Consider the following 71,617-nt stretch of genomic DNA (forward strand, 5'->3'; position numbering starts at 1 on the left):
GTGAAGACAATACTGAGCTAGATGGACCAATGCTCTGACTCAGTATATCGCAGCTTCCTTTGTTCCTAACCCAGCCATACAGCTGAACTCTCCAGAAATGTGTTATTTCCCCTTATCGGGGACAAAGGCAATAGAGTTATCTCCATAGCCAATTTCCTCTTGGGAGAAAATGAGCACACAGGTCAAGAACAAGTGGCCATCTGTCTTAAGCTAATTTCATCTCTGTCTCCTCTGGGGCTCGTGTTCTTCCATCAAGCACTTCGTTGGCCTGAGACGGATTGTTCCAAGAACCAGGCTTGACCAGCCCGCATGCCCTTTGGAACGGGCTGGTGATGATGATGTGGCCTGGGAAGGGATTTGTTCTGGAAACAAAACCTGTAAGTGATGCTGTGTGCCAGATGCCCCCCCCCCCACCCACATGGCTTCCTCCACTCTATCTGTATTTCCGTGGCCACACTTCAGGTCCCTAGCTGGCTAATCTGTCCTGACTGGAAGAAGGTGAGGACGATGCAATTAGGCATTCCCTAGTGACTGCACAACATCTATGTGCTTGGAAGCCTTATGTTCCAGCTGTCTCTATTTACAATGGAAGGTCCTCGTGTTCTGGTACCTGCCCCTGGCAAACCACTGCCCCTTTTAGTTTCTGCTTTTGTTTCTTCGGGGGATGCCTGGATACAGAGGAAGCTGCCATATACTGAGTCAGACCCTTGGTCCATCTAGCTCAGAATCGTCCACACTGACTGGCAGCAGCGCTCCAAGGTTTCAGGCAGGAGTCTTCCCCAGCCCTACCTGGAGATGCTGCCAGGGTGTTATCCGGACATGGCTTCATGCCACGCGTTATTGGAAGGGCGAATCTGCTTCGCAGCAGGTTCGGAGCTGTTGAATTCACGGCATTAAATGGACCCTTTGCATTTCCTTGGCATTTCCTCGGCTCCTCTCCGCATCTTTCTCTGTGTGCGTTCCCGCAGCTTGCTCCGGGCTTCTTCTCCCACCAGTCACATCCCAGAGGAGGAGGCATGAGACATCCTCCTAGTCAAAACAACAGAATGCTTAACCCGAACCTGCTGAATCTGACCCCACATCTTGGCTAATTTTTATAACGAACTTGCCTTTGTGACTGCCTTCATCACCTCATGTCACCCCCTCCCCACCCCAGACCATTTAAGAGGCAGGGAAGTTTAAAGGAGAAATCGTTGCTTTCTCTCTATTATGAAGAAAAATGCTGCCTCAGTCTGCTCAGACACAAAGGGCTCAGGTGACATCAGAACCTGTAGTCTCCATTGTAAAGCTTCCAGCAACATCCGCATATGTGAAGCCTAAGTGCCTATGGTGACCTGGCTTCAATAAGATGAAGCTGAAACTGAAAGCATAGGGAGACCCATATTTTGCTGTTTGTGCTTGCGTTTAACTCAGGAATTTCTCCCTCCCCTTCTGGACTCCCTCCACAGAATTTCACCAATCTGCCACAACCCCCACCCCCAGTCCTTGCAATTGCAAATTACTCAAAGAGCAGACCATATTGAGGTGTCAAACTCTCCTTCCTGATATTTGGTGTTCCGGAGATCCACCCAGCAAACATTCCCCCCCCCCACAAAGTGCAAATGGGGGGGGATGAATTATCATCAATGGCCCCTCCAGACATCACAGATAAGCATCGGGGTTCCCCCCCCCAAGCTGCTGAAAATAGAGGATTTTTTAAATACTGGATATAATTCCAGAATGTGGGTGGGCAGGGGACAGAGTCATGTCTGAACTGGTCTCTGATAGCCTGCAGCGACTTCGGGGTAAATCCAGCTGATATTTGGACTCACACTCTCCATTTTGGAGGAGATTCGGACTAACAGCCCTGTGTATAAAAGCCTCTGGCAATGTACCTGGGGCTTTCTGCATGCAAAGCAGATGTTCTCCCACTGAGCTATCCCCAAAGAGTTGGAACACAGGAAGCTCTTCTCCAGGGGTTTCCGGCAGGAATCTATCCCACCTTTACCTGGAAATGCCGGGGATTTAATCTGCATGCAGAGCAGAGCCTCTGTTACTGAGCTACAGTCCTTCCCCAGTAGTCTAGCTACATAGAAGCTGCCTACTGGGTCAGTCCATATGTAGCAAGCGTGACTTGTCCCCCTGGCTAAGCAGGGTCTGCCCTGTTTGCATTTGAATGGGAGACTTGATGTGTGAGTACTGGAAGATATTCCCCCTTAGGGGATGGGACTGCTCTGGGAAGAGCACCTGTCTGCTTGCATGCAGAAGGTTCCAAGTCCCCTCCCTGGCAGCATCTCCAAGATAGGGCTGAGAGAGACTCCTGCCTGCAACCTTGGAGGAGCCGCTGCCAGTCTGTGCAGACAATACCGAGCTAGATGGACCAATGGCCTGACTCAGTATATGGCAGCTTCCTATGTTCCTAGCTCATTATTGTCAACACTGGCTGGCAGCAGCTCTCCATGGGTTCAGACCGGGGCCAGGGGGGCTTTCCCAACCCTACCTGGAGATGCTGCCAGGGATTAAACCTGGGACCTTCTGCATGCAAAGCTGTGGATGTCCCTGATGAATCCAGAAAGCTGCCTCCTACTGAGCCAGACCATTGGTCCAGCTAGCTCAGTATTGCCTACACTGACTGGTAGCAAGGTTTCAGAAGGAAATGCTCTCTAGCTGAACTGTGTTTCCGTTCACTGGAATACAGCCCCATCCCTTTTTGTTCACCTTTCGTATCATTGTTAGGCAGAGCTATCCTCTCAATGCTCCTTCAAGACCAACACTTATGGTCCCATGGAATGAAGAATGACCCCTTGCCGCCTCCTATTGTGAGGCACTTAGGATTCTAGCAGCCTGTATGGCCATCCCAAACTATCCCGTACTTGAGACAGTGTGTAGAGGTGCCCCCTGGTGGCAGCAGGGTGTGCCACACACTGTTCTTCCTCTGCTTCCCTCAGGCTCATCTCCCACCCCCCCTAGTGGTGCACAGAGCACACTGCTCTTTCCCCAACGCATGTTCACCCTTTGCACATGCGCAGGTCCCTCCCTGTGTCTTACCCAGTGGTGCACGGGTGTGGTTGCCACTCCTCCTCATTCCGGATGTCCAAAAGGCAGAGGGGAGGGAGTGGAAAGGAGGAGAGGAGAGTGGTGGGATAGAGTGTCTCTGCCACCCCCCCTCCACTAAACATCCCAAAGTTCGAGACAAATGTTATCATGGGAGAACATTCGATTCAGGGGCATAGCTACAATTTTTAGTCATAAAAGAGAATCGCCAGATTCCCCTTTACAAGCATAGTCCCTCAAACTAGGTCAAACCAGTTTTCATCAGACCAGGCCCAGTCCTGTTCAATCTTCTATCGGCCGCCTTTTTTTTTTTTTGAGCCTGGTCCAGTTCAAGTTCGAATCAGTCGAACCGTGCCAGTTCAAATTGCACCTGGTTCAATTTGAACCGGTTCAGCACACCCCTAGCCTCAATTTATTCCTGAATCAATTATCTCTGCTCAGAAACCTTCATAGCTGCAGTGAACTGCTTGTCCAGTTTGGTTCTGAATCTATGGTGGAACAGAAGATAAAGACGGATCCGCTGGAATCTCTTTTTGGAGGCTAACCTGTAAGTTGGTCTCTGAAGAAATGGATTGATGGACACATGGGGTTTGGGGCCTAGAGCAGATTGACTCCCTGGATGCAGAAGCTCCATTCTGCTCCTTAGAGCAGCTATCTCTGGCTTTTGCTGTGTAAACAGATAAAGACAGAGACAAATAATGTAAGCAAATTGGCGAGATGAAAAGCTCCCACTTCCAGAGTAAACAGCAGATTTTGCAATGAACAGCCCTCCCTGCAGTCCAAGTAGGCTCCCTGCCACTGTTCCAGGGTCAGCATTTGCCAAGGAAAATGGTCCTCCCTCACCCACCATGTCCCTTCATTCACCCTCTGCTTTCTCAAAAGGGGTACTGAACTCATACAGTCAACGCCAAAGAATGGACATCTCTCCGATCTTTTGTTTTCTCTGCAAGTTTGCTTTTCTGATCTCATTCACTGGCCTGGGACAACATTGATGGTGAAGCAAACTAAGCACCGCTCTCTAGCACCACCAAGGCAGGTGGTCAGAAGGGGGAACTGCATGCATAGCAAACCAGCCTGAGTCACCTTGACTCAGCAGTCTGCCAGGTAATCCAGTGAGCTCATGATGGGGCACTCACACTCGATGTGCCTCTGAAACCTAACCGCTTTCTCCTCCAACCAGCCTGTCTTTCTGTGGATGACACAGACTATTGTCTACCTGGACCAACAGCGGCTTCTCCAAGGTTGCAGGCAGGAGAACTCCAAGTTTCTCAGCCCTGTCTTGGAGATGCCAGGGAAGGAGCTTGGAACTTAAGGAGTTTGTGACGACCCTTGAGATATTTGATGACTGCTATCTTATCTCGCCTGAGTCTTTACATCTCCGGGCTGAGCTAATGGCTCAGAGCTGTCTGATTTCCTGACTTACGTATTGTTAATTGTCCTCTAAGACAGTGCATCATAACTCACCGGAATTGGGCAGGAGCCCAGTTGTGACAAATTGGAAGAAAACAAGGAGAGAATATACAGTAAATAATCTTCCTGGACTGACTGACAGATTTGAACGTTGAAACAATTCCCCTCTCCATGAAACAGGGAGGTTTAGGAGGATTGCTGGTCTTGTGGCAGCAAGCATGCATTGTCCCCTTTGCTAAGCAGGGTCAGCCCTGGTTGCATTTGAATGGGGGACTACATGTGTGAGCACTGGAAGATGATGGAGCCGCTCTGGGAAGACCACCTGCATGCTTGCCTGCAGAAGGTTCCAAGTTTCCTCCCTGGCATCTCCAGGTAGGGCTGGGAGAGACTCCTGCCTGCAACTATGGGTGCAGGCATTAGGTAATGCAGCCCAAGGCATTGCGTCTACAATATCTGGGAATCCCTGTTCGAAGGAACAGTGCTGCCAGGTGGAGGCACTGCAATTTATTTTCTGAGGAGCCCCGATCCTGCTTAGCCATCAAGTCCCCATTCAGCCCTGGCAGTCAGCACAAACAACAGAGCGTTGAGAAGGCCAAGACTGCCATCGCTGTGGTGCCAAGTGTGTTGAGGTGACTGGTGCAGTGCCAATGCCCATACCACTTTATCCAAACACAGCGCTTCTTAGCGACACGCTTTGTAAACAACAATCCCTCTCTGACCTTTTCTGGGGAGGTTGCCAAGCTGGGAGAGATTGTTGTAGATCCAAGCTGACTGTGGAATGAGCTTATTATCACCAGGAGGAGGGCGGGGGGAGAAAGATCCGAGCCAACGAGAATTCCTACTGTTCCTTTGCACCCCAGGTTCTTGTCCACAGCTGCAAAGCCTCCCCTAAACCCTCTCTGGAAGGAAAAGGGTATAGAACGCACTTGCTTTGTACGCAGACGCTGCTTTGTATACAGGAGGTCCCAGGTTCAAACCCTGGCATCGCCAGGTAATTTCTATCTCGCCTTTCCTCCAAGGAGGAAGAGTATAGTACAGTACATGAGCCAGCGTGGTGTAGTGGCTAGAGTGCTGGACTAGGACCGGGGAGACCCGAGTTCAAATCCCCATTCAGCCATGATACTAGCTGGGTGACTCTGGGCCTGTCACTTCTCTCTCAGCCTAACCTACTTCACAGGGTTGTTGTGAAAGAGAAACTCTAGTATGTACTACACTGCTCTGGGCTCCTTGGAGGAAGAGTGGGATATAAATGTAATAATAATAATAATACATCAGTGAAGTACAGTACTGCGGGTTACAGGGTGTATAGGACAGATATAGATATAAGTTTATTCGGTCATTGACCAGCAAACATTTACAATAAACCAGTATGAACTTTACAAATAATATAACAAAACCTGGTCATAACAGAAAGAACACACATTAGTTAAAAGATAATTTAAATAAAATTCATCAGACTGGCCAGGCAAATTATCTAACATAGGAGATATAAGTCTTAAACGGAGTTCAGTATAAAAATCACAATAGAGAATAACATGCGAGGTGGATTCTATAACCCCTCTGTCACATGGGCAAAGTCGTAAAAATAGCGGAACTCCCTTAAACCTGCCATCCAGTACTGCTGTAGGAAGAACATTTAAATGCGCTAAAGTGAGGGCTCTTCTAAATTTAGGGACAAGCACCACATCAAAGTACTTAGTTGGTTTAAGATTAATAGCTTGACTCCCTAAGTATAAAGGATATTTCGAGTTTCCCCGACAAACTGATGCAAAAAGTGGAATTTTTTTACTCCGGACATACATTGGGCAAAGCTCCAAACCCGAATTGTTTATGGAGTGTTCCCTGATAGCTTGCAGGGACTTCAGTGAAAATTTGGGTGATATATGAAGATGCACTTACTTTTCCTGTGGTGAAAGAAAGTAAAATCACCATCTGGGAACAGCCCTGGAGATGTCAAGAATGGAACCTGGGGCTTTCTGCATGCTAATCAGATGCTCTTCTACTGAGCTACAGCCCCATATCCATGTGTCATATAACTTTCCTGACTGTGAGTTCTGTGTTGAATCTCAGCTGATTATTTCCAGGAATATGATGGCATCCAGGCTTGACAGGGCCAGGTTATGAAACAACAAAGTCAGGGGGCAAGTCTTCAAGGTTTGCCTTTTCCTTACTGGGATGACTCTGAGCCTGAGAATCTCTTGGGCCCATATTTCACATCTCTCTTGTTCTGTTTTTCCGAGTAACCCAGCCGACTATGGCATCATCCATTTTTCATGGGCCCGTTTTTATGAGGATCTTTGGAAAAGAAGTGTACCTCCGTATGCCTCAAGTAGTTCCCGGTTCAGGGTTAGGTCACAAATGAAATTATGGCAAGGAATGAAGAGTTCAAGGGAGGTACCATGACGTTGATTCCACCTCCATCCCCACCAATAATGGGTTTGTTCAGCCCTCGCTTGTCATGACATGTGAAATCAATCCAGCCAAGTTGAATTCCCTTTTGAAAAATGCGACCAATATCTCATAGTAGGGAGGGAAAACCTGTCAGCCTAAAGGAGGCTGTGGTCCAGTTGTGTTAAAACAACAAGCAAAGAGCTCTTAGTGGATCTCGCCACCATGAATAGTAGAGCCATGTTGAATGCACCTTTTTTGGATAAAGTGATCGAGGAAACTGTCATGGGTCAGCTCCAGGAATCCTTAGATCTAGGATTCCCAACTGGTGGGCTTCCAGATGTTGCTAAACTGCAAACCCCTTCACCCCCAACTATAATTTATTTCGGCTGGGGATTATGGGAGTTGTAGTTCAGCAGTGTCTGGAGTACCACTGGTTGGGAACCCCTGCTTTAGAGGATACACATTTTCTGGTCCATAAGTAATCAGTGTTCAGAGTCCTTGACCAATTGGTCCCTGTGGGCGTTTTCCAGATTAACCCTTACCCCAGTGTCACTACAGATCATCTAAGTGCACTTCAGTACTTTCTGTGTTGTGACACTGCCGTCCCTGCGCTGACAGCAAGCTGCCGTTAACATTTCTGATGCCTTATTTCGTATTTTATCTTTGCCATTTATTTATTTATGTATTATTTATTTGATTTGATTTCTAGACCACCCTTCCAGAAATTGCTCAGGGTGGTTTACACAGAGAAATAACAAATAAATCAGATGGATCCCTGTCCCCAAAGGGCTCACAATTAAAAAAAAGAAACATAATATTGACACCAGCAACAGTCACTGGAGGTACTTAGTGCTACAACGTTGGAGGCATTTAGTGCTACGACGTTGCAAGTCGGTTGCAGAAAGATAGCTGTATTTTCCCGTTGTCGGCGTTTGAGATTCTGGGGATCGTTTTCCATACGACCTAGCCAAACCGAATCATTTTACCCCTGTTTAGTGTGTAATCTGGAAAGTGTCCTGGTGAGGAGCATGTTTCTGGGGTCTCAAACTGCGACCCTCCTGCAGATGCTGGTCTGCAACTCCCCTCTGCCTTAGTGACTTGCTGTTGTGCCTGGCGGGGGTGGGAGTTGCTGTCCAACAACAGCTGCAGTCTGAGACTCCTGCTTTGTTTGTTCAGCTTTTGAAAACCTTGTTTTTGTTATTACACACGTAGCTCTTTCCATTACTGTGCGGCATGATCACCATGCATGGTTTAACCCCATCGTACAAGATGATGCATTTGCATGTGTGGCTCGATATTTATTCATGCTGGCTGGCACGATGAGGAAAATTACTCAAAGTAGTCCCAATAAATGACAAGGCTAAGTTAAGCAACGCCTAACGTGTTATTTTAACCGCTGTACATAAGCAAAGACAAATGTTTCCCCTCTTATCTAGAAGCTTTTAAATTTTCAAAAGAACTCATGTGTGCAGCCCCTCCCAAACCTAGATCCCATGGAGGTCACCTGGGTTGCCTGTCATAGGAACATAGGAAGCTGCCATATACTGAGTCAGACCATAGGTCCACCTAGCTCAATATTGTCTACACAGACTGGCAGCGGCTTCTCTAAGGTTGCAGGCAGGAGTCTCTCTCAACCCTATCTGGGAGATGCTGCCAGGGAGGGAACTTGGAACCTTCTGCATGCCAGCATGCAGGTGCTCTTCCCAAAGTGGCCCCATCCCCTAAGGGGGATATCTTCAGACCTTCTCTGCAGGGATCTCTAGAAATAGTCCTTTTCACTTACAGCACTTAGGAAATTCTTCTGAGTGTCTAGGCTTAACTTGAAAGCATCATAGAGTGTGGTTCCTTCCCAGACTGTCTCTCACATGCCTCCTCTCCCCACAGGCGAAATGTCCTCCAGGCATGAAGAACGAGGCCTCTACCTTACGATCTACCTGCTCACCATCCTAACAGGCTTCCCTACCAACCTGCTGGCCATGTCTGCCCTCATCCAGAAGCTGAGGACCAAGGCGACCCCCAACTGCGTCCTCCTCCTCAACCTCACTCTTTCCGATCTTTGCTTCTTGGCCTTCTTGCCCTTCAAGGTGGTGGAGGAAATTGCTGGCCACTGGCCGCTTCCTTCCCTCCTGTGCCCCCTCAGCGGCCTCCTCTACTTCAGCACCATTTACTCGAGCACGCTCTTCCTCACAGCGGTGAGTGTGGAGCGCTACCTGGGAGTCGCCTATCCCATCCGTTACAAGCTGAGGTGTCATTCAGCCTACGCGGCTGTGGCCAGCCTCGGCCTCTGGGCCTGTTCTTTCGCCCACTGCAGCATTGTGTTCATCACCGAGTTCCAGCGCCAAGACAACCATTCTTGGCCAAAAGACACTTCCAGTGACGTCTGTTATGACAACTTCACGACTGAGCAGCTTGCCGTCCTGCTCCCCTTCCGCCTGGAGCTTGGCATTGTCCTCTTCCTGATCCCGTACTTGATCACCTGCTTCTGCTACTGCGGCTTTATGAGGATCGTGATCTCCTCCCCACACATCCACCGGAACAAAAAGCAACGTGCTGTGGGGCTGGTGTCGGCCACTTTAGCTGTCTTCATCATTTGCTTCTCCCCCTACAACATCTCCCACGTCGTTGGCTTTATCCAGGGGGTAAACCCAGAGTGGAGGGACAAGGCCTTGCTTCTCAGCACCTTCAATGCTAGCTTGGACCCCATCATCTTCTACTTCTCTTCTTCCACTGTGCAACGTTCATGGTGGGGGTTCCTGACCCAGATGGAAAGGCTCTGCACTTTGCCTTCTTTGGTCCGGAAGCTGTTCTGCAAAGAGACGGAGACTCTGAGGAGAACAGCTCCCCGGGACCAGATTTACTGTTCCACATCTGTGGAACTTCCCATATCCGTGGAAACGTATCGAAACTTTCTGCATATGCCACATGGACAGTGCGATGTTTGACAGATATAGTTTCAGGCATTCAAAATGGAAACCGTTCTGTCATGCCTGATGTTGGACCTGTAGTTTCTTCATCTCCAGGTTAGCTGTTGGGAAGTGTGGATGAACATCCACAGAATGCCTTCTTCACATCAGGTGAAATCACTATATTCCCCACCTTGGTTCTAGAAACCTGGGACTAGTGATGTGTAAAGTTCTTCTGGCCCCAGTTCAGAACAGGGCTCGAGAAAACAATGTATTTTGGTGAGTTTGGTGTTGAATGTAAAATTTGTTTTGTTTATGAGGCTATGCCAGTCTAGGCTTGACTGTCAGGAACCTTCACCCCATAATCTGAACACCCTGTTTGCCTGTTACCCTGGAAGTGCAAAAAGAGGAAGTGTGGCTGGCTCACGGTTCCTGTTGGTGACACTTTCTTGTAATTTGTCACACAACTCTATGGAGCTGAGAGAACTCAAAAGGCTCTAGCATCCACGGTTGGCCCTACCTGGACTGTGAGTGCCCCCTGGAGGACACCTGAGGAAGCATCTTCAACCTAAATACAGTTCTAAAGATGCAAGGTGAAATGACCCAAAGAGGCGTATAATAAATAGTGGTTCCTATTATAGCAATAGCAATATTATGGGAGATAAGAGGAGAGGCAGGAAATATTGGAGTGTGTGTGTGAGAGAGAGAAAGAAAGAGAGAAATCAGAAAAGGTAAAAAGGAGAAGGCAAGAAGGAAAGTGAAGAAATTTAACGAGAGAGACCATGAAGACAGATACAAAGCAATATAAGCAGAGAAAAAAGAGAGGACATTCTGAAGGCAGGGAATGATTCAGATTTGTTCATTATTAATGCCCTTCCCGGTGTTTGCACAAAAAAGTCATAAAAGCCAAATCCGATTGGATGAACTCGGCAACCTTGCTCATAGCCTGTATGGCAATGTATGCCGGAATAGTGCGGTGTAGTGGTTAGCGCGTCAGACTAGAATTATAGAGATCTGGAAGTTGTACAGTCCAACTATCTCATGTACTACAGACAATTCCTGTTCCAGGAATTGTCTCTGGGCAATCCAGGATTGTCTCTGGGCAATCATTTTCTCTGTTTTGCCCTTATTTCTCTCTCTCTCTCTCTCTCTCTCTCTCTCTCTCTCTCTCTCTCTCTCTCTCAGGAGTGGGGATGCCCTGTTAAATTTTCCCTACATTTAGTTAGGGTTCTCATTCTCCGGGCTTGAGAATGAGGCCGTCCACCAAGCATATCCCCGTTTTCCTCTGTGAGATGTCAGAGGGGAAGGTAACGAGGCATTGCTTGCAATTTTTAGCATCTGGCCTGCATGGCCAGTGCTGTATTTGCCATCGCAGACCAGAGGGTGGTCCTGTGGACCGCTTAATCCACAGCCCCAGATAGATGAGCCCCAATGGCTGGGTCAAGCTGGGGTGATTCAGCTGCTGATTTCTCAGCTTTCTCTGCTGCTGCCCTCCAGCACAAAAGTGGCTCATTAGCCTCTTGACACTCATCTGCCTGGATGGGAGGGAGGTGATGAGCTATAGAAGTTGACAAAGAGCTGTGAAAAGAAGAAGAAGAAAAAGAAGCCATCCAGATGTCAGGCTTTATTACCCTGCAAATGATAACCTGTTCTTGGTGATGCAAAGTGGTTCGCAGAGAGATAGGAGAGCATATCAGAGAGTTGATAACAATGGCCGTTTCCTTTGTTATAAAAAGAGAGAGAAACGAATCCAAGGCAACTTGCTCAGATCCAGATGGAGGAAAAAATGGCAGAGGGGATAGAAGCGTGGAGCCCAGCCTCCGGTTTTCCTTCTCTTGGTCTAGAAACGAACCAGAGTGCTTAAAAGGTGGACAGGGATGGAAGGCACAATTTCTGGGTGTATCGATTCGCTTCGCCTCCCCTTCTGGGAGCCTTTCAGTGGCTCTGCATCTCCAGTGATGGAACATTTGGCCATGCTAAGCTCCAGGGGAAGTTAAGAAAATGTAATCAGCTAAGGTTTGCAAAGCATTTGATGCTGTTAGAGGAGACCATAATGCAATAATTGTTGCTCAAGTTCTCTCCTTCAGGGGGAAAAAAAGGCAACTCTTACAGCACCCCCAGTGATGGAATGGGAGTCATACACACCTGCCTCTTTGTTAAGAGTGGAATTCATCAAACGTATTGTGTCACCATTATATCAACTAATACTATGAATATTTCTTTACTGCTTTTCAACAGAACTTCCCAAAGTGGTTACAGAGATAAAAAATAAAATAAAATAAAGTGGCTCTCTGTCCCCAAAGGGCTCACAGTCTAAAAAAGAAACATAAGATCGACACCAGCAACAGCCACTGAAGGGAAGGGAAGATTCGCTCTAATCAATTCAAATTCACCCAAAGTCGAATCGAATTTGGTTGAATTTCACCAAATTTGTTTCGACGGGGTTAATTTGAATCAATTTGACTGAATCTGGACTCTATTCAGTGGTTTCAAATTCAAATTGATTCGAATTCGATTCGAATTCAAATTGATTCAAACACATTTTGTTCACATCCCTAGTTATGGGGGACACTGGTTCGCAGCTGCTCTGCCACATTCCCAGCAGCTGTCAGAGGGGGTGATGTTAAGCAGTACTCTTGACTCTAGACGGGATGGAAACATTCCCTTTCTAGATCGGATGCACAGGACAGTCCCTGCTAATAGAGAAGGAACCCAGACTCAGGATAGGGGGAGAATGTGAAGACTCCCAGGAATGTGCCTCCTTCCTCTTCTGATGTTTTCAATAGACTAGAGATGGGGAAAGCATTTCTGAAGGATACAGCAGGAAAAATTGCTTAAAGGGAAGGGAAATAAAGAGGTATGTAAATAAACTGTCAGAGAAAATTCTCCAACGCTTCTCATTTGGCGGACCCCTGAAATTCTCTTCCAATTTTAGTTTTTCCTTGAGAGGAACTGAAGATGAACCCCAGAATGCGCTTCGAATTTCAGTTTTTCCTTGGAAGAAACCGGAGACCTTCAAATCCCACTCTGAGAAATGTCGGTACCTTGTATCCAAAATGTATCAATTCTGTATGGTCTTATGTACATATATTCTGTATGTATGGTCTTATGTACATATATCTTAATGCAGGCATTTTGCCGGGTCTCTTTGTCAAAAGCCAGGGGTTCCGAACTTGTGGTACTCCAAGTGTTGCTGAACTGCAACTCCCATAACCCCCAGCTACAATTCATTGTGTCTGGGGATGATGGGAGTTGTAGTGGTTAGAGTGCTGGACTAGGACCAGGAAGACCTGAGTTCAAATCCCCATTCAGCCATGATACTTGTTGGGTGACTCTGGGCCATTACTTCTCTCTCAGCCTAACCTACTTCACAGGGTTGTTGTGAGGAGAAACTTAAGTATGTAGTACACCGCTCTGGTCTCTGGTGTCGTGGTTTCATTAAATGTGCTGTCCACCCCTCCATCAGCTCTGCAATAGTGACAATACCGGATGGAACCTGATGCAGCTTTGGCTTGCATGGAACATTGCTGCAGACTTTTTTCCTTATCTGATTTGAGCCTTGATCCACATTGCACACAGCCAGAAGAGATGAACCCATCGTGTAAATAGCTCTGTCATCTACGTGACAGACAAGCAACCATGGAAACAGCACTCTTCCTAATAAACTTTGTTTTACAAGTACCTGGATCTAGATCTAGTTAATGCATTCTGCAGTTTACCATGCATCCCATGTCCATCTGAGTCTATCCTGGGACACTGAGCAGAACCTGATCCACCAGATATACCATGCTAGGGTATACTTGTGAATGTATGCTATATCTCCACTTCTCCAGCAGGGCGCAGCAAAGAGACAACTCACCAGATGCTAGCAGAGCGTTTCCTGCTATCAAATGATTTTAAAATTCACTTGCGTCTTCTCCGGCAGGGCATATGGAGCAATTCAGCATAAAGGTCTTTGTGGTTCCCATGTTGGGTGTCTTTCTTATTTAACCTCCTCTTGCCTTTTGGTCTCACAGGGATCTTGTGCCTCTAACTCGTTTTTTGATAAGCAGAAATCATGTAGATCTGTTGAGTTTCTTCCTGTTATGTAGATGTTAAATGGGCCAGGGGCTTAGCTTGGGGAGAGGGGGCCCGTGTTCACCCCTCTCCACAGTGGCCCCCCAGAGTGAGGAAGATAATGAAGAAATTGGGGGGGGGGTGGAGCTGGGGGGTCCTCAGGAGCTTGGGGGACCAGGTTCTTTGAACCCATTCGCTCAATTATAGCTATGCCCCAGTGGGGGGACTTTCTAAGCTGGTCAAAACTGGAACACAGAACGTCATCCCCAGCAACCATTTATTGGGTCTGGTATGATGGGAGTTATAGTTTAGCAACATCTGGAGTACCAGCAGTTGGGAACCCCTGATCTGTTGGGTTTTGTTGATTTGTTGGGGACACTAAAAGGACCCCTGATCTGCCGTGTGTTGACCACACGGTGATTTTCCTGCCTGGTGTGAAGGTTGCGGACATCACGCAACATCTAGATCGGCTGTTAGGCAGTGCTGGGGAGAAGACAGCTGTTGTGGTGCACGTCAACACCAACGATGTGGGGAAATGTAGTCGGGAGGTCTTGGAAGCCAAATTTAGGCTGATAGGTAGCATATTGAAGTCCAGGACCCTCAAGGTAACATTTTCAGAAATGCTACCTGTTCCACACACAGGTACAGTGAGATAGGCAGAGCTGAAGGATTTCAATGTGTGGATGAGACGTTGGTGCTGGGAGGAGGGGTTTAGATTTGTTAGGCACTGGGATACATTTTGGGTCAAGGAAGGCCTGTACAAAAGGGATGGGCTGCACTTGAACCAAGATGGAACCAGACTGCTGGGGCTTAAAATCAAAAAGGTTGCAGAGCACCTTTTAAATTGACACCTGGGGAATAGCCAACAGGAGCTGGGCAGTATCCGGTTCAGCAAATGCCATCCCTTAAGGTGCAAGGGTGTAAAAGATTCAGATAAAACAGAAGAGGACAGAGCAGAACCACATAAAGAGCAGGCAGAAGGCTGTGCCAGCTGGTCAAAGAGTCAAAAGAAAGATAGCTTACATCAGGTGAGAGATTCAGCATATAGGTGCTTATATGCCAATGCCAGAAACCTTTGAGCCAAGATGGGCGAGCTGGAGTGCTTGGTTGCTAACACAGAAATAGATATAGTGGGCATAACAGAAACATTGTGGAACAGTGAGAACCAGTGGGACACTGTTATCCCTGGATATAAATTCTATAGAAAGGACAGGGAGGAGCGCCTTGGAGGTGGAGTAGCACTGTATGTTAAGGAAGGGATAGAATCTAACAAGCTAGAAAATCTAGGAGGAACAGAGTCCTCCACAGAAAGCTTGTGAGTGACAATACAAGGCCTGAAAGGAAATGTGCTACTGGGGATGTGCTATCGCCCTCCGGATCATAATGCTGACAGTGACTGGGAGTTGCAAGAGGAAATCAGGGAGGCATCAAGAAGAGGCAAGGCAGTAATAATGGGTGACTTCAATTACCCACACATAGACTGGGTAAATTCACATTCAGGTAATGACAAAGAAGTCAAACTTTTAGATACGCTGAATGACTGTGCCCTAGAACAGTTGGCCTTGGAGCCAACCAGAGAGAAGGCAACCTTGGACTTAATCCTGAGTGGCACCCAGGACCTGGTGCGTGATGTCAGTGTCATTGACCCTTTAAGGAACAGTGACCATAGTGCGATCAAATTCAGCATACATGTGGGGAGAGAATCACCATGGAAGTGTAAACAAGTGTGTGGATAAAGGTGATCCAGTTGACATTGTTTGTTTGTTTGATTGATTTTTATACCGCCCTTCCAAAAATGGCTCAGGGCAGTTTACATAGAGAAATAATAAATAAATAAGATGGATCCCTGTCCTCAAAGGGCAAAAAGAAACATAAAATAGACACCAGCAACAGTCACTGGAGGTCCTGTGCTGGGGGTGGATAGAGCCAGTAACTCTCCCCCTGCTAAATAAAGAGAATCACCACCTTAAAAGGTGTCTTTTTGCCAAGTTAGTGGGGGCCTTAAGTATACCTGGACTTCCAAAAAGCTTTCGACAAAGCTCCTCATCAAAGACTCTTGAGGAAACTTAGCAGTCATGGGATAAGCAGACAAGTACATGTGTGGATTGCTAACTGGTTAAAGAACAGGAAACACAGGGAAGGTATAAACAGAGTTTTTACAATGGAGGGAAGTAAGACGTGGGGTCCCCCAGGGCTCTGTACTTGGACCTGTGCTTTTTAATTTATTCATAAATGATCTAGATGTTGGGATAAGCAGTGAGGTGGCCAAATTTGCAGATGATACCAAACTACTTAGGGTAGTGAAATCCAAAACTGATTGTGAGGAGCTCCAAAACAAGGATCTCTCCAAACTGGGTGAGTGGGTGACAAAATGGCAAATGAGGTTCAATGCTGGCAAGTGTAAAGTGATGCACATTGGGATGAAAAACCCCAACTTCAAGTATACACTGATGGGATCTGAGCTGTCGGTGACTGACCAGCTCGTTGAAAGTGTCGACTCAATGTTTCAGGTCCAAACGAAGACACATTATATTAATGTCTTTCTTTTCAGTATCCCCATAGGTGCACCTAGCTAATTTTGGAGCCTGGACCTAAAGGCCTATGGAGGGGCCCCCTCTCCTGCAAATTAAGCATCATCATGCTCGGCCAGGCAACCACACCACCCTGGACAGACTAAAGAAGATCTTGGGGTCCCCAGGGGCTGTGGAGGTCCTGGACTTCAGCGTTGTAATCCGGGGGTAAGAGCACCTCTGAGTATACCTCATGGGTGGCAGCTCAATTCTGAACAGCTGTCTATATAAAAATGTACCCTTTATCCTTACTTCCCCTTTTATCTATCTTTGCTCTTGGATGGCTTTATCAATCCTTCACACTGGAATCAGCTCCTTCCACTGACCTCAGCCAAGGACTTTATCATGGGTGGTGTTGGCGTCCAAATAGACCATATCGCTTTGCCTTCTTTTCTGTATTAGCCACCTCCCTTGAAACATTGTTACAGGGTGGGGATGCTAAATATTTGGCATTTGCCATTAGCCTGGCTTGGGAAAGGACAATACCCCACTGTGGCTCTTTATCGTTCATGGGCTGTTTACTCTTCTGCAAGTTGCCACGAGAAGAGGGCACACCACTCAATTAATAGGTAACTGATTCAAGATGAATACAGTCCCCCCCCCCTCTGCACAACAACTGACCTGTGGAACTGTCTGCCACCAGAGGTATCAATCTATAGTATGTTCCAGCTGTGGCTAGGGTTGAGTAGAAGTGCAGGATTCTTTTCCACTGAACTTAAGTATGATGGCGAGAGGAATTATTTCATTGCACTCCAGCAGAGTTCCACTACAATACATAAAAAGGATTTCTCAAAGGGCTCACTTTCATTTGTCAGAAGAAGACTTGGGCTGGGTAAGAGAATTTTAGCTCCATCAGAATGAATTAGACTGTTCTCAGAGAAAAGATATTTAGGCTGGACCCGACAGTTAGGACAATAAAAGCACAATAAGACACTGAAATCTGAAAATCTGAAAGGACTGCAGTGCAATCAGCTATTTTCCATCTCTAGGGGTGTACATAGGAACATAGAAAGCTGCCATATACTGAGTCAGACCATAGGTCCATCTAGCTCAGCATTGTCTACCCAGACTGGCAATGTCTTCTACAAGGCTGCAGGCAGGAATCTCTCTCAGCCCTATCTTGGAGATGCCAGGGATGGACCTTGGAACCTTCTGTTCTTCCCAGAGAGGCCCCATCCCTGAGGGGAATATCTTACAGTGCTCACACTTCTAGTCTCCCATTCATATGCAACCAGGATGGACCCTGCTTAGCTAAGGGGACGTCATGCTTGCTACCACCAGACCCACTCTCCTCTCCTAAGAGGGGTTAAGGGCTCTCCTGTAGACCTGGTCAAAAACTGCAGAGTATTCATCACTTCCAGATGGTACCAACTACCCCAGCTCTCTATGGTGTACTGTACTGTCTATGGTGAGTATCATTCTAGTCCTGTAGGGTTCAGATTGGGGTGGCCTAGCTCTTCGAATAGGCCTAGTATGATCTCTAACAAGAGTCTCACACATTCTGACTCAGTTCCCTTAGGGTGTCCCTGGAATCACAATGATTGCATTTTGATGGATTAATAATTTAGCGAAATGAAATCAATTGCTGTTTAACCCCTATTTGGCAGCATTTGATAGAATGGCTTTTTCGGCTTTGGTGTTTGTTTGTTTTTAAAAAACTAGGAGATGAAATAAGTCATTTTATTTTCCATGAAAACGACTTTCAAGCTGTCATTAGCATGATGGTTCCATTGATGTCAACACAGTAAGGCTATTCTCATGCACATCCTAACCCAGGCAAGGGAAGCCCATATGAGAACTTCTGAGATTGGGCCTGATCCAGGCAGGGCAGGACAGCGCTGCCTAGCCCTGCTTTTAAACCTGGCTCTTAGCAGTGGTTAAGGGCTCAAGTGAGACTAGGGGTGTGAACAGAACTAGCTGGTCCAGTCTGGTTTGAGTCCAAACTGGACCTCAACCAGACTGGTCCAGTTCAGTCAGGCACCCCTTGAAATCCCCCCCGGTTCGGTTTGGATTGGTTCCGGTTCAGTTCCGAACCGGTTTGCACATCCCTAAGCGAGACCTCAACCCACGCTCCAAGATTGTGTGTTCGCTGGTGCTATGTTCAGCCTAGGGTGCCCGCCTCCTGGGGGGAATCTCCCAATGAATCATGCATGTCACGTGGTGCATTGTGGGATATCTGGAGGCCGGGCCATCGTCTTGGCCTCCGGAGCTCCAAACTATGGCACACAGCATGGATTGTCTGGAGTATCGTCTGCACTCCCAGCAACAGACCAGCGTTCGTCTGGGTGGAAGGTGAATTCCACCAGCCTTCTCCTCTGCCCGCCTACTGCCCCACCCACCCAGTTGTGTGAATGACCTCACTCTCCCCCACTTTCAGTTTTGGTTTTAAAATATTCCAAAAAGAAACGAGTCACCTTTACAGTGAAAATTTTCTGCACCACCCCAGAAAAAATCTTTCACTTAGGAATCTAAACTAGACAAAGATGGTGACCAGTGCTCCCTATTAGCAGGGATTCCCAGATATTGTGGACTACAACTCCCATCATCCCCAACCAAAGTCCACTGGAGCTGGAGCTGATGGGAGTTGTAGTCAACATCTGATAATCCCTGTTAACAGGGAGTATTGGTGGTAATTTACTTACTGGTAGTGGTTTACATACTTACTTGGAAGAAACCATCACTGAGAAAACACTTGTAAGATTGGGCTATATGGCTTCCAAGTTATGTCTTTCATGCATGTGGGACAGGGCCTTCTCAGTTATTGCCCCCAGACTTTGGAATGCTCTCCCGGTGAGCATCTGCTCCCCAGCCTCCATCATTGTTTTTAGAAAGCAAGCAAAATCTTGGCTTTTTTACACGGGCTTTTATATGAGTGTTCTGTTGCTGCTGCTTTGTATCATATGGTTATATTGTACTTTAAAAAAAAACAAAACAACTTTTAATTAGACTTGTATTTTTTATATTCAAATGTAATTTTTATTGTGCAGTTTTATAGGTTAGTATTCTTTTAAATGTCTTGTAAACTGCTTGAGATTATTTTAATGAAAAGTGGTATGAAAATCTAACAATAAGTAAATAAAATAAAATGTTATGTGTGCTTAGATTGGGAAACAACTTCAATGAATGCAGTGGGACTTCCTTGTAAGTAAAAATGAGAAAATTAGGGCTGCCAGCTTTAATTGGTCATCAGTCTTCAAAATCTTTAGCTGATTAATGAGGCAGAAATATTTTTTTTAATCAGTGGAGATGAACTTTAATGGATGGGGTTGAGACACAGATTCATTTGCGTAATCTCTGAGGCTTTTTTTGCGGTGGTATGTTACTTAAAAAATGGGAAGAGGAAGAAGATTGCCAGACACTTTCCACTTCCCCAAGTGGTGAGAATGTTCAGACACAACATTACTCAGGGTCTGGTTCCTTTTGACGGAGAGAGTCCTGGAGACATGTGGCATTTTTGGAATATTTGCTAGGTTTGCACATATATACCAGCAGAGCATACGGGCGACTCCAGCATGAGGCAGAGTAAAGCAGCTTGCTTCAGGGGTTGGACGGTGGGCCAATTGCCATGGAAGAGGCAAGCAAAGATCTATCTAGCACAGGGTTATATTTTGAACACGAGCCAGGCAGGTGTCTCTGGAAACTCATAGCTGTGCATCACTGTGACTGGGCACCCCCAGTTTGTTTATTCTCAGCATTCAGAATTCGGAAACACACCCTGGGAACCCAGTTTGCCCACCGACATCCTACTGTGGGTACAGGGCACATTCTCCGATATACGGAGGAAGATGACTCCAAGTCATGCCATTGAAATTAAAGGAATTTCTTAACTTGGGATCAACATTATTCACCACTATTTATTGCCCTCATTCTCTGCTGTCTCACAAAGCCTAGCCAGATGTCAGGCAATAGGAAGTAGTCCCCTGCTAACTGAGCTAAGAGGCACCTTTTAAAAAGTGGTGATTCTTTTTATTTAGCAGGGGGAGAGCAACTGGCCCTATCCGTCCTGAGCACAGCCACCTCCAGTGGCTGTTGTCTTATTTATTTATTTATTTTTAAGAAAGCCATCTTATGTTTATTTTTAGATTGTGAGCCCTCTGGGGACAGGGAGACATCTTTGTTTGTTTGTTTATTTTTATGTAAACCGCTCTGGGAAATTTTGTTGAAAAGATTAAAAGGAAAGATATTCCATCGAGTCAGTTTCGACTCCTGGTGCCCACAGAGCCCTGTGGTTGTCTTTGGTAGAATACAGGAGGGGTTTATCTTTGCCTCCTCCTGCACAGTATGAGATGATGCCTTTCAGCACCATCCTATATCACTGCTGTCCAATATAATCATATTCTGGGAAACACACCAGCAGGAATTCGAACCAACAGCCTCCTGCTTTTTAGGCAGGTTGCTTCCCTGCTGCGCCATTAGGTTTTTGAAAAGTAGTATATAAATTATTAGTTGTATTCATATTTGTCATACAGAAAGTACAAACAGCTATAAATAAAATGAAACAGTACATTGGAAAAAAATCAATGAAATCTGATAAAGGCGCTTTAAAACACATTCGCTCACTGGACAGAGTAGGGACAACTACCAATGCAAATATAAACCGCCAACTTCTGCCTGCAACCTTGGAGAAGCTGCTGCCAGTCAGTGTAGACCATACTGAGCTAGATGGACCAAGGGTCTGACTCAGTAGAAGGCAGCCTCCTATGTTCCTAGAGGAGACACTGAATCTGAACCCCTTTCCCTGCTTTAATTAGAATAGTCGGAAGACCTGCTCATAGCACCCAACTCTTCCCCTCATTTCATCGGAATTTCCATTTACTCTTGTGGATGATGTCATATCATTGTCCAAACAAATCCAACCTTATCAGTGAATGTGACACCCTCCCAAGAGTTTTTCTTGCCCCTCCCACCAGAAGTCTTTATCTTCAAATCTTGTGCTGCAAATTCTTGGTGAGTCTTACCTGGTTTGTGCAAACCGATTTCCACCCACCTTGAGCAAACACGATTCCCAGCCAAAGGAGGATAACAAACGAACAGTCCAGTTAACCAGCCACATGGGGTGTGTGTGTGTGTGTGAATGGGGACCAGAGAGAGAGGATTCAGGCAACCAGGAGCGACATGATAGCTGCGTATGAGCTTACCAAGTGGTATCCATAACCATATGTGGAAGGAAGACATCTGTAGTCCCTGATACTTCAGTTCTGCCCAATGTTTCGCCTGCTAACTTGGCAAAGAGGCACCTTTTAATGTGGTGATTCTCTTTATTTAGCAGGGGGAGAGTAACTGGCCCTATCCAACCCCAGCACAGCACCCCCTCCAGTGACTGTTGCTGGTGTCTCTCTTATGATTCTTTTTAGATTGTGAGCCCTTTGGGGACAAGGATCCATCTTATTTATTTGTTATTTCTCTGTGTAATTTATTTGTTATTTCCCTGAGCCATTTTTGGAAGGGCAGTATAGAAATCGAATAAGTAAATTAAAAATGATGATGATGATGATGATGTTGTTACCAACTTTGGGCCACATTACATGTGATGCTCAGTAACACAGAAGGCATTTCACACAATCGTTCCAATCTAGGTTGGATGTGGGTTACCCGCATTGAATGGATTGTATGAACCCATACCAAGGTGGTTTATGGCCCAAGATCCTCACCTTGGAGGATCTTCACATGCTCAATTAAGTAGCAGCTAGGTATAAATTAGTAGGTACTTACCTCCACTCTGGCTTCATTTGCAAGCTGCTCTGAGCATTCTGTACAGTGGCGAATCAGCTCTGCCACTCACCTGGTTTCCGTGGAGTCGATCCCTCACGGCAGGGAGGGAGTGCTGGTGGCAAGCTGCAGCCGGCGCAGAGGTAAGCACCTACTAATTTATGCTTAAAGGTGCCTCTCCCCCCCCCCACCCTGCGTCACCTGCACCAGTCGCTACTGCTTCAATGTTGGTAACCCACATGAAACCTAGATTCAAATGGTTGTGTGAACAGGCCTTGTTTTGTCTTCCAATTTTTTTGTTTGCTTGTTTTGATATAAAATGCAGCTGTCGGGCCTGAAATCTGGTCTGGAAGACCAGGTGAAGGAAAAGACTTTCTCTGCCCTTTCCTGTCAGGTGGTAAAGGAAAGGGTTGAGGCACCTGGGCCTTCTGCATGGCCTGGATCCAGCTTGCAAGCTCTGTGGCTACATGTGGTCAAAGCAGGGGGGAAATGTTCGGACCAAGCTTGTCTTGAGTGTTAAAAAGTACTTTGGCCTTTCGGAATTCAGAGGAAGCTAAATCTCAAAGAACACTGAACTGAAATATTGCACCTCTATTACTTCCAGATGGCAATTGGGGGGCCATATTGCAGACCGCCATGTTTTTGACAAGAGCATTTATTACTTATATTGATTGGGATTGAGCCAAAATGACACTCTTCCTTTTGCCACTGTGCTCACAGACAGCGAAGAGGGAGGTTTGCAGCGGGGTCTGCAAATGTGCAGAATAAGGTGCCAGCATAGTGGCTGTGGTGATCATGGTCCCTGCCTCAAATAAGTGTCAGCTTTACTGCCCAGAAGGCAATATAGAGGACAACAATTACTGCTTTCACTGTGATTTGGCTTCAATTATCATCAGGGAGCCAAATTACCCTGGGCTAACGGAGTGATTCGGAGCCAAATCCGGCTCTGAGAAGGAAGGTATTACCCTTCCTCGGATTTGACTTCATGAGAGCACCTTGCAACCAATTAGATTTGGCTGCCCAATAAGCCAAATCAGAGTGAGAGCAATGTTTTCTGATGTCTTATGAGTAATGGAAAAGGGCACATAGCAGCAGCAGCAGCATGAATGCTACTTATCAAGGAATATCAGAACATCAAGCAGGCAGTGATGGAGGAAAAGGTGAGCAGATTTTCTGAAACCTTCTGCTCCATAGCTGAAAGGGTTCAGTGCCAAACCTTCGGCTCAATCTTAATAATTATATGGAAGAGCATTGTCTATTTGGACAACATTCCAACCTTTTCATATCACAGCACCTGCAGTCTCACAATGTTTTAACCCCTTCATGCCATAATACTTTATCCTGGTGAGTGAAACGTGCTGGTGCGAGAATGGCTACTTAGTTGGCCTAAAGACTACACAGCCTAAGATGCAGTGCTATTAGGAACAAACGCAAGTGTGATTAAAAGGTGGCCAGGAGCCTTGATATTAAAGCAAGACAACTGTCAGATGGAAGAAATGGAGGCAGTACCCTTTGAAATTCAAACTGGTCACTGGATATTCCTTGGAAATTGGGATTGGTCTCCATCAAGTTCTGTAGATAACAAGCAGAAATGTGACCGCAGAACATATAGAGGGGCAAGAGGAAAAGGTCAGAAGCAGTGCCCAGGAGCATCCTGGGAAAGGAAAGAAGGCGGAGAGAATGGATTATGAGAGAAGAGGCCTGGGGAAAGCAGGGATTGGCTCCTTTTAAGGCTGAGTCACTGGTTTCCACCCATAGAAGCTGGCACTCTCCCAGAGGGAACCCTGTATAAATACAGCCTCTCCCCACATTTATTCCCAACCCCATCTTAAGAAAGAAAGGGAGCAAGAAGCAACTAAAAATGAAGGTCGTCGCTGCTTTCCTCCTCATCTCCCTGCTCTCTCTGCAGGATTCCACAGCTGCCCCCTGGGTAAGAAAGATCCCGACCTATTGCTTTGTGATGGGTAGCCAGGAGGTACCCAAGGAGAATGTTGTGACCATCCTATGCATGTTTATCTGGGATTAAATGTGCATAGGACTGCAGCCTTCATTCCAAGAAACAAAGGCTGCAAGCCTGTGCCTGTTTACCTGCGAGTAAGTCTCATTGAACTCTGTGGGAGTTACTTTCAAATACTGTATTTGCCCGAATAGAAGACGACTCTGAATTTAAGGTAAGGGCAAAGTGAAGGTGTGCCGTCGAGTCGGTGTCGACTACTGGTGACCACAGAGCGCTGTGGTTTTCTTTGGTAGAATACAGGAGGGGTTTACCATTGCCTCCTCCCACGCCGTATGAAACGATGCCTTTCAGCATCTTCCTGTATCGCTGCGATGCCTTTCAGCATCTTCCTGTATCGCTGCTGCCCGATACAGATTCGAACCAGCAACCTCTTGCTTGCTAGTCAAGTCATTTCCCCGCTGCGCCATTTAAGATGACCCCCTTAAAAATACAGGTTAAATACTGTATTCACCTGAGAGGAGGAGGACTCTGGAAGTAAGACGATGAAAACCATCCCAACTCTAACAGCTGTTTGAGAGTGGAACAGTCCGTCTCATGAGAAGGTGGGCTCTCTTTTGCTGGAAATGTTCAAACAGATGTTGGATCTGTCACAGTTTCCTGCACTGAGAAGGAGGCTGGACAAGAATTCTATGATTCTATGACTCCTTTTTTTTAAAATGGGGGACTCTGAGGCTAGGAGATAAGCCATGCACATTAGTCCAACCATGGCACTTATTTATTTATTTGCATTTTTACTTGATCTTCTCAGACTATTGGGAGTCAGGAGTCCCTGCTGATCTACTGCAATTCACCCAGAGATCTTCCAGTAATCCTGACATATCCTCTGTCCTGATCTTATAGATATCAAATGGGAAACAGTCACTGCCCCAAAAAGGTTACAGTTCAAACAAACTGAAAGGTTAAAGAGGAACTCCGTGTTGCCATTAGAAAGCAAACAACTTCAGCATCCATTTTTTGACTCTTTCAGAATTGCACATCTGATGCTCCCTAAATGAGAGCTGCCTCCTTCCATATAGAAAACTAGCCGGTCAGAGAAAAGACAAGAGTGAAAAAAATGTTCTGTACATGCTAGCTTTCCATGTGTAGATGATATGTTGTTCCTCGCAGTGTGGGCAAAGTATTTACAGCGATTCCCTTAAAAATCAAGCCACCTAAGGCGCAGCGGGGAAATGACTTGACTAGCAAGCCAGAGGTTGCTGGTTTGAATCCCCACTGAAACACCTCTATTGGGCAGCAGCGATATAGGAAGGTGCTGGAAGGCATCATCTCAGACTGCGCAGGAGCAGGCAATGGTACACCCCTCCTGTATTCTACCCAAAACAACCACAGGGCTCTGTGGTCGCCCGGAGTCAACACTGACTCGACGGCACAACTTTACCTTTACCTTAAAAATCACAATGTGGTGGCTTTTTATCCCAGATGAGAAGTCCTGACACTGTTTGTCTGTTTTTCCTTGGCCATGTCCTTTTGATAGAGTAGCTCACCAACTTTTCTTCTGGCAGGGATCCTGTGTCTAACAGCAGCCAGAGCAGCAGAAATGTAGCAGGCAAACTTTCCCTGAAGTGGAGAGAAAATAAAGATGGGGTAAAACAGTACTTGCTGAGTTTCTGCAACATGGACAGGCACCTGTTAAAGACACAGGAGCCCTCACAAGATCAATGTTGGCAACCCTGCCTTTTTAAAAAAGCTTATCTGCATTCCTGGCTGCTTCTCAGTGATAACTTTTTGCTGACCCCAACTTATTTACCTTGGTTTCTCTCCCACTTTCCCCCAGATGGACATTCCAGTTCCTGATAGAGCTAATCTTGTTCCTGTCCTCTGACAGACTAGCTCCATGTAGCTAATTTTCTCCTTCCATTCACCCACCCAAATGATGCTCTTTCTGATTCTTTCCAGAATGGACGCAGCTTTGATTACAACAATGTAGGCTCAGGCAGCATGAATGACAATGGAGTAAGTACTCAGAATGTCTCTGTATTTTGAACCCATCTGTATTACTTTCCCCTCAATCGGAAAATGGTCTTCCCTGCAAAGTATAGCAAACCTTTTGGCTGATTTTGCTTCCTTCTCTTTGGAACTTGCCAAATGTTTTGTTTTTAAATAAAAGGGTGCACTCCACACCCCACAATCTCTATTCATGCTAATTTTGCTGCTTGTCATTTCTTATTAGAGGGAAATCACTTTGCTATATGCAAGACAGATTATTTTCTCTTTAAAAAATGTATAGGAACATAGGAAGCTGCCATATACTGAGTCAGACCATAGGGCCATCTCTCTCAGTATTGTCTACACAGACTGGCAGCACCTTCTCTAAGGTTGCAGGCAGAAGATCTCTCTCAGGACTATCTTGGAGATGCTGCCAGGGAGGGAACTTGGAACCTAGATGCTCTTTCCAGAGCGGCTCCATCCCCAAAGGGGAATATCTTACAGTGTTCACACATCAAATCTCCCATTCATATGCAACTGGGGTGGACCCTGCTTAGCTAAGAGCACAAATCATGCTTGCTACCACAAGACCAGCTCTTTTCTAGAACTTTGGCACTTGAGACATTATTAATTTCTCCCCCCCCCCCGCTTTTTTATTGCAGAATAGCTACGGGGACGGAGGAGCAGTAAGTATCAACGATCCAATGTGTCCTGTTTATTTTGACTCTGCCGTTAAATATTCTCAAAATATTTAATATATTTTAATAAATATATTTAACCTGCAGTTAAACATTCTAACTCACAACTTGCTCCTTGGGCTATACCCAAAATCCCCAAAATGGATTTTGTGACAAGCCCAGCACGAGCGGAAGAGAAACAGCCGTGGTCGGCCCTTTTGTGTGAGAAAGGTGTGCTGGAAATTTTAAATAAGTCAAGAGCTGTTTAAGTGCTCCATTGTATCCCACTTGCTGATTGGAGATCCCTGTGGGAACCGGGTCCTGAAAATCCATTCCAATCTCCGGGACGGAGTCCTGAAAATCCATTCCAATCTCCGGAACGGAGTCCTGAAAATCCATTCCAATCTCCGGAACGGAGTCCTGAAAGGTCTTCTGTAGATAGGATGTCTGTATTTAGTGGAGGGTGCTTTAGCTGGCGGCAACTCACCACCCAACAAAACTCGATCCCCACTCCTCCGAACTCTACGGCTGGAGATCACCAGTTGGTATGGTTGGAATGAAGCCAATATATCCAATTGGCTTCCTTAGCAGGCCTTGTGCTGGGCCCCCGGATTCAGAATAGGGACAGAGTTAGTCCCTCTAGCTCAGTATTGTCTACACTGACTGGCAGCGGCTTCACTAAGGTTTCAGGCAGGAGTCTTTCCCGGCCCTACCTAGAGATGCTGCCAGGGACGGAACTTGGGCCCCCCTGCATGCAAACCAGCTGCTCTCCCACTGAGCTAAAGGCACTGCGGAAGTACAGTAGGTGCAGTTTCTCCGCCATAGCTGTAGCAGGGTGCTGATCTGGTTCCTTTGATGCAAATATGGAAATGCATTGTTTCCATTTCCCATGGGCCTCTTCCTAATCTCATAGTCCAACAGAAGCCATTTTCTGCCCTCTAGTGGTAAGAGCGGGAAAATGCAGCCCTATTCTGTGCAGAGTTACATGTGGCTAAACCAACTGAAATCAAAACCAGAATATGCTTGCTTAAATGTCCAGTGGCTACTGACTCCTAAGTATTGCCCCTAACTCTCTGGGGGCTCTGGTAAGGAGCAGTTGGTCAAGGAAGAATATAGGGAGGAAAGATAGAACTCTCAATTTCACAGCGATCTTAATAGACAGGATCAGTTCCCTTGGCACAGTACGGTGCATGCCTGCACATTTCAATTCAGCAGATAGCTTTGTAACTCTGCAGACATTTCAGAAAGGCCATGTCTGGAGTTCCGTCTCCAAGAAAGAGAGCCCGAGGAAGCCTGTCCCTGAAACTTCTTGTTTCTCGTTGAATCACAAATCACTCACAAACCGTTTCTGCTCCGTTTCTAGAATGGAGGCAGCTTTGATAACAACGTAGCTGGTAGTGGCAGCTTCAACGGCAATGGCGTAAGTATTGGAGATCTGCTAATGGCACAATGCCTTGTTTTTGCCTGTTCAGTTGACCATCGTGTGGCTGGGCTAGGAAGCTGGTTATGGGTGATGCTTTCAGATGAGCTGGCATTTGAACATCCCATAGTCCAGGGGTGCAGACAGTGAGGAATCTTAGGGAGGGACTCTTCAGTTAAATTTTGAGTGGGGTGTGGGGAGGAAAGAAACTTTTTTGTGGGGCGGGGGAGAAAATAGGTTTTGGGGGACTGGAGATATGGATTATTAGGTTGGGGGAGAGGGGAGAAGGACAATGAAGGGAGACTCCACAAACACTTAGGGGGAGATCTGTACTCCTCCTCACAGGTGAATATAGAGCTATGTTTCCAGGCTGCAGGAAGGTTTCCAGATCAGATGGGGATGCGAGTAAAGAGTTGTACCAAGATGTTTATAGAAAAGGTGGAATTTGGGGAAGGAGTTTGTAAGAAGAGGGACTGCATGGCAGTTGTGTTCAAGGAAGCTATAACAAGCATCAAGGAGAAATGTGCATGAAATGAATTTTTTGATTCATTTCAAATTTGAACTTAATTTCAAAAATTCATGTTGAATTTGAATCAGATTCAAATTCCTCCTGAAAATTCAATTTGAATTTGAACCAGATTCAAATCAATTTGAACCTGTTTTGTCACCTTTTTAACCAATCAGGGGGACTGAATGGTTTTTTAAAAGGTGCCAAATGGCTCTCAAATGGATTCCGAATCAAGTTTCAAAAATTCATTTCAAATTCAAATTGAATTGCTTTTTGAAGGGGTGATTCTATTCAAATTCGATTCACTCAGTTCACCCAGATTTGAGTTGAATCCATTCAAATTTGAACCGATATGCACATCCCTAGCATGAAGCCCACCAAGGAAAATTGGGTAGGATAATTTGAGGGGAAGGGAGTCCTTCATTTGAGTTGGCACTACTCTGGTGGCCTCTTAATAAGGTGGATAGGAACTACATTGCCTTGCTAGGAGGGAATATATTATTTTTTGACTGCTTTTTCCAGTCAGGAAGATTTGTTCCACTGAGAAAGGACTGGTGCTATTTAGGGATGCTCTTAATTCATACTTAGACATTTATATTTAAAATAGTACATAACAATGCTTTTTTTATCTTTGTTCTTGCAGAATTCCTTTGCAGCTGTGAGTATCATCAAACACACATGACTTGCCTATTTTGACTCTGCTTTAAAACATTCTATCCCATTATATTTATTCCTTTGAGTCTGAATCGTATTCCAAATCCAAACGAGATTGCTTATGAATGGGTCCAGCAGCAGCTGAACGGAAAAAGTGTTGGACAAGTGTTGTCTACCTAATTTACTGGCGTGTGATCTGTGTAGAAACATGAGGAAGAGCCAAAAATGGAGGAGGCCTTCTGGGGACCATTGGGGATGTATGGATATTTTGGAGGTGTCTCATAGTTGGGGGTAACCAAGTGAAACTGGGGTTCACCCAGAGCCAGTTGGCTGCTCTCTTCCCAGAATGGTCATGCTTGGGGTTACTTTCTGCCACCGTTGGAATAAAGTCAACATGTCCTTCATGTTGGGCCAACAGATGCAACACAGAATTGTTCTCCAGTGCTTCTCATAGTATCACTGGGGGACTTCAGCAGATGTAGCTTCTTTATCATACAAATTATGTGCAGAAATGTTGGATGTAACTATGAATACAAATACAATGGATATTTATATACCACTTTTCAACAAAAGTTCCCAAAGCGGTTTACATAGATATAAATAATTAATAAATAAAATGGCTCCCTATACGCAAAGGGCTCCCAATCTAAAAAAGAAACATAACATAGACACCAGCAACAGCCTCTAGAGCAGTGGTTCTCAACGTGTGGGTCCCCAGATGTTGCTGAACTACAACTCCCAGCATCCCTAGCCCCATTGGCCTTTGGTTGGGAATTATGGGAATTGTAGTTCAGCAACATCTGGGGACCCACACGTTGAGAACCACTGCTCTAGAGAGATGCTGTTCTGGGGCTGGATAGGGCCAGTTGCTGTTCCCCTGCTAGGTAAAGAGAAACCTCTAACTTAAGAAGGCACCTCTTTGCTCAGTAAGGAGGGAATCTGTTCAAATTCACCATCTTATCACCACTAATTATTCAAAATCACTATCGCACCTTCGCATGTATGTAACTCTGAATGTGGCAACTCCAAACTCATTGCACAAGAGAAGCATTTTGCTGCCCTCTGGTGATTAGAACATATTAAAAAAAATACTGCCCTGTGGAATTGCATTCATGCCATGTACCTAACCCAGTTGAACTCAGGTTCATTGATGTAAGCGGCAGTGAAATGGCCACTTAAATCAGTGCTGTCTGAAGAAAGGAGCCAGTTGAAGAATGCAGACACAGACCTGCTGCACTCCTTCTTGGGTGGAACTATTTCAGGATGTAATAATTCAGAGATTGCACATTTGAGTCTCCCTTACTCCCCACTACCCGCATATTGAAAACTAGCCTGTTAGAGAAAAGACTAACACCCTTTTCCTTGAGATGCCAGCTTTCTATGTGCAGAGGATGTTTTGCCCCTTGGAGTATGGGCATTCAAAGTATTTACAGCTATCCACCAACAATAACTGGGTGGATCTTAATCCTGGGTGAAAGGTTCTGCTTGTTTCCTGCCAACATTTTTCCTAGCAGGGATCTTGTGTCAAACAGCAGAAATTTAGCAGGTGAATCTTTCCCTAATGTGGACAGGAAATAATTGTACTGACTGCATCTCTGGATGGAAGGGAGGCACTTGTTAAAGGCACAGGAACTCTTGTTCTTGTTAAGATCAGCATTGACAATCCTACCCTTTTCTACACTTATCTACTTCCCTGGCTACTTTTCAGCTGTTTCAGTCCATATTGTTCTCCAATACACCAAATGCTGTATATCTCTCATCCTCTGACACAGACTAGCTCCATGAAATTAATTTGCTCCTTCCATTGATCCAATGAAATGATTCTCTTTCTGCTCCTTTCCAGAACGGAAACAGTTTTAATGGGAACCGAGTAGGATCTGGCAGCTTCAATGACAATGGAGTAAGTACCCAACACGCATTTTTTGAACTGGTTAGTATGACTCTCCTGGCAGCAGAAAAAATGGTCCAGTGTGGAAAGTGTAGCAACCCTTTCAACTGATTTCTCTTTGGAACTACCCAGATGATACGTTTTTGATGAGGTCCAACCTCCATTCATGTTAATTCTGCTGTAGTGCTAGTAATGTGTTACACAACTTAATGATGAGAAGGAAACCCCTTTGCTCTTTGGCACACACTTTTTTAAATCAGGGAGGCATGAGCTCATTTGATTAGGTGCTGGGTATTTGGGGACACTATTAATTCCTGATTCCCCCCCCCCTTTTTTTTAATTGCAGAATGGTCTTGGCAATGGAGGAGTAAGTATCAGAAAATGGATGTGACTGAGCTATTTTGGCACTACATTAAACTCACAACTTGCTCCTTGGGTACTAATAATATTTTGGCTGCATTCACACAATCCTGGCAATCCTGGCTAAGGAGTTAACCAGGATAATTGAGCCTTGCATAACTGATCTTGAGAGCCTAGGATTTCTGGGCAATTCTGGTCCAACCACTGTGGCTTGCATTTAACCAGGATAGATAACCAGGATCTGATCCTGGACCGCAGTAGCTTGACCAGGATTGCCTGGAAATTCTGGCCTCTCACAACTGTGGAGCAAGGGACATGGGTTGTGACCCAGTTTGTGAATGATCAAGAATCTTTGTGAATCAATTGGGGCTCATGTATGCACTCTGGCCCAGATCTGCTGGTTTGTGGTGAATGATCATGAAGATTTATGAAATCTTTGGGGGTTGTGCAGTTCTCCCTGCCCCCACTCCCCAAATGCACTGGCCCAGACCTGTGGGTTTGTGGTGAAGTGTATGTGTGTGTGTGTGAGTCAGACCACTGGTCTATCTAGCTCAGTATTGTCTTCACAGACAGGCAGCGGCTTCTCCAAGGTTGCAGGCAGGAATCTCTCTCAGCCCTATCTTGCAGATGCTGCCAGGGAGGGAACTTGAAAGCTTCTGCTCTTCCCAGAGCAGCTTCATCCCCTGAGAGGAATCTCTTGCAGTGCTCACACATCAAGTCTCCCATTCTTATAAACCAGGGCAGACCTGCTTAGCTATGGGGACAAGTCATGCTTGCTACCACTAGACCAGCTCTCCTCTCTTAAGAGAAGATGCTTATTTTGCAGAGGGGTCCCCATAAGCTCATTAGGTCCAGCGTTCAAAATTACCTCACTGCACTCCTGATCAATTCCCATGAGGACTTGCAAAGTTTGTCTGGGTGCACATTTGTGCATTCCTGCTCAGTGTTTAGATTTATAACAGGCCTTACGAAAAGGCTAGGTCAGGAGTTCTTTCTCCAGGAAAGTCATCCTGAGAAAGGCTCCCCACAAACTTCCTGATTCTAAGGAAACCAGAAGACACTCACACCTCCTCTTCTGCTCTGTTTCTAGAATGGAGGCAGCTTTGATAACAACAGAGCAGGTAGTGGCAGCTTCAACGGCAATGGCGTAAGTACTAGAGATCGATACCACCCTGTTTACCAGCTCAGCAGAATATAATGTTAATGGGTTCAGCAGAGGTGGTCCAAGTTCTTTGGATAACTGGACACCAAATGCCAATATAGTTTACAGTTCTTTCTGGACAGGTTTATAAACGCAGTATGATAAATAATTGTGTAAAGGCAAAGCGTGCTTTCGAGTCGGTGTCAACTCGTGGCAACCACAGAGCCTGTGGTTGTCTTTGGTAGAATACAGGAGGGGTTGACCAGTGCCTCCTCCCATGCACTATGAGAAGGTTCATTTCAGCATCTTCCTATTTTGCTGCTACCCAGTATAGGTGTTACCCATAGTCTGGGAAACATACCAGCGGGGATTTGAACCAGCAACCTCTGGCTTGCTAGTCAAGTCATTTCCCCGCTGTGCCATTAGGTGGCTGCTAAATAACTGTGTAGCTATAGAAATATATTTCTGCCTTTTCAGACTCTTTTAGGGTCTTTGTTCCTTTTCTTCCTTTATTATTCATCCAGTTCTGGAAAACCTGGAATTTAGGTAGGCTCAGCAGAGAGAGAAGTGACCCAGTGAGTTTAACGGGGATTTGAACTCAGGTCTCCCCACTCCTAGTCCAACATTCTAACCACAACACCAGACTGGCTCTTTCTTCTTGAATAGGATGTGTAGGGAGGGAGTAGTTTCACAATTGGGGAATGTGTACCTTTCATTGGCTGCTTTTTAATCAGGGAGGGGTGTGTGGTCAACAGAGAAAAGCTCTGAGTATCTGCACAAATTCTTAATTCTCCCTTTTGTTGTTCTTGCAGAATGCCTTTGCAGTGGTAAGTAGCAGCCAGGAGTGGGAACTGATCTTTTCTGACACTAATCTTTTCTGATGCTGTATGAGAAGATTTGATCTCACCATTTCTTTATTGGATTTGTTTAATAACATGTGAAATCACAAAGGGACAAGTTCTTCATTAGTGGCCCTGGGCCCGTTCAATAAAGACCGTCTTAAGCATCTCTCTGGAGTTTAAACATGGCCCAGATGTAATAAAACAAATCAATCAATCAATTTTATTACAGCCATACAAAAGACATAAAAAGCATTAAAACAGAATATTATACATAGTAAATATAATAAAACAGAATAAAACAGTAAGCTCCTATGAATTAGACCTTAAACAAGATCTTAATCTGATAGCAACATAAAAGAATTTGGGGTGTGTGTGTGTGTGTGTGTGTGTGTGTGTGCCAAAACTCTGTTTAGAATCTGTTTAGAACATGCTCATTCCGGTTCGAGTCTGGTGCGGATTCGAACCGAACCGGGCAACTTGGATTTGTGCACACCCCTATCTCCATAATCATGGGTCTGTTCTCACCATCCTAAACAGAGTTGGAAGAGTGCCCAGCCAGGGTAGGAGAGCTGAGCACACGCCAGATTGGTGGCCATGTGTTTGCAAAGATCAAGGTAGGAGCGGGGAGATGGATAGGAGGACAGGTTTCCTTGCACCCTGGAAAAAATGCTGGGAACAGGATGCGAATGGCACTGACGATTCTTCCTAGCTCCCAGTTCCCACATGATCACACACACACACACACACACACACACACACACACACACACACACACACCACACACACACACTTCTTCTTTGTAAACCCATGACTGCCAATCAGGAGCATGCACGGTTCTCCCATTGACTCGGCACGGTGGTGAAAACAGCCCTATTAGGTGCTAAAATGACCTATTTGAGACATCTGTCTAAAGGCACAGTGGTTGTGTCCTGTGCAGGGGCATAGCTAGGGGAGAAGGGGCCCCTGTTTGCCCCTCTCCCTGGCATTCCCTTTGAGCAAAGGAGATAATGAAGGAAATAGGGAGGGGTGGAGCTGGGGGGCCCTCAGGAGCTGGGGGGCCTGGGTTCTTTGAACCCATCTGCTCAATGATAGCTACACCCCTCGTCCCATGTACAACTGAGCTAAGTGTTGGAACCCTGGTAGGTCAGTGGAAGTGCTCTGCTGCCCTCTGGTGGTTAGAACATGAAACAAGAAACATCTCTTGCTCAATCCTTGGGTGAGCTAGATGCACTTAAGCCAATGGAAACCCAATCCAGTGAAGATACTTGCTTAAATGAGCATTGGTGGCTGGTGGCTACTAACTCATGAAATATCACTCCCCTAATAATAAAATAAAATAAAATAAAATAAAATAAAATAAAATAGGATGAGACCTGGACTCGGGGCGGGTGGGGGGACCAACTTAACAAGGAGGAATGTTGCTAGGAAATCTTTTGCAATGGTCTACGAAACAGCAAACATATACTATTTTCCTTTGTTTATTGTTCAATTTTTATATTGCCTTTCATAAGACATTCCAAGGCGGTTTACAAAAGTTAAAATACAATAAAACTCCATTAAAATCACATTTAAAACTTTCAGATCAGTTAAACAGTAAAAACCATGAAACATTAAAAAAAAACAACCCAAATCCTTTGGAATAGGATCAGTTTCCACAAAGACCAGATCTGTTCTTCTAGTCGTGTGTTTCTGTACTACCCTGCTTAACTTATCTTTGTGAATCAATAAATGAAACAAAAAATGGCAAGTTTAGAGCTGTGTTCCCTGTAAGAGGGATTCCCAGATACTACAGCTCCCATCATTCCCAGCTGCATTGGCCTTTGGCTGGGGATTATGGGAGTTGTAGTCAACAACATCTGGGAATCCCACTTACCGGGAACATTGGTCTGGAGGGATCTCTGATGTAACTGACCCCGTGAAAGAATGTCTCTAAAACTTCCTGCTAGGGAACCACGAAAATACTCACATCTCCACTCCTTTGTTTCTAGAATGGAGGCAGCTTTGATAACAACGTAGCTGGTAGTGACAGCTTCAACGACAATGGCGTAAGTGCTGGAGATTTACAAATTGCACACAACTTTGTTTAGGCACTTAGTTTAGCATCTCATCATGTAAGTGCTTTTTTTTTTTTTTAAACACAAACGAGCCACAAAATAGCCTCTTTTTAAAAAATCTGCTGGAAATTGCCTCTGACGTCACCTCTGGCCACCCCCGACCTGCGGATATGTGAATTTAACCCCCTTTCCCCCCACCCCATGTATGCTGAGGTTGAGTGTCAGTTAACAATACATGAAGCCATGGATGGCGAATCCACAGATAGCGAGGTTGTCCTGTATGTAAAACTTGGAATTTAGGTAGGCTAGGCAGAGAGAGAAGTGACCGGCCCAGAGTCACCCAGTGAGTTTCATGGTTGTGCTGGGGATTTGAACTCGGGTCTCCCCAGTCCTAGTCCAACACTCCAACCACTACCCCATACTGGCTCTTTCTTCAGGAATAGGATGGGAGAGAATAGTTTCAGGGAGAGAATAGCTTTGCTATTGGGGAATGTGTGTACCTTTGATTTGCAGCTTTTTAATCAGGGAGGTGTGTGTGATCCACAGAGAAAACCTCTGAGTTTCTGGATAAATTCTTAATTCTTCTTTTTGTTTTTGTTGCAGAATTCTTTTGCAGTGGTAAGTATCAGCCAGGGGGAGGTGACTCATCCTTTCTGACACTAATATTTTCTGATGAGGTATGGAAAGATTTGATTTCGCAATTTCCTTCCTGCATTCTTCTAATAACACGTGAAATCTCAAAGAGACGAGTTGTCTATTAGTGGCCTCGGGCTCGTTCAATAGAGACTGCCTTAGGCATCTCTTTGGGGTTTAAACATGTCCAGATATTAAAAAACAAAACAAAATTTGGACAAGAGCTCTCAGGTAGCCAGCTTGATGATTCGGTACTTTGGGGGGGAATTTGGGATAGGAGTGAAGTATGGAAGCGTTTTCTGAGAAGAACAGTTTCACTGCTTGTCAGATGTGCTTCCTGAGGTTGGTACCCAACCATAGTGAAGCTGCCACATTTGACACCAATGGAGTTTTTGACTAGTCTTCAAGGGAAGCCCCATTTACATGACATTCTAGTAGTCTAACCTAGATTTTATCAGGGCATGGACAGCTACGGCCAGGCTATCTCTGCCCAAACTGTGGGGTCGGGGGGCAGGCCTTTTGTGCTTCTCTGAGCCACACTGGGGAACTAACATGTATCTTTCTCCTCTTTTCCCAGAATGGTGGCAGCTTTGATGGCAACAGCGTTGGTGACAACAGCTTCAATAACAATGGCGTAAGTATGAGAGAGACTGAAATGGTGTCATCACTTTCTAGACTGACAGACCATCCCTTTCCTTATAGAGCATTTGAAAGCACCCTGGTGAACACTCGAAAGTGGTTCCCATGATCCGGTTATATTGTCTTTCTTACAGTTCCTCTCACCCTGACTTGTGGGAAACATTCCACAAATATTTCTTCCGTATCTCCAAAGTCTCTAGCTAAATGGCTTACTTTTCCTGAAGTTAGACAACCTCAAATGTCCTCTAAGGGAGGAGAGCTGGTTCTGTGGTACCAAGCATGACTGGTCCCTTTTGCTAAGCAGGGTCCACCATGCTTGCATTTGAATGGGAGACTAGAAGTGTGAACACTGTAAGATATTCCCCTCTGGGGATGGGGCTGCTCTGGGAAGAGCAGAAGGTTCCAAGTTCCCTCCCTGGCAGCATCTCCAAGATAGGGGTGAGAGAGATTCCCGCCTGCAACCTTGGAGAAGCCGCTGCCAGTCTGTGAAGACAATACTGAGCTAGATAGACCACTGGTCTGACTCAGTAGAAGGCAGCTTCTTATGTTCCTAATGTCAACAGGTGATCTGAGGTGTCCCCAGGAGGGCCCTGTGATCGAACAGATTCAGAACAGCAATTCTGTAGGCCAGGGATTCCCAACCTTCAGCCCTCAGATACGGTTGGACATCGATGCTGTTCATGTCAACAGCATCAACAACATTATTGTTACTCCCATCATCCCCAGCTACAGAGGCCATCGTGGCTGGGAATGATGGGAATTGTAGTCCAACAGGCATGCAGAGGTTCTACTCTTCCCATAACCATGGATTCTTTGTCCCTCAGAATTATTTCTGCTCCTTCTCCTCTTCTAAGATGCACTTCTAAATACTTACTGTTAAGATTAAATCAATATCTTGCACAATCAAGCCTTGTACTGTACGCATTGGCTAGTTCCAAACATTCCAGACTCCTAATCCATATACCCTATCAGCCAATCCCAGCACTCTTATCTCGTGTCATCTGTACATCTCCATCTCTTTCATGCACATGGCAAAGCAATGGATGGCTTCCAGATCTTCTCCCATGGCTGTGTTTCGTGCCTTTGGAGCAAGAAGTGGGGCTAGAGAGTGGGTCATTCAGTCACTGCTGGCTTTTTCCTTGTTCACGTCCTGATGCATGCCTAAACAAGAGAGTCTGAACTACAGCTCCAGCTCTGAAATTGCAGATTGTGATCATCTATGCCCAGTTGTACAGGAATGGTGTCAGTTAATGTAATGTTAATGTTAACATCAGTTATGTACAGGAATAACGTCAGTGGCATAGCAAGCTCTGAAGGGGTCTTTGTGCAAGAACTGGACATGGGCCCCTTTGGAAAATTTCCCCAAATGAAAAAAATATGAATACTTCCTGAATGGCTTGGCAGAAAGCCATGACATTTCACATGGCGTTCCTACATAACGATGGCATTAAATGTGCAGATGTTTGAGGAGATCAAACACCCTGTTGATTTTTAATGCATTTTTTAAAAAAATGATTTTTAATGATTTTTTTAAAAAGTTAGAAAACATTTAAAAATGTTTTTAAACATTTCCCTATGGGGGAAATGATGGTTTAAATTGGAAATTCAGGCACAGCTCCCCTAGTAGTGGCCTGTGCACATTACACACTTTTGCTCCATTGGAGAGCCATGCTTGAATAACATTTTGTTCTTTGCCTTGCAGAATGATAACAGTCCCCTCATTTGGGTGAGTATTAGTAGTTGTCTCTCCAAATCCCTCAGTTGGCTACAGGCTTTAGAGGTGAAGAGATGCTGTAATCCCTTGGGGATAGCTGCCTACCGCCATAGATCTGTTGGAATCCTGTGGAGTTACTTCCTCCCATGCTTACATCTTGTTCATCACTGGAGAGTTGAAATAGCTGTATAATATGTACATAAGACTTGGTTGATTTAGAGCAGGGGTGATGAACCTGAGGTGCTTCAGCTGTTCAACTACAACTCCCATCTTCCCCATTCACAAGGGTCTAGCATCCTATTTGCCTCAATGGCCAACTCACTGGCGGCCATTGAGGGTGGTGCAGAGATGGTGATGAAAGGCACCTTTTAAAGTCGTTACAGGCCATACGGCCAGCAACTGGAAGAACTACGCACAGCGGAGGCCGCATCTACGGCACTCACCTAGCCTCCACGCATGCGCTGGGGTGGGCTGGGGAGCAGGGATTCCCTCTAACAGGGATTCCCAGATGTTGTTGACCACAACTCCCAGAATCCTCAGCTGCAATGGCTTTTGCTTGGGGATTCTGGGAGTTGTAGTCAAGAACATCTGGGAATCCCCATTAGGGAACCATTTATGGCAATGTCAGGACAGTGACAGAAGGTGGGGTCCATATAGCCTATGACATTATTCAGCTTTCCCCCAACAATTCACAGTTACTGTGCATGATGTGCACCCCACAAAAGCAGCACTTTAGTGCAGAGCTCAGAATGGCTTCACTTCCGGCGCTTCATGCCACAGTACAACCACCCATCTGGGAAAAGCTCTGGGAAATACTCATGGAGAGTCTCTCTGAGGATCTGCAGAATGCCTTTCCTGCACTGCTGTGGGTCAGTTCCGGCCACCTCAGTTCTGTTGATGTGCAAATACTGGTTAAAAAAAAAGTTTGGAGACCAGTTATGAGGAAATGTGGTGCCAGGAAACTGGCAACTGGTCGCAACAAACTGGCAGCCCTACATTTCCCTTCCCATTTGAGATTCCCTGCAATAAACGTTGCTGTGTGCAGAGCAAACACAAATGCCGTGTGCAGCCTGAATCCACCTTTTTACAATATGAGACTTGGCATTCCAAGGTTAAAGCCAGACAGGAGATCTATGGTGGTTCTTGTGTTTGCTGCTTTGTTGGAGCTTCTCTCTGTGTTATGATTCTTACAGGCTTTTTTCTTCTTATCTTACAGTATTAATGGCCCAGAGACCCACCACAGAAGCTATCGAGATACCTCCTACCCTGCCGTTTGCCCACGAGTACCACCTTTCTGCCATTCCCTCTTGAATTATTGTTCTGGATGAATCTCTCTCTCTCTCTGCTGTCAACCCCCAGCAGAGACCCTTCTGCAAATAAAGAATCTCATCTTTACTAACAAATTGCATGTCCAGGTCAATGCATGTTGCTGAACATGTCCAGGTGGCAGCTATTCCATAATAGAGAAGAGCTGGTCCTCTGGAAGCAAGCAGGAATTGTCCCCTTTGCTAAGCAGGGTCCACATTGGTTTGCATTTGGATGGGGGACTGGATGGGAGGACTGTAATATATTCCTCTTAGGGGATGGGGCTGCAGCTCAGAGGAAGAGCATCTGCATGCCAGCCCACAGAAGGTTCCCGGTTCAGTCCCTAGCATCTCCAGGTAGGGCTGGGAGAGACTCTTGCCTGAAACTTCTGAGAGCTTCTTCCCATTGGTGTAGACCAGGGATTCTCAACGTTGGGTCTCCAGATGTTATTGGACTTCAACTCCCATAATCCCCAGGCCCAGTGGCCTTTGGCTGTGGATTATGGGAGTTAAAGTCCAATAACATCTGGGAATCCAACGTTGAGAATCACTAGTGTAGACAATACTGAGCAAGATGGACCAATGGTCCGATAAGGCCTCTTCCAACCAACCAACCAACCAACCAACCAACCAACCAACCTTTATTACGGTCATAGACAAGCATAAAGTATAAGGGTGATTACATGTTAAAAGCGAGAGTAGATACAAAGTGATTACTTATGGAATGGTACTTAAGGTACATATTAATACTAAAAATTCTAAAAATAGTAGAAAGTACACCAGAAGCATGAGGGCATAAAAGCCTGAAAATTAACAAAGGTGCACAGAAGGTATAAAAAGGGGAGCATAAAAATGGATGTAAAAATTAAAAGACATGAGAAGACAGAAATACATAAAAACCTAAGTATAAAAACTGGATAACGGCCAGACTATAAGGCTATATGGAACAGTAAAAAAAAAAGTTGTTCTAGTAAGAACTAATCAGCCTACTTTCCTTTCTCTGTCTCTACAACTGGACTGAATTTGGTTCAAATTGAAGTCCACAAGTTAGATCTCTTGCACCTCAAATGTTCACGCATCCGCCATCTTGGATCAGGGTGGATTACATCATTACAAATGACACCATTGAGGTGTTCCTGTGTGTTACTCACTACAACTGTACCAAATTTGGTCCAAATCGGTCAGACAGTCCCCAAGTTAGTGTATTTCCGCCTCAAAAATTCACACATATGCCATCTTGGATCAGGTGGTTGATATCATCACAAATTATTGTATTGCAAACTATATGGCATTGAGGTTTCCCCGTGTCTTCCTACAGCAAATTTGGTTCAAATTGGTTAAGCGGTTCACAAGTTAGCCCACTTGCGCCTCAAAGGTTTACTCATCTGCCATCTTGATTCGGTGTGGACAACATCATCACAAACTATGCCATTGAGGTGTCCCTGTGTGTCACTCACTGCAACTGTACCCAATTTGGTTCAAATGGGTTAGGCAATCCACAGATTAGCCTGCTTGTGCCTCAGATGTTCACATGGCCACCATTTTGAATTTGAGTGGATGCCATCATCACACACCATGCCATTAAGGCATCCCTATGTGTCCCTACAGCTGCAGCAAATTTGGTGCAAATCGGTTAATCAGTTCACAAGTTAGGCCACTTGTGCCTCCAAAGTTTATGTATCTGTCATTGTGAATTGGTGTGGATGACATCATCACAAACTATGCCATTGAGACGTCCTTCACTGCAACTGTGCCTAATTTGATTTAAATTGGTTAGACTGCAATGGCTTTTGCTTGGGGATTATGGGAGTTGTAGTCAACAACATTTGGGAATCCCTGTTAGAGGGAACACTAGAGAAGAGAGTGTCCACCATTCTGCGACGTTTAAATTGAATTCCAGATATGGATTTGCTCTCACCTGAGGCAGGGGAAGGTAACTGGAGCACAGGTGTGGCAGGCAGGCAAAGGTTAAGCTACCCTTCATGTCCACGGGGGGTGGGGGACGGACCACTGTTTATCCCCCTTATATGACACCAATAGCATCATGCCCTGGTGCATGCTGGGAGAAAAGAATGCTGCCCAGAAGAAGCCAGCTACCAGGAAGAAAAATAGGGCTTCAGCCACTGCTGTCATGATTGCCTGAAGAGTGGTGTCTGCTTTTAAAATGAGAAAATACACCACTGTCACCACAGCCAGATCTCTGATTAGCCCCCCAGACACTATTGAAACATTTCATGGCCCCATACCAAGGGAAATAATTAATAACCCCTCTTGATTTTTGCTATTTGCAAAAGGGTTGGTGCAAATAGTGGAGGGATTTGGGGGAGAGGGCAGAGACCTGGTCTGGTGGTAGCAAGCATGAATTGTCCCCTTTGCTAATCAGGGTTTGCCCTGGTTTGCAATTGAATGGGGGACTACATATGAGTGCCAAAGTCCCCTTAGGGGATGGGGCCGCTTTGGGAAGAGCATCTGCCTGCTTGCCTGCAGAAGGTTCCAGGTTCCCTCCCTGGCATCTCCAGGATAGGGCAGAGAGAGACTCCTGCCTGCAACCTTGGAGAAGCCGCTGCCAGTATGTGCAGACAAAACTGAACTAGATGGACAGCATCTATTGTTTGTCTTTGGTGGAACTGATTTTGCTTTATAGACCAAGTGTATGCAGAGGATGCCTGCCTTCTGCTGCTTGCCTACTCAAAATAAACATCCATTATTACCCTGCTAGAAATAATCGACTAAGCTAATCATTCTGAGTCACGGGAGAAGCTCTGCACAGCGATAGCATTTGCTGCTGCAGGGATAGTGGGAGAAGTGGCTAGGGCATGGCAGCATGTGGCTAGTCTGTGCCCATGAATTTGCCCTGTAATCAGGTACCTGCTTCTGAGCAGGGTTTATGAAAATGCAGCAACTCAACAATAAGTCTATATACTTACAGGAAGCTGATCATGTCAACGTCTGCCTCTAGAACTCCCTGCGGCTCCGATAAGTACGCACGCCAGCTTGGGTGGTTGGTACTAAAGAATAAAATAAAATAAATACTATTCTGACCAAAAGGAGAATGAAAATAGGAACAATATAAAGCTAACTAGCTGAACCCGCACAGAGCATCTGTGCGCTAGGGCCCTGGGCCTTCCTATCTCCTCACTCAGCCTTCCCCACCCCAGAGACTTGGTGGGGTGATAGAAGGCCCCCTCAATCAGCTTCCTCTCCTGGCTGGCCTCCCCTCACAGACTTGGCAGGGCCATGGAAGGCCCTGCTCGCTTGGCCCCTCCACTGCCCACTTGCCCTTTTCCTCCTTTCCTCTCCCCTGCACCTGCTCATCGCTCGCCCTTTCCTCTTCCCCCACCCAGTGCTAACCCTTTCAACCCTGCCCCCACGGTTTGGCCTTTTTGCTCCCGACCCCCCACTTGCTCATTCCTCTCCCCCCGCCCGCTCCCTGCTTGGCCTTTTCTCCTCCCTCGCCCTTTCCTCTCCCCCCACCGGCTCCCTGCCCGGCCTTTTCTCCCTCCCACCCAATCACCGCTCGCCCTTTCCTCTCTGCTGAGCCCTTATCTCTGCCTTCACTCTCACGAAATGTGCCACATACCACCCGAGATAAGCCACAGGTCACCTAAACATTTTAAGACCCCACACCATATCTCCCCCTGTCCATAATCACACTAATTGAAGCACCCCCACCTCCAGCTCTCTTCAAGTTCACATCCTCACTAAGGCACATAATTAAAATAGCTAAAAAATTACTCCCAGCAAGCAGAGTGGAGCCCTTGCTGTTCCCAAAGGAGTGACTCCATTTGGTGTTGCCCCTTCAGTGACAACCCCATCAGCAGCAAGCTCAGTGCCAATCCAGGAAATGATGCAGGAGGACCCAGCAGAAACAGCTGAGTCATCATTCAGAAACTGCTGAGTCAGCGCGCAGAAACTGTTGAGTCAGCACTCTGGGATCGCCTCCTGGGAACCAGGGGAACATCTGGTGAAACGCATTACATATTGAAGGTACAAATAGGAGTCTGGGGAGGAAAATGTGGGTCCATTTTTGGTCAAAACTGTGCTTCCCCACATTCAGTCATACACAGATTGAAACCAGAGGCCTTTTCAACTCCAGTTTTGTGTTATGTCTGAATGCAGCCATTATGTAAAATTTGAAATACAGGGTGTGTTTTTTAATTCAAAAGCTCCTCATAATGTGAAGCCTTCAACTGCAGCTTACTTAGCTTGTGCCTGATATCCAGCACTGGCCAGATGATTTCATAGCATGTGGTTTGAAAGATATAGTTGTGCTGTCAAGTCAGTGTCAACTCCCGGTGACCACAGAGCCATGTGGGGTTTTTTAGGAGAATACAGGAGGGGTTGACCATTGCCGCCTCCCACGCAGTATGAGATGATGCCTTTCAGCATCTTCCTATATCACTGCTGCCTGATAATAGGTGTTTCCCATAGTCTGGGAAACATACCAGTGGGGATTCGAACCAACAGCCTCCTGCTCTACAGGCAGGTTACTTCCCTGCTGTGCCATTAGGTGGCTGGTTTGAAAGGTACGACTATTATATTACCAAGCAGTTTAAAAGTTGCACTGTTTCCCCTGCATAAACATATATTTTCAATATTTTGTTACAGCAGTTCAAATCCTCTACCCGTGATCCGAGCATTAAACGTATGGTGTTTATCTTTGGTGGAACTGGTGTTCCACTTGAGGGTGATTTATAGGCCCCTTCTGTTTGCATGCGTGCCTCCCTGTTCACAATAAAGAACCATTAAGATCATTCCTTAAGTCTACAATAAATCTAGAAGTTAACTAACCGGTAACTGACCTCATAGATGACCCCCAAAGCATCCTGCTGCTCAAGGAACTGGGAAATAATAAAACTCAAAGAAATCCCCTTTTCCTCTTTTTCTAGAATGGGAGCAAATGTGACAGGTGGTGATGGTGTCAAATGTGGAAGCAGAGCTGGTCTTGTGGTAGCAAGCATGAATGGTTCTCTTTGCTAAGCAGGCTCTGCCATGGTTTGCATTTGAAGGGGAGACTATGAGGAGATTCACATGATTGCCCAGGGCGGCCAGGAAGGCACGGGTAGGTAGGGAGGCATCTGCGAGGATCCCACTGCTTCTCATGACCAGCCTAACCCTGCCTGGGGCAGCTCAGACAGAGTTACACTGGTTGTGAGAACAGCCTCTACATGTGTGAGCACTGTAAGATATTCCTCATAGGGGAGGGGGCCGCTCTGGGAAGAGCATCTGCCTGCTTGCATGCAGAAGGTTCCAAGTTCCCACCCCTGGCAGCATCTCCAGGATAAGGCTGAGAGAGATTCCTGCTTGCAACCCCGGAGAAGCTGCTGCCAGTCTGTGTAGACAATACTGAGCTAGATGGACCAGTGGTCTGACTCGGTATAAGGCAGCTTCCTATGTTATCCCACTTAGCCCCTTTGGAGACATCTCTATGTTAGAGAAATTTTGGCAGAAACTGTGTACATATTATCATATATGAAAGTCTTGTCCTCAATATATCCATTTAATTTTAAGAGGAGAGGAGAGCTGGTCTTGTGGTAGCAAGCATAAGCGTTCCCTTAGCTAAGCAGGGGTGAACCACCCAGACAACTCGCATTTTGGGCAGTTTAAAAATGTGATAAATGAAATAATAAACAAATAAAATATGAATGGGAGACTTGATGTGTGAGCACTGTAAGATATTCCCCTCAGGGGATGGAGCTGCCCTGGGAAGAGCAGAAGGTTCCAAGTTCCCTCCCTGGCAGCATCTCCAAGATGGTGCCGAGAGAGATTCCTGCCTGCAATCTTGGAGAAGCCGCTGCCAGTCTGGGTAGGCAATACTGAGCTAGATGGACCAATGGTCTGACTCAGTACCACTTCCTGAAATGGCATTTCCTGATGTCAGGGGATGGATGCCACAGCCCATGTAGCGGATACAGCGGAGTACCCCAGGGAAGTTAGGACGGTCATGGGCTTGGGATGATCAGACCCCTGCCAACTGAGAAAAGGGGCACCTTTCAAAGTGGTGATCCTCTTATATTGAACATGGGGAGATCCCTGGCCTTGTTCAACCCCAGCACAGCACCCTCTAGTGGCTGTTGCTGGTGTCTACCTGAGATTCTTTTTTAGATTGTGAGCCCTTTGGGCCCTTTCTTTTCCTACCTGTACCACTTTGATAACTTGATAGGAGAGCAGGTCTTGCAGTATTGAGCAGCAACTGTTCAGTTTGCTAAACAGCATTGCTTCCCCTTGGCTTGGATTGGGATGGGTGACGACTTGCAAGATGGTCCCCTTAGGGCAGAGATAGACTACCTTTGGCACTCCTGCTGCTGCTGAACTACAACTGGAAAATTCATGGGGTCGTATGAGATGTGATGGCTGGGGAATGAGTTATTGTTGTTGAATGAGCAATGAGTTATTGTTGTTGTTGTTTTTGTTGACCATAAAATGGTTATCAAAAACAGTCGGTGTGTTCACACAAACATTTGAATCTAGGTTTAATGTGTGTTACGAACACCAAAGTGATTGTGTGAACTGATGCCAAGATGGTTTTTAGCCTGGGATTCACACTTTGGCTTGGGCTCACATAATCACACTACTGTTCATAACCCACATCAAACCTAGATTCAAACGATTGTGTGAACAAGCCTAGTGAATGATTTCTGTTTCAATTACACTTATGGAACTTAGCTATCTATGTTCTCTGTGTTAAATTATGTCAAGGGGAAGGGACCAAAGAACTCACCCACCCCATTATTGAGTTATTTTAGAACAACTAGACTGGTTTAATCGCAGAGTTTGAAAAATCCCATGAAACCAAAAAGGAAAGAATAGTTAAATAAAATGTTCAGAGGTAGTAAAAATACTGGGCAGGATCCAGACAAAGTTAGTCTTGACTACATCCCATTGGGAAGATGAGGGAAAGGAACTGGAAATAAAGATTTTTCCTCCATAATGATTTGCATATGAGAAGGATTATCATATCACACCATCAAAGAACAAGATATGATTGCAGAGCAAACAAAAGAAATGAGAAGAAAAAGGAAATTACCAAATGGGCCAAAAGTGGTACACAAGAGCATCCTGGGAAAGGAAAGATAGTGGACATCCTGGGGGGTGGAAGAAGAGGACCAGAAGAAGCAGGGATTGGTTCGTTCTAAGAGTGAGTCACTGGGTGTGTCCCCCAGAGGCTGGCACTGCCCAAGTGTGCAACTGGCATAAATAGAGAGTCTGCTTTGCCATGATTCCCATCCTTGACTCAGGAGTGGAAGGGAAGAAGAACCAAGCCAAAGATGAAGGTCCAGATTGTGGCAGCTCTGCTCGGCCTCTGCCTGCTCTCCCTGCAGTGCACAGCTGCTCCCGCACCTGGGGTAAGACGGAATGTACCGGTTTCAGAGTAGAAGCACACAAGGTGCACTCCGACCAGGGAGCACCCCAGGTGCACGGGTGGTATTTCAGGGGCGTGGTCAGTGCATGTGCCTGCTGGCAACTGAAAATGAAACGGAATCTCATGCACATTTCTGATTTGGTGCCATTTCAGATTTCCAAATTCACCTTTTGGATTGTAAGCCTTGTTAAGCTTTCTTCTTCTTCTTGCGACAGCTCTGGGATGGATACCTTTAGCGAAATGAATTCTCTGCCATGTTTGAAGATGATAAATAATTCCTGTTGTGTTGCTGTATCTAATGCACTCTGCTGTATGAATTCCAGGCTAAGTAGGATATGGATACGATGCATGTTTTGATACCGCTTTTCAACAAAAGTTCCCAAAGCTTTTGAACTATATATAAATCAATTTTAAAAATGGCTCCCTGTCCCCAAAGGGCTCACAATCTATAAAAACCACCACAAGATAGGCACCAGTAACAGCTACTGGAGAGGGATACTGTGTTAGGGATGGATAGGGCCAGTTGCTCTCCCCCTGCTCAAGAAAAAGAATCACCACTTTAATGATTTGGTGCCATTTCAGATACCAGTCACCCTTTGAATTTTAAGCATTGTCAGCTTTTTCTTTCTTGTGATAGCTCTGGGATGGATACATTTAGGAAAACGATTTCTCTGTTGTGTTTGGGGCAGGGGCGTAGCAAGGTTGGAGTGGGCCCAGAGACAAGATTTTTAAATGACCCCCCCCCCGCTTTCCTCTCCTTCTCCTGGCCCGATGTCTCTGCGAACTATTCCAACTAGCTACAAGGTGTAAATAACAGCAGAACCAACTAATACAGGGATTTAAGTCTGATATTTCAAAATAAGTATGCTGCCTGGAAATATGTTTCATTGAATACACACACAAACACTTCACAATATGGAGTGATATACATTTAATATTATATATTTGTGCTACTTTTAATGCCTAGAACACACTAGAAACACTAGAGGTGAGAGTATTTATGCTGCTTAGCTAGATAGATGCTAAGATATCATGAGCTAGATAGATTGGGAGCTGGGACAATGATCATGTGACTTGCCTCTGTGGGTCCCCTCAAGGCAGCAGGCCTGAAGACAAATGTCTCCCCTTGCCCAAGGGTAGTTATGCCTCTGGTTTGGGGATGAGAAATCTTTCCTGTTAATTACTATATCTTTTTCTGTTTCACTCTGCTATATGAATTCCAGGTTAAGTGGGAGAATTTCTAATATAAATCTAATATTAATTTCTAATATTAATATTAATATTAATTTGTACAAATGACCCAAGAGAGAAGAATTTAGCCGCTCTCTCCCTTTTTTCACTGATATGATGAAATAATGGCAGAGAACTGCACCTGTTGACCTTGTTCCTGCAGACAGCTGTTTGAATGTCCCAATGGCATCTAGGAAGCTGCACACAAAACATTGGGAAGTGTAATTCCCCCCAGCACTCTCCCTAAAAACAGTCAGTGGCTGTTTTTAGTGAGAACTATAATTTTTTGTTTCCTGTTAACTTTTCATTGGCCTCCTAAAGGCTCAGTGGGGGAATGACTTGACTAGCAAGCCGGAGGTTGCTGGTTTGAGTCCCCGCTGGTATGTTTCCCAGACTATGGGAAATACCTATATCATGCAGCAGCGATATAGGAAGATGCTGAAAGGCATCATCTCATACTGCATGGGAGATGGCCATGGTAAACCCCTCCTCTATTCTACCAAAGAAAACCACAGGGCTCTGTGGTTGCCTCGAGTTGACATTGACTTGACAGCACACTTTGCTTTACTTTTAATTAGCGAGGTGTATGCTAAATGGCTGGGTATTTGGGAACGTTCTCAACTCCTCCTTTTTTAATTGCATTAGGGCAGCGGTGGTGAAGTAACTATCAATATAACCACACATGATTTGTCTTTTCTGGTGTTGCATTAAAATATTCTCCATTTCATGTTATTTATTTAGTAACACCTCCTCTTTTACATTTCAGCAGCCCCATCTCACAGGTGGAGTAAATATCAGTAACCACACCTGATCCATCTATTCTAGCATTGCAACAAAGTGGTCTATATTTGATATTACTGATTGAGTAATTCTTCTTCCTTTTATTTCAGTGGGGGCACCATCACGGTGGTGGTGGAGGAGGAGTAAGTATCAACAAACACATGATACACACTGTACTCCAGCATTTCATGAAAATAACCAACATCTCTTTTTACAGTTCTTACGGTCCAGTTTATGCAGTTATTTGTGCCTAAGCCCATTGAAATCACTGGGCTGAAAATGCGCCTGACTCTCCATTATATCGGATATTTGGCATATTAGCACAGGCAATGCAGGTTTCCAGGGCTGAGGTTTTCAGGTTTGGTCCCCATATCCAAAGGAACTGGGATATTAAACTGCTCTTATGTCAATAATTCCAATGATGGTCCCTCAACCACAGGGACTTGACAGAGCGAAAAAGATCTCTGATTGCACCAGACTGAAATAAAGCCTGTGCTTGAGGCACCGAATCAGGATGTGGAGAACTGGGTGTCAAATCACAGGATTCCTCCTGCATCTGTGACATTTGGCATGATATGATAGAAGAAGAAAGCTGGTCTGGTGGTAGCAAGCATGTCTTGTCCCCTTAGCTAAGCAGGGTCTGCCCTGGTTGCATATGAATGGGAAACTTGGTGTGTGAGCACTGTAAGATATTCCCCTTCTTAGGGGAATGAGCCGCTCTGGGAAGAGCATGTAGATTCCAAGTTCCCTCCCTGGAAGCATCTCCAAGATAGGGCTGAGAGAGATTCCTGCCTGCAACCTTGGAGAAGCCGCTGCCAGTCTGTGTAGACAATACTGAGCTAGATGGACCAGTGGTCTGACTCAGTATACGGCAGCTTCCTATGTTCCTATATAATCTTGGACAGAGATCTTCTGCAGTCTAGATTGGGCTTCCCCAGCCTTCTCACCCCCCCCAAAGCCCCATGGGACATTGTTTATATGAAAGATGGCACACATGGTCTCAGCTTGTGTGAACGACAGAATCCTGCTTGATTGCTGGTCTCCAGGAGCTACAGGGCCACCATGTCACAATGCTCTTGGATGCTTTTATGACCAGTAAAAACACAAGACTCTTTGTTCAGCGAATATCTATTGGAACTTCTTTAATAAGTGCTGATGGATAGAACATGTTTACTTTAGTAAGCCTATAGGGCTGGTGGTCCTAGTTGCTGGAACACTTAGACACATGTAGTTAAGAAGGGACTGGATTCTGGAGATAAATGGTTGGTGGTTGGAATAGAATCAGCAAAGAACAAACGTTGTGTTTCATAGCTATCTGGGCTGAGGGATGCCAAATTGATGCTGTTTGCATTGGAAGAAACTTCCAAACCCTGCCCAGTTATACAACCTAGACTTTAATGGAGAGGAGAGCTGGTCTTGGGGAGGAGAGCTGGTCTTGGGGAGGAGAGCTGGTCTTGTGGTAGCAAGCATGACTTGTCCCCTTAGCTAAGCAGGGTCTGCCCTGGTTGCTTATGAATGGGAGACTTGATGTGTGAGCACTGGAAGATATTCCCCTCAGGGGATGGAGCCACTCTGGGAAGAGCATCTAGGAAACAAAGTTCCCTCCCTGGCTTCTCTAAAATAGGGCTGAGAGAGATTCCTGCCTGCAACCTTGGAGAAGCCGCTGCCAGTCTGTGAAGACAATACTGAGCTAGATAGACCAATGGTCTGACTCAGTATATGGCAGCTTCCTATGTTCTATGCAATGCTCACATCTGGAGACAGTAAGCATTTGGGAGCTCAGCTGGCTTTTTGAATGATCCTCCTAAATGAAAATCTCTTTGCTCCTTTCCAGAATTCAGGCAGCTTTAACGGCAACAACGCAGGAGGTGGCAGCTTCAACGGCAATGGGGTAAGTTTCTTGCTGTTTCATCTGAATGCAGACAGGAGAGCAGGGGGTGGAGGGGAGCTGAACTACATGTCCATTGGACCCACCGTTATGCGTTACTTGTGAATGCGGCCTGCATAATGAATAGGAAAAGAATAGCATTGCTGTGTGAGATATATAATTTTTAAATGGAGGAGATGTGTGCTTCTGAGAGTGTAGGCTGTATATTTATCTTCTCTTTTTTCTGTCTGTTTTTTGCAGAATAACTACGGCCCAGTAAGTATTAGGATGCAAACCTAGCTCATCTAATCTAAGACTGCATTGAAATAGTCTCAGTCCTTGGATTCCAATGACACTTTAAATCCCAAAGAGAATCTTCGGACAGGTTTAGCACTAGCTGAAGGGAAACCATCTTGGACATTCTTTTTGGGCCAGAAAAGTCACCTAGAGATATCAAACAAATATGAATTGTAAAAGTGCTGTTCGGTACAGAAGATGCTAGTTTGTCCTTCAGTGGAATTTCGGGCAGGGGTGGAGTAGAGAAGGGTATTCTTAGAAGAGTTTCATTTTACCTCAGTAAAAAGGTCAGGCTATCCTCTTCTGGAGCAACTGAGAGCCCTCCGCTCTCGATGCTCCAGACGATACGAGCTGCCTAGGGTAACCCAGGTGATTTGTGTCGTGGGAACAGCCCCGCTATGTAGCAGCGTCCATCTGCATGGTGCTTTAGAGAGTAGCAGAAAGAAAACAAGTATTTGCCCTGAGGAGTTTACTAACTAATGTTTAATGCAGAAGAAGCTGGGTGGGGGGGAAGAAGTGAGGAAAAATGGGAAGAATATGCATCCTGCTTAGTTGCATGTACTTCGGCTTAGGGTATTGTCTAGATTAGTGTCTGGAACTGTTACTTTTGGGCCATGTTTGTTTACCTACAGGATAGTGGCTGACATCTGGAGCAAGTGGCTTAATTCAATAGTACCAATCAGGAAATAGTCTAATGGACTACTTGAATTCAATCACTCCGGAGTAATTCAGCCTGGATGTCAGCTACTGTTTAGAAACAATAGTTGATTTCCAGTGTGTTTTGTATTCCCTGCTATGTCAGAACTTATTAATGGGGATTTTTATTAATTTAATGTAATTATATTTATTTATTTAACACATTTATATACCGCCCCAAACCCACATCTCTGGGCGGTGCACGAGAAAAATAACATTTTAAAATATTATGATGCATAATTGCCACTCCAGGAGGTCCAATGTGGACAGAGAAGTCAGAAAGAAAAGAACACCAGAAAGATGTCCAGGAAGGCATAAGGATCACCAAGGGAGAAAGAGCAGAGTCATTAGAGACCCCCATTCATTGTAGTTTCACTTTTATCCCATCATCAATTGGGTGGATAGACAGAGAGCAGTCTTCTATGGGAGATATGACTTGTGTTTTCTGGTATTTCTAATTAGTGAGGCATATGCTAAAAGTCCGGGTATTTGGGAACAATCTCAACTTTTACTCTCTCTCTTTTTTAACCCTAACAGGGCGGCGGTGGTGGAGTAAGTATCAACAAACACACACAACCCATCTGCTCTAGCACTGCCTTAAGAGATATTCCACATCTCTACTAACTTCTGGGTTCTTATAATGCTCAAATGCCAAATCCCTTCTGAGCAGGGAAGTTTATCTACAAACAAATCAAAATTTAAGAACATGAGAACAGCCCTCCTTGATCAGGCCCAAGGCCCATCCAGTCCAGCATCCGGTTTCCCATAGCCACAAACCAGATGCCTCTGAGAAGCTCACAAGCAGGAGATGAAGGCATACCCCCTCTTCTGCTCTTGCTCCCCTGCAACTGGGATTCAGAGGTATCTTGCTTCCAAGGCTGGAGGTTGCCTCAGTTTGAACATATGCTGCTGTATACCCCAGAGACTGTTCTAGGATCCATGTGAAGAACATGAAAAAGGAATGCAGCAAGGAAGGATTTTCTGGAGGCCATAAGTGATGGGTGGATTTGTTGGAGGCTTATTGAATTGGTGGCATCCTACTCACCTTAACAAATGCCCCTCAGGTTCTCATGGGGTGATACTGCCCCGTTCTGGAGGTTATCTTGCCTGGCCAGCACAGGGGGCAGGGCTGGTGGCTCCAGCCTCTACTGGCGAAAGGCAGAGAGCCTTTCAGAGAACCCCTTCGCCTCTGGTTTTCTGTTACATCCGAATGCAGCCTCTGTATTCTGCCAAACCAAAGGCACTGCCAAGTAGCCATGATCGAATCTGTAGCTTTTTGTTTGTGAGTCATCCACTTAAATTATGCTCTTTCTGTTGCTTTCTAGAATAGCGGCAGCTTCAATGGCAACAACGCAGGAGGTGGCAGCTTCAACAACAATGGAGTAAGTACCCTGAATTCCTGTACGCTTTGAGATAGCTTGTTATCTGGTCAGTATTGCCCCCTTCTGTTTAGAAAAAAAATGTTCTCTTTTAAAATTGTAGCAGCCCTTCCAGTGGTTTGTGGTTCTTTCTCTTTGTGAACTGCCACATGATTGCTGCTTTGAAGTAGAGGGATGCATTTTCGTCCTTGAGAGATCTCAGTTCATGCTAGCCTGAGGATATAGTCCGAGATGTCCCAGGACATGCTGTGTGGCACCTGATACAGCAACCTTGCTAAGACAGAGGAACATAGGAAGCTGCCATATACTGAGTCAGACCTTTGGTCTACCTAGCTCAGTATTGTCTACACAGACTGGCAGTGGCTTCTCCAAGGTTGCAGGCAGGAATCTCTCTCAGCCCTTTCTTGGAGATGCCAGGGAGAACCTAGATACTCTTTCCAGAGCAGCTCCATCCCCTAAGGGGACGTGTCATGCTTGCTACCACAAGACCAGCTCTCCAGACAAGGAAGTTGCTCTCACCAGATGCTCTAAGTCACAAGCTTGCATTCCAGATCGGTGTTGCTGTGAAGCCTCTCCGTCATATTTACCGCTTTTCTTTAAAATAATCTCAAAGCGGTTTACAATATTATTAAAACAATGCATAATTAAAATACACAAGTACAGATAATATCAAGATCAAGAGAATATCTGTATTTAATTTTTTTTTTTATAAAAAAAACAACCGTTAAAAACAATACATAAAACCACAAAGCAGCAGCAGCAGTAAAACCAATTGACTGACTGATTGATTAGTCAAGGGCAACGGCACTCTGGATGTTGGCCTGAAATTTCGACAGGCGATTCCTTGACCACAGTGCTCCCACTGATACCAGATACAGGCACAAGGGAAGGCAAATCAAGAGAGACTTCCTATTATGCCACCACTGTCATGCAAGAAGGTCTTTTATCCCTCCCCTAGGGTCTGGATGGGGACAAGAAATCAAACCGTAGCCATTTCTGGATTTTCCGCACATGCTTAAGCATCCCCAAGAGGGACTGTGTTCGGCTACAGCTTGGAAGCCACAATTTTGGACCAGCCAGACACAGATGTGTTCGGGCAGGAATAATGTGTTGTTGTCTCTTTGCATTGCAGAACGGGAAGTGAGCCCCATATTCTGGGTGAGTATTTGTAACGGACTCCTCAATCAGTTCTAGGGTTTTCCTTTTAATGGCATGGAGGTGCTGAGCCGCAACATTTATATTCTCGATACTCAACTCCCATAATCCTTACCCATAGTGGCCCAATAGCCAGGGGTTATGGGAGTTGTAGGCCAACATCTGCAGAAGGGCCGAAGTGGAGCAGGCCTGGTCTAAACAGACTGGCAGTGGCTTCTCCAAGGTTACAGACAAGAACCTCTCCCTCAGCCCTATCTAGAGATGCCAGGGAGGGGACCTGAACCTGCTGCATGCAGGCATGCATGTGCTCTTCCCAGAGCAGCCCCATCCCCGAAGCGGAATATCTTACAATGCTCACATTTAAGTCTCCCATTCAAATGCAAACCAGGGTAGACCCTGCTTAGCAAGGGACACTTCATGCTTGCTTACCCCAGCTCTCCCCATGCTGTGCTGAGGATGAATAGGGCCAATGTTCTGCCCCTGCTAAATAAAGAGAATCACACTTTTACTGGGTGCCTCTTTTCTCAGTGAGTTGGGGTCTGCTCATCCAAAGGCCATGATCCTCCTAACACCTCCCTACTAGTGCAGGCAGTACTGGGTTAGATAGACCAATGGGTCTGACTCAGTATAATACTGTATCATATGTCCAGCACTTCATACACTGAGCATCTGTTTCCAAAGGTGAGTGTCAGATGCTTTTGAGAAGCTCCCAAACGGAGGATGGATCCTCCCTGGAACTCTTATTCCATCAACTTGTGGAATTCTCTGCCACAAGATGTGGTGATGGCCAACAGCCTGGTTGGCTTGAAGAGGGGTTTGGATAACTTCATGGAGGAGAGGTCTATCAATGGCTACTAGTCGGAGGGCCACCTCCAGCCTCAAAGGCAGGATGCCTCTGAGTACCAGTTGCAGGGGAGTAATAGCAGGAGAGAGGGCATGCCCTCAACTCCTGCCTGTGGGCTCCCAGCGGCATCTGGTGGGCCACTGTATGAAGCAGGATGCTGGACTAGATGGGCCTTGGGCCTGATCCAGCAGGGCTGTTCTTATGTTTTTATGTTTAAATGTCCATGCCAAGGAGCTCTGGGCTCCTTGGAGGAAGAGCAGGATATAAAATGTAATAAATGAATGAATGAATGAATGATTGAATGAATGAATGTTTGGAAGCTGAATAGAGTAGCAGCACCATAGTTTGCATCCACTGTATCCTACACACCTCTATCGTCCTTTTGCAACTTGGTGTTCACTGCCAGACACACTGTTGTATATACAGCAAAACATGAGTGCTGTATACAATGTGAATTGGGCTTAGTGAAACATGAGGCAGGTATTTGAAAGTTAAAGCCAGACCTAAAATCTAAGGCCGTTATTAGTCTGAATTCTTACAGAGATTTTCTTGGCTTCTTTTGCAGTGATGGGGCCCAGAAACCCACCACAACAGCTGCCCAGATGCCCTCTAGCCTCCCATTTGCCCAATGGCACCAACTTTCTGTTGTTCTCTCATGGATCACTGTTGTGGACACCTTTCTCTGCTATTGATCTCCACAGACTCTTTTGCAAATAAAGAAACCTGAATTTGCAAAGAACTGCTTGTCCAGATTAATACATGTTGCCGAATGTGTTTGTGGATGCCTTTCCATAAAAAACTGCAGCTCAATGAATTGACATATGTGTGTGGCTGGGGTGGATGTGTTACTGGGTGGGTGCCACTGCCGGTCACTACACAGATATGGGCCTTACTCCCCACAAATGGGGACTGTGACCTTGCTTTCATTATTTTCACTGCAGTGTGTGTGTGTGTGTGGGGGGGGATGATTTTCTGAAGCCTGAAGCTGCAACCCCTCCAAGCAAGGAGACTAAAATATGACACAGAGAGATGTTGATTTGCAATGCAAGCTTTTTTTTAAGTTTTCAGGCAGACAATTTATTTTCAGGCACCTCCCCTCGGTATTCTCACAAATTTGGCAGTTCTCTATTTCACATTTATTGTCATATCGTCATGATTTTACAAAGTGCTGTCTCAAGGACATCAGGGATGTACAGATAACATCCAACATACACATTAAGGAGGTCTCGGAAAAAGCTGATGAAAGTGAATATAGATTGTGGATCCTGATTGTTAATATATTTATACTCTGGATCAAAACTAATATAGATAAAGGTATAAAATATATATCTGTTGTAAGGGGAGGCACTTTTTGTTCACCAGAATATTTTTATGGAGACCCTACAAGGTTTTGGATAGCCACAGATCATGTGCTTTGTTTGTTACATTTGCTAGGGTACCTTTCCAACCCCAAAGAGATTCCCAAAGCAAGCTCCTCTGAAAAAATGTTGGTGTTCTTATGAACACTGTCTCTGTCAATCTGAGGACTGTCAGATAGCGAAAGCTAAGTAATGCTTGGCTAGAAATGCAAAGTTAATCACGTGCGTTTGCTGACACTCACTGTAACAACGCTCCACTGTAATCGCATAAAGACAAATAAGAATTAATCAATTAATTGATTCTAGACATTCTCCATCTTACAGCAGAATTCAGAAGGACTCAAATTCAGGAGACAGTGAGATCATTTACACAATCAAAAACTTTGTTCTAACCAGGTTTTCCTCCTACCTTGCTTCCATACAACTGAAAATTGGAAGTTTTTACAACACAATTTTTGGTTGTGTATAAGGAAGGTGGGGGGAAACCTTCTTTGTTTTTCGTGTCCTGAGTAGTAAACGCTATTATTTTCTGACTAAAAGTGTCCTGTTCCAGTCCATTTTAATTCACTGATGCCCAGGATGTCAATCTGTAGTCGATTCATTTCATCTTTCACTGTATCGAGCTTTCCTATATACATGTTTCTTATGTTCCATCTTCCCATTGTAATTCTGTCTTTGCAGTTTTAGATTTTCTTTTTCTGCATGGCAACATCAGCCACTAGACATTCAAAAGGCTTGGGTGGGTGACCCTACTGGGAGTATACCTCCCGGCCTAATTCACCAATCCCTCCCAGGAAAAGACCTCCCAGGAATAGATCTGGTTGGTCTAGTCCAGGGTTCCTTAACCTTGGGCCCACAGATGTTGTTGGACTACAACTCCCATCATCCCCAGACATGACCTTTGTGGCTGAGGATGATGGGAGTTGTAGTCCAACAACATCTGGGGGCCCAAGGTTAAGAAACCCTGGTCGAGTCCATTATAAATCATTCCCCCATTAAGAAACATTACCCTGTATTGAAATCTGACATGATAATGAAAAATTTCTATAGAGTCCATATCTGCCAATTGCCCTGTTTTATCTAGGATAGCCACGTGTTGTTGTTTTTTAACTGATTCTCAGCGTCCCAGGGAGGCCTGCAAAAATCCCAGTTTCACCCCACTGCCTCCCCCCTCTCCCCCGGCCTTTTGCTGTTTGCCATTTCTCCACCCCCTGCAAATTAAATATGGTTTATCTCTTTCTCAGTTTCTTTCTGTTAATCAACTTCTTTCTGTGGTGGTTTTTTTTTGCATATTAGTATTAAGTATCCAAAAGCGTTGGTTTAAGATGAGAGTTAAGCCATTTTTGCTCATTTTCTAAAAAGCATGGAAATTGCAAGTTAATTGCAATTGAGCCTCAGAGTCTTATGAAAGAGCATTTCTTGGGCCATCCAACAGAAATACAACTTTATCTGCGGACACATTTAAGAATTGCTATCGTTAGGCAACAGGTTGTCAGAATCACTTCTACACTCATTGGGTGTTTCAGGAGATGGTTGTTGGGAAGCAGAGGAAAGGGAGTATGCCTATATTGAAGAGATAAATGAGGAGAATGAAGCAAGAGCAGATTTACTAAAGGGTGGTTAGAGTGGGCAAAGCAAAGGGTGTGACTAAGGGAGATGACTGTGGCTTTGGACTACACTCAGACTTCTCTCAAATGAACTAACAAACAAACCAAGGTTATAGCCCTGTGTGCTCATTATGGGTGCCAAGTATGGTGAAAATGGGAGCTTGAGCGTCATCCATCCAGGGTTTCAAATCATTTGGAGAGATCTTCCCTATGTGTCCTGTTTGCCGCTGAAGAGACTGCTGAGAATGGAGACCTACAGCAGTGTGGCTAGGCAGCAAATTGTCATAGGGGTCAAGCCAGTGAGGCCGTTCTCATGATCAGCCCTCCCCAGGTAGGGCAGCACTAGCCCAGATAGGACTGGTCATGAGAGCCATCAGGATCAGGACCGGTCCCAGCACTCCTCCAGCAGGTAGCCTGGGTTTTGTACGACTACTAGTGAGGTAGGAGGGAATGTGTGTGCCTTCCCACCCCATAGACCAGTCTAGTGGAAGCATGGGCTGCCAGAAGCCTGAACCTCCATTGAGTTGGGTCGGAGGAGCACCTGGCAGCAGGGAAATCGCCCAGTGCTCCATGCTCCTTGTGTGATGCATTGTGGGAAGCAGGTGGATGCAGCTTGCCATCCCCTCCCCCTCCCAGCTCCAGGTTTGCTCGTGCGCTGGTCATGTGGATCATGAGCAGTGAGGATCATGTGGGGCGAGGTAGGTTGTGTCCTGCCTTCCCCTAAGCTCTCCCCAGCCCCACCAAAAATGGTCACGTGAACCACTTTTATTTCTGTTTCTCCTCAGTAGAGGTCCAGTGTGCATAACACTGACATGGAGTAATGTCACTCTGGTTCAGGCCTTGTGAGTATTAGGAAATGGGATATCTTGGTCCATATAACAGGGCTTGACAAATTCCAGTCCGCAAAGAGCCAAATTTAACCATGGTGCCCAGGGTAGAATATTCAGAGGTAGTTACTGAAAATGTTGTTTGTCCTAAGCACCCTGTTTCTGTTCTCTTTTACTTGTAAAGGGGATAAAAAGAAGCCCATTTATCCTCCCCTCATAATGTCAGTCCCTATGTCCAGTAATCTGGTCAAGTATCCATTGTTTGGCTCTCAGATATTTGAACAGGCTCCTAGATCCAAAGAGAAAATGGTGAAGGCCTGCCATACTTTTATCTGATATACACAAATACAAACTTATCCACTAACTGTAGTCAGAGAGGGCAGAGACCCATTGTGCAGGCACAGCGGCCTCCAGAATAGTTGTCGGGCCAAGGGGTAAGGCCGAAGACTGGCCGAAGAATGTCTGAAGAGACAATTTCTTAAACAAGGGAGGCCGGTGGGGGAGGGGGAACCTCCGCGGACCCCCCACTACCTTGGACACCTTCCCCGGGGGGGGGGAAGTGTGAAAAACCGAAATAATAAATTTAACAGTCCTGATTGCAATAAACTAGCAAATATAAAAAATCCAGTAGAGAGCACCATCTTATCTCCTCCCCTCTAAGTGTTAATTAAAAAAAAATTTTTTTAAAAAAAGAAGCAACTTGTGAACCCCTCCAGGACTGAACCAAATGGGGGGGGTGTTGTTTGAAGGGGTGCAAGACCGAACTGGCCCGGTCTGGTTCGGGTTCAGTTCAGACACAAACCGAACCGGAACAGCCAGTTACATGCACACCCCTAGTGTGAACTGGCAGATCAAAAAATTGCCCATAGATGCAAGTTTTGGGTGGTATAGAAATATGTTAAATAAAATAAATAAATAAATAAATAAATAAAACAGTCTCCCGAGTTCCAACCCCGTGCAATCAGTAACTCCATCTTGTCTGGATTCAGCTTCAGTTTGTTATCCCTTATCCACATCCACATTACCACCTCCAGGAAGGCATTTAGGGAGGTTATGCCTTCTCCTGATGATGCTGACGTAGAGAAATAGATTTGGGTGTCCTCAGCATATTGATAACACTGGGCACCAAATTTCCTGATGATCTCTCCCAGCAGATTCATGGAGATGTTATACAAAATTGGACACAGTAAGGAGCCCTGAGGGACACCATATGAAAGTTCAGATTTTGAAGAACAACAGTCTCTGAGAGACACTATCTGGAATCTTCTCGTGAGCGGAACCACTGCAAAGCAGTGCCTCCCACCCCCAATCCTTTCAGACGTTCCAGAAGGATCCTATTGTCAATAGGATCAAAAGCCACTGAGAGATCCAAAGGACCAACAGAGTCACACTCCCTCTGTCAGTTCCCAATTGGAGATAATCCATCAGGCCGACCAAGGCAGTTTCCACCCCATATCCTGCATGAAGGCCAGTTTGAGATGGGTCTAGATCAGGCTTCCCCAAACTGCAGCCCTCCAGATGTTGCTGAACTACAACTCCCAGCATCCCTAGACACAATTTTATGTGGCTGGGTATGCTGGGAGTTGTAGTTCAGCAACATCTGGAGGGCCGCAGTTTGGGGAAGCCTGGTCTAGATAATCAGTTTCCTCCAAGAATGCCTGGAGCTCAGGGGCACCACTTTCTCAGTCACCATGCCCAGCCATGGAAGGTTGGAGACAGACCTGTTAGTTAGTTAGTTAACTCTGAGGGTTCCAAGGCAGGCTTCTTCAGATCGTCTAATGATTGTGTGGACAAGCCTATGATTTCTGCTTCAGTTATACTTACATAACTTATCTATGTTCTGTCTGCTAAATTATGTTAAAGGGAAGTGAAAAAAGATGTCACATACATCATTCTTATGTTAAGAACAGCTAGACTGCTTTAACATCGGAGCTTGAAAAATTCAGTTGAAACAAAAAAGAAAGAATACTTAAATGAAATGTTCTGAGGTCATAGAAATAGTGGGCAGGATCTGGACAAAGCTAGTCATGACTAAGTCCCATTAGGACGAGGAGGAGAAAGAACTGGAAATAAAGATTTTCCTCCATGAAGATTTGTATATGAGAAGGATTATCGTGTAGCTCCTACAAAGATCAAGATATGATTGCAGAGAAGAAGAAGAAAATAAAGGAAATGAGAAGAAAAAGGAAATTACCAAATGGGCCAAAAGTGGTACTCAAGAGCTTCCTGGGAAAGAAAAGATAGTGGACATCCTGGGTGGTGGAAGAAGAGGACCCGAAGAAGCAGGGATTGGTTCGTTCTAAAAGTGAGTCACTGGGTGTGTCCTTCAGAGCCTGGCACTGCCCAAGGGTGCAACCGGTATAAAAAGAGAGTCTGCTTTGCCATGATTCCCATCCCTAACTCAAGAGAGGAAGGGAAGAAGAACCAAGCCAAAGATGAAGGTCCAGATTGTGGCAGCTTTGCTCGGCCTCTGCCTGCTCTCTCTGCAGAGCACCACAGCTGCTCCCGCGCCTCAGGTAAGACGTAATGTACCGGTTTCAGAGTAGAAGCACTCAAGGTGCACTGTGACCAGGGGGTACCCAAGTTGCACAGGTGGTATTTCAGGGGCGTGGTCAGTGTGTGTGTCTGCTGGGAAAGTGAAATGGGAACTGAAAGTGAAACATAATTTCATGCACATTTCTGATTTGGTGCCATTTCAGATTTCAGTCACCCTTTGAATTGTAATCATTGCCAGCTTTTTCTTTCTTGGGGCAGCTGTGGGATGGATTCATTCAGAAAAATGAATTCTCTGCTGTGTTTGGGGATGAGAAATCATTCCTGTTGTGTTGCTGTATCTGTTTCACTCTGCTATGTGAATTCCAGGTGAAGTAGGATACGGATACGATGAATATTTATATACTTCTTCTCAACAAAATTTCCCAAACTGTCCTCAAAGGGCTCACAATCTAAAATAGAAATATAAGATAGACACCAGAAACAGCCACTGGAGGGATGCTGTGCTGGGGCTGGATAGGGCCAGTTGCTCTCCCCCTGCTCAAGAAAGAGAATCACCACTTTAAAAAGCTGTCTCTGTGCTCAGTTAATTGATTTAATTTCTAATATTAATTCCAGAACTGGAGCATGTATGGGTGACCTGAGAGGCAAGAATTTAGCAGGTCTCTCCCTTCTTTCAGTTGATGTGGAGATGGAATAATGGCAGAGAACTGCACCTGTTGACCTTCTTCCTGTAGACAGGAGCACAGGAGTTCTGAAGGAATCATAACTTCCCTTTTCTCCCTTGACCCAAATTTTTAATCTGCATAAAACTAGCGCCTGCCAAATGCTACTTCTTTGCATTTACTCCTCAATTCCGTCTGCGTCTTCTAGGGATATGGAGAAACTCTCTGAGAATGAGGAGATTCTCACGCTCAACAAAAAGCAGGCTAAGGGAGCCTAGCCCACTTTTTGCTGATCGTCTGCTGCCACAGGATCCGTGCGGCTCCCGGCAGCAAACCCTCCAAATTCCCCCTCCCCTTAGCCGTCTTTTGGATCGTGTGTTGCCATGGTGAGGCTCTGCACCATGGCCACACATAAGGAGACCCGCCCCCCCGGGAGGCTGAAACAAGCCTCCCGACCCTGGTGGGGGGGTGTCTCTCCAGGATGCCCCATGCACTCATGCGAGGCATCCAGGAACTTACGGGGGCCGTACAGCCCCTGATCCCCGCAGCCCCCGCCGGCCCCGTGATGGAGCTGGCAGTCGTGTGGGCGGCCAATCCAGCCTCCCAGGGCTGCTACCCTGCTTGTCTGTGGGGAGGGTGAGCTAAGCCCGCTCTCCCTGCAAACCCCCTCGAGGCGTGACCCTCTGATCGTGAGACTCACCTCACTGCCTACTTTGAAGGTCCCAGTGGCAGCTGGGAAGCTGCCCACAAAGCATGGGGAAGTCTTTTTAGTGAGAAGTTTGCTTTTTCTTTCCTGCGACTTTTAATTAGCGAAGTTTATGCTAAAGGGCTGGGTATTTGGGAACCCTCCCAACTTCTACTTTTAAAAAAAAATTGCATCAGGGCAGCGGTGGAGGAGGAGTAAGTATCAATTACCACACATGATTCATCTACTCTGCGGCTGCCTTAAAAGAGTCTCCATTTAAGGTTACTTATTTGGTAGCTCCTCCTCTTTTAAATTTCAGCACCTCCATCTCATAGGTGGAGTAAATATCAATAGACACACCTGATCCATCTACTCTAGGACTGCATCAAATTATTTTATATTTTCTATTATTGATTTAGTAACTCCCTTTTTTTATTTCAGTGGATGCCCTGTGGAGGTGGAGGGGTAAGTATCAACAGACACGTGCGACAGTCACATGGTACACATTCTATTCCAGCACTGCGTTAAAATAGGCAGCAGTGAAGGACGAGTAAATATCAATAGCCACAAATGATCCATCTACTCTAGCATTGCATCAAAATAGTTGATGAGACTATTCTCAAGACCAGCTGAAACCGGGCTAAGGGAGCTCGGTTTCGGGGTTTTGGCTGGCCATGTGATACAATGAGAGTTGTGTGGCTTCTGGCAGCCAGCCCACTGGGGTTACAGAATACATCTCGCATGTTATTCTTTATTGTGATTTTTATAGTGAACCCCGTTTAAGACTTATATCTCCTATGTTAGATAATTTGCCTGGCCGGTCTGATGAATTTTATTTAAATTATCTTTTAACTAATGTGGACACTGATATTATCTCTGTTATGGCCAGTTTTTGTAATATTATTTGTAAACTATGTACTGGTTTATTGTAAATGTTTGCTGTTCAATGACCGAATAAACTTATCTCTCTATCTCTACTCTAGCATTTCATCAGAATAGTCTATATTTTATATTATTGATATAGTAAACTCCTTTTTTTAAATTTCAGTGGCCGCCCCGGCCCTGTGGAGGAATGGTAAGTATCAACAGACACATGCTACAGAAACATGCTACATATTATACTCCCGCATTGCATGAAAATAGGCAGCGGTGAAGGAGGAGTAAATATCAAAAGCCACACATGATCCATCTACTCTAGCTGTGCATCAAAATAGTCTATATATTACGTTATTGATTTAGTAACTCCTCCGGTTTTTTTTTTATTTCAGCCACGACCTATGCCCTGTGGAGGAGGGGTAGGTATCAACACACACATACTACACATTATGTTTTAATCTTTTATTGGCTATTTTTATTGTTTTGTAAACCACCCAGAGAACTTGCATTGTGGGCAGCATAGAAATGTAATAAATAAATAAATAAATAAATAAATAATATTCCATCATTGCATTAAAACAAGCCATGGTGAAGGAGGAGTAAATATCAATAGACGCACACGAACCATTCTACTCCAGCACTGTATAAAAACAGTCTATATTTCATATTATTGATATAGTAACTCCTTTTTTTTAATTTCAGGCCTGTGGAGGAGTGGTAAGTATCAACAGACACATGCTACAGAAACATGCTACACATTTATACTCCAGCATTGTGTTAAAATAGGCAGCAATGAACGAGGAGTCAATATCGACTAGTTGGGCTGGGTGCAGAGCATCTGAACCCCTAGTTCTCCCCACCCGGAAGTTTCCTTCCTCCCCCCGCTCCGACTATATCAATGCAGCTTTCTCCCACCCGCCCCGTCTCCCCACTTCCGCTCGGCTGCCCACAGTCTTTCTTCCCTCAGGTAGCTCTCTGAGTCTCCATGTGCTCTTTTTGTGCAATGATTCCATTTTTTCTTTTGCAACAGCTGCTCCCGAATTTGCAGGTAAGTTATTGATCCCTTTCCATGTGCTGGGTTCTTGAAATCTTTCTCCCTTTCCAATGTGGGGAATTTTGGTAGGTGGAACTCCTTTATTTTGTCTGGATGAACACCTCACCCTTTGTTCGTCATCGGCATCCTCTTCTGCTGAATTGCTGCCAGGTGGCAAACTTACAGCAGATCCTTTATTTATTTCTTTACATTTATATCCAGCTCTTCCTCCAAGGAGCTCAGAGCAGTCTACATGGTTATTTTTTATCCTCACAACAACCCTGTGAGGTAGGTTAGGGTTAGGTCCTTCCATTGGTCATGTAGTCTTGATTCTTTCTGTAACTGAAAATTGGGCTCAGTGTTTGGCACTTCACTAGTGGTTGGTTTTTCATTTTCACCCTTGTGTCATTGTTCCTGTGGCCTTTGCATAGGTGTATGTAGGGTAAATAGCGCCTAGGGCAAGCACTGAAATTGCACCCCCCGTCCAAACATCTGACACCCATCTTTCAGATAACTTCACCATAATATCAGCTGAATAATACAAATCAAACTCATTAATCTTTTAAAATTTCAAAAACTATTTAGCAGTGGACATAGCCAGACCAAAAAATGCTGGAGAACTACAAATTTCAGTATGCTGGGGCTCATGGAATGCCAAAATACTGTGTGGAGGTGTACTTGGAAAACTAAACCGAAGTGCCTGTCTAATTCTCTACTATGTATTGTAGCATCACCATTACATATTTTAAAAAACAATGGAGAATTTGACTTTTCCCAGATACTCTGAAAATAATTAAAGGATATGCAGAGTAAATTGTGTCACTGCTTGGAATATATTCTAGTATTTCAGAAAGACAGTTAAAATGAGAGAAAGAGCAAGAAACTCCCAGTGCGCCTTAATACTAAGGATTTCACACTGATTCAAAGACAAACTCACCATTAATAGCCATATTATTAAGACATCACATTTAACTCACTTATCACAAGAAGCAAAGTATGAACAAATGAATACAATCCTAGCTCATAAATTTCAGCTCAGTATTCACAAGCCCCGATTCTCTGTACATAGTTCCAATCTGAATATGTGTACAGTGTCTTATATTAATTTTTTTAAAGATTTACCTGTAGCCCCTTCAGGGGGCTTCCTAAAGGCCATGGGGGGTCTGCAAAGGTTCCTCCTCCCCCTGCTGGCCTCTAGGGCCTCACAGAGGCCATCTGAGCATGTGTGGTGGCCATTTTGTTTTTGGCAGCCTTAAAAATTTTTTAAAATTTTTTTCAAAATGGCGCCCCCTTCAAGTGGCGCCCAGGGCACGTGCCCTGCCTGCCGCACCCTAGATACATCCCTGGGCCTTTGGTGGCAATCTGTTTTGAAGGAAAGTAGCAGTCATCACTGCCAGTGTTCCCTCTAACAGGGATTCCCAGATTTTGTTGCCTACAACTCCCAGAATCTCCAGATGCAATGGCTTTTGCTTGGGGATTATGAGACTTGTAGTCAACTACATATGGGAATCTCTCCTAGAAGGACCACTGATTTACTGCCTCTCCCCAAAATTTAGTAGCCTTCCATTCCATCCCAGTGTCTACAAGCCTGCATCTCATCATTTCCATAAAGGATTGGGTCTTACTTTCTGCTACTTGGTTTTCAGGGACGTAGTTAGGGGAGAGGGGGCCTGTGTTCATCCCTCTCTCTGGCGGAACCCCCAGATTGAGGGAGATAATGAAGAAAATAGAGAGGGGTGGAGCTGGAGGGCCCTCAGGAGCTGGGGGCCCGTGTTCTTTGAACCCTTTCGCTCAATTATAGCTATGTCCCCATCCGTTTTACTCTTTTATTCACTGTCTTCTGAGCCTCATAACCCTTTGTGGGGAAGAACAGCAGTTCAGTCCCCAAATTGCAGAGCAAGACCTGTTTGGTGAGAAAGCAGCAAAGCAAGAGGTCTGGAGACAGTTCCTTAGGACTGAATAACAACAAGGATTTATTTAAGAAGCTTGGAAACAAATGGAAGGAGTCTGTAGCTTATTTTAGCCACAGGTCATGGCTGGAGAGAGAAAGAGAGAGAGAGAGAAACAAATAGCCATCTCTGGGAGAGACAAAATCAAGGCAAACACTAGGAGAACAAAGAGGGGAGGAGTCTAGCACTTTTCATGCATGACTCTAAGGGCCTCCATGAGACACTGCAACTGAGAGCAGAAGCTACTAAGGTCCCAGTTCCAACAGGAGTAAATGTCAACAGCCACACACGATCCATCTTCTCTAGCTGTGCATCAAAATAGTCTATATTTTATATTATTGATATAGTAACTCCTCCTTTTTTAAATTTCAGCCACCACCCCATCCCTGTGGAGGAGGGGTAAGTATCAACAGACACATACTACACATTGAGGCTATTCACACAATGGGGCGAAATTGGGCTTGCAGAGGCTAGCCCGATTTCGCCCCATCGTGTGAACCACCAGGTTCGGCTGCGAGTCTGGTGGTTCCTAGGCGGGTAACCTGCCTAAGTAACCCTGCCCTTAAACCCGGTTTGTGGAGCGAGCACTCCGCAAACCTGGTTTTGACAATTGTGAGTAGCCGTGGCGCGGCTTCACGCCACAGCAACTCACAAGGAGACCCCCAGAGGGGAGGTGAAAAGCCGCCTCCTGGCTCCGGGGGTCCCGCCAGCATGCCCTGGGTGCTCGCGCAGGGCAAGCTGGTCCTTCCGGGGGCTGATCGGACACTGCTCCCCCAGTCCTCACCAGCTCCATCACGTAGCTGGCAATCGTGTGGGCGGCCAATCCGGCCGCCCAGGGCTCCCTCCCCGCTCACCACCCCAAACCAGGTCTCACTGATCATGAGACCCGGTCCACTATCTTTTAATCTTTTATTGGCTGCTTTTATTGTTTTGTAAACCACCCAGAGAACTTGCATTTTGGGCAGCATAGAAATGTATTAAATAAATAAATCATAAATAAATTCTATTCCACCATTGCATTAAAACAGGCCGTGGTGAAGGAGGAGTAAATATCAATAGACGCACACGAACCATTCTACTCTAGCACTGTATAAAAACAGTCTATATTTCATATTATTGATATAGTAACTCCTTTTTTTTAAATTTCAGGGCTGTGGAGGAGGGGTAAGTATCAACAGACACATGCTACAGAAACATGCTACAGATTTATACTCCAGCATTGCGTTAAAATAGGCAGCAATGAACGAGGAGTCAATATCGACTAGTTGGGCTGGGTGCAGAGCATCTGAACCCCTAGTTCTCCCTGCCCGGAAGTTTCCTTCCTCCCTCCGCTCCGACTGTATCAATGCAGCTTTCTCCCACCCGCCCCGTTTCCCCACTCCCGCTTGGCCGCCCACAGTCTTTCTTCCCTCAGGTAGCTCTCTGAGTGTCCATGTGCTCTTTTTGTGCAATGATTCCATTTTTTCTTTTGCAACAGCTGCTCCCGTATTTGCAGGTAAGTTATTGATCCCTTTCCATGTGCTGGGTTCTTGAAATCTTTCTCCCTTTCCAATGTGGGGAATTTTGGTAGGTGGAACTCCTTTATTTTGTCTGGATGAACACCTCACCCTTTGTTCGTCATCGGCATCCTCTTCTGCTGAATTGCTGCCAGGTGGCAAACTTACAGCAGATCCTTTATTTATTTCTTTACATTTATATCCAGCTCTTCCTCCAAGGAGCTCAGAGCAGTGTACATGGTTATTTTTTATTCTTACAACAACCCTGTGAGGTAGGTTAGGGTTAGGTCCTTCCATTGGTCATGTAGTCTTGATTCTTTCTGTAACTGAAAATTGGGCTCAGTGTTTGGCACTTCACTAGTGGTTGGTTTTTCATTTTCACCCTTGTGTCATTGTTCCTGTGGCCTTTGCATAGGTGTATGTAGGGTAAATAGCGCCTAGGGCAAGCACTGAAATTGCGCCCCCTGTCCAAACATCTGACACCTATCTTTCAGATAAATTCACCATAATATCAGCTGAATAATACAAATCAAACTCGTTAATCTTTTAAAATTTCAAAAACTATTTAGCAGTGGACATAGCCAGACCAAAAAATGCTGGAGAACTACAAATTTCAGTATGCTGGGGCTCATGAAATGCCCAAATACTGTGTGGAGGTGTACTTGGAAAACTAAACCGAAGTGCCTGTCTAATTCTCTACTATGTATTGTAGCATCACCATTACATGTTTTAAAAAACAATGGAGAATTTGACTTTTCCCAGATACTCTGAAAATAATTAAAGGATATGCAGAGTAAATTGTGTCACTGCTTGGAATATATTCTAGTATTTCAGAAAGACAGTTAAAATGAGAGAAAGAGCAAGAAACTCCCAGTGCGCCTTAATACTAAGGATTTCACACTGATTCAAAGACAAACTCACCATTAATAGCCATATTATTAAGACATCACATTTAACTCACTTATCACAAGAAGCAAAGTATGAACAAATGAATACAATCCTAGCTCATACATTTCAGCTCAGTATTCACAAGCCCCGATTCTCTGTACATAGTGCCAATCTGAATATGTGTACAGTGTCTTATATTAATTTTTTTTTTAAGATTTACCTGTAGCCCCTTCAGGGGGCTTCCTAAAGGCCATGGGGGGTCTGCAAAGGTTCCTCCTCCCCCTGCTGGCCTCTAGGGCCTCACAGAGGCCATCTGAGCATGTGTGGTGGCCATTTTGTTTTTGGCAGCCTTAAATTTTTAAAAATTTTTTTTTCAAAATGGCGCCCCCTTCAAGTGGCTCCCAGGGCACGTGCCCTGCCTGCCGCACCCTAGATACATCCCTGGGCCTTTGGTGGCAATCTGTTTTGAAGGAAAGTAGCAGTCATCACTGCCAGTGTTCCCTCTAACAGGGATTCCCAGATTTTGTTGCCTACAACTCCCAGAATCTCCAGATGCAATGGCTTTTGCTTGGGGATTATGAGACTTGTAGTCAACTACATATGGGAATCTCTCCTAGAAGGACCACTGATTTACTGCCTCTCCCCAAAATTTAGTAGCCTTCCATTCCTCGATTCCATTCCATCCCAGTGTCTACAAGCCTGCATCTCATCATTTCCATAAAGGATTGGGTCTTACTTTCTGCTACTTGGTTTTCAGGGACGTAGTTAGGGGAGAGGGGGCCTGTGTTCATCCCTCTCTCTGGCGGAACCCCCAGATTGAGGGAGATAATGAAGAAAATAGAGAGGGGTGGAGCTGGAGGGCCCTCAGGACTGGGGGCCCGTGTTCTTTGAACCCTTTCGCTCAATTATAGCTATGTCCCCATCCGTTTTACTCTTTTATTCACTGTCTTCTGAGCCTCATAACCCTTTGTGGGGAAGAACGGCAGTTCAGTCCCCAAATTGCAGAGCAAGACCTGTTTGGTGAGAAAGCAGCAAAGCAAGAGGTCTGGAGACAGTTCCTTAGGACTGAATAACAACAAGGATTTATTTAAGAAGCTTGGAAACAAATGGAAGGAGTCTGTAGCTTATTTTAGCCACAGGTCATGGCTGGAGAGAGAGAGAGAGAGAGAGAGAGAGAGAGAGAGAGAGAGAAACAAATAGCCATCTCTGGGAGAGATAAAATCAAGGCAAACACTAGGAGAACAAAGAGGGGAGGAGTCTAGCACTTTTCATGCATGACTCTAAGGGCCTCCATGAGACACTGCAACTGAGAGCAGAAGCTACTAAGGTCCCAGTTCCAACAGGAGTAAATGTCAACAGCCACACACGATCCATCTTCTCTAGCTGTGCATCAAAATAGTCTATATTTTATATTATTGATTTAGTAACTCCTCCTTTTTTAAATTTCAGCCACCACCCCATCCCTGTGGAGGAGGGGTAAGTATCAACAGACACATACTACACATTGAGGCTATTCACACAATGGGGCGAAATTGGGCTTGCAGAGGCTAGCCCGATTTCGCCCCATCGTGTGAACCACCAGGCTCGGCTGCGAGTCCGGTGGTTCCTAGGCGGGTAACCTGCCTAAGTAACCCTGCCCTTAAACCCGGTTTGTGGAGCGAGCACTCCGCAAACCTGGTTTTGACAATTGTGAGTAGCCGTGGCGCGGCTTCATGCCGCAGCAACTCACAAGGAGACCCCCAGAGGGGAGGTGAAAAGCCGCCTCCTGGCTCCGGGGTCCCGCCAGCATGCCCTGGGTGCTCGCGCAGGGCATGCTGGTCCTTCCGGGGGCTGATCAGACCCTGCTCCCCCAGTCCTCACCAGCTCCATCACGTAGCTGGCAATCGTGTGGGCGGCCAATCCGGCCGCCCAGGGCTCCCTCCCCGCTCACCACCCCAAACCAGGTCTCACTGATCATGAGACCCGGTCCACTATCTTTTAATCTTTTATTGGCTGTTTTTATTGTTTTGTAAACCACCCAGAGAACTTGCATTTTGGGCAGCATAGAAATGTATTAAATAAATAAATCATAAATAAATTCTATTCCACCATTGCATTAAAACAGGCCGTGGTGAAGGAGGAGTAAATATCAATAGACGCACACGAACCATTCTACTCTAGCACTGTATAAAAACAGTCTATATTTCATATTATTGATATAGTAACTCCTTTTTTTTAAATTTCAGGGCTGTGGAGGAGGGGTAAGTATCAACAGACACATGCTACAGAAACATGCTACAG

The 71,617-nt window shown here is 45.4% G+C and overlaps 2 protein-coding genes and 2 long non-coding RNA genes across 4 annotated transcripts in view; all 4 read left to right on the forward strand.

Annotated features, from left to right (window-relative positions):
* The window catches only part of LOC128332540 (free fatty acid receptor 3-like), a 22,277-nt gene extending 8,573 nt beyond the window's left edge, over nt 1–13,704 (forward strand). The window contains exon 2 of the mRNA XM_053266884.1: nt 8,719–13,704. Coding sequence (XP_053122859.1) covers nt 8,724–9,776 — 1,053 coding nt within the window. The 5' untranslated portion in view covers nt 8,719–8,723 and the 3' untranslated portion in view covers nt 9,777–13,704. The remainder of the gene's footprint in view (nt 1–8,718) is intronic.
* Nucleotides 13,705–23,910: 10,206 nt separating this feature from the next.
* LOC128332847 (aspartate and glycine-rich protein-like) lies at nt 23,911–36,002 on the forward strand. The gene is made up of 11 exons (XM_053267617.1): nt 23,911–24,002; nt 25,986–26,042; nt 26,678–26,701; nt 28,056–28,112; nt 29,264–29,278; nt 31,118–31,174; nt 31,509–31,529; nt 32,613–32,669; nt 33,476–33,490; nt 35,494–35,550; nt 35,997–36,002. The coding sequence occupies exons 1-11, from the start codon at nt 23,934–23,936 to the stop codon at nt 36,000–36,002; spliced, it is 435 nt and encodes a 144-aa protein (XP_053123592.1). The 5' UTR covers nt 23,911–23,933.
* A 117-nt stretch (nt 36,003–36,119) lies between these two features.
* LOC128332436 (uncharacterized) lies at nt 36,120–39,948 on the forward strand. The gene is made up of 4 exons (XR_008310653.1): nt 36,120–36,177; nt 36,770–36,826; nt 38,534–38,557; nt 39,762–39,948. It is a non-coding gene; the product is annotated as an uncharacterized LOC128332436 (long non-coding RNA).
* Nucleotides 39,949–43,771: 3,823 nt separating this feature from the next.
* LOC128332924 (uncharacterized) lies at nt 43,772–51,113 on the forward strand. Its single transcript, XR_008310784.1, has 3 exons — nt 43,772–43,836; nt 49,333–49,365; nt 51,057–51,113. It is a non-coding gene; the product is annotated as an uncharacterized LOC128332924 (long non-coding RNA).
* Nucleotides 51,114–71,617: the final 20,504 nt, after the last annotated feature.

This window comes from Hemicordylus capensis, chromosome 7 (assembly GCF_027244095.1).
Source record: "Hemicordylus capensis ecotype Gifberg chromosome 7, rHemCap1.1.pri, whole genome shotgun sequence".
In the NCBI taxonomy this organism is placed as follows: domain Eukaryota; kingdom Metazoa; phylum Chordata; class Lepidosauria; order Squamata; family Cordylidae; genus Hemicordylus; species Hemicordylus capensis.

Coding starts and splice junctions, on each gene's coding strand:
- LOC128332847 (XM_053267617.1), top strand. CDS start 23,934: ATGAAGGTCGTCGCTGCTTTCCTCCTCATCTCCCTGCTCTCTCTGCAG. Junction 26,043..26,677: donor GCAGCATGAATGACAATGGA/GTAAGTACTCAG, acceptor TTTTTATTGCAG/AATAGCTACGGGGACGGAGG. Junction 31,175..31,508: donor GCAGCTTCAATGACAATGGA/GTAAGTACCCAA, acceptor TTTTAATTGCAG/AATGGTCTTGGCAATGGAGG.